At 37.5% G+C, this 72089-nt stretch overlaps 3 protein-coding genes across 8 annotated transcripts in view; all 3 read right to left on the bottom strand.

Moving 5' to 3' along the window:
- The window catches only part of LOC145119829 (aldehyde dehydrogenase family 3 member F1-like), a 10215-nt gene extending 4778 nt beyond the window's left edge, over positions 1 to 5437 (bottom strand). The window contains exons 1-5 of the mRNA XM_079055590.1: positions 5178 to 5437; positions 4691 to 4759; positions 3008 to 3104; positions 1723 to 1929; positions 1523 to 1647 (exon numbers count right to left, since the gene is read on the bottom strand). Coding sequence (XP_078911716.1) covers positions 1523 to 1647; positions 1723 to 1929; positions 3008 to 3104; positions 4691 to 4759; positions 5178 to 5369 — 690 coding nt within the window. The 5' untranslated portion in view covers positions 5370 to 5437. The remainder of the gene's footprint in view (positions 1 to 1522; positions 1648 to 1722; positions 1930 to 3007; positions 3105 to 4690; positions 4760 to 5177) is intronic.
- A 49360-nt stretch (positions 5438 to 54797) lies between these two features.
- On the bottom strand, positions 54798 to 58777 carry LOC145120292 (uncharacterized). 6 transcript variants are annotated; one of them, XR_013714167.1, is made up of 12 exons: positions 58389 to 58777; positions 57762 to 57893; positions 57546 to 57602; positions 57003 to 57053; positions 56744 to 56822; positions 56370 to 56627; positions 56012 to 56173; positions 55611 to 55903; positions 55392 to 55522; positions 55197 to 55292; positions 55091 to 55132; positions 54798 to 54960 (listed from the first exon to the last, which is right to left on the bottom strand). XR_013714167.1 is itself a non-coding variant. In XM_079056115.1 (12 exons), exons 5-8 carry the CDS (start codon positions 56807 to 56809, stop codon positions 56105 to 56107), a joined length of 306 nt encoding a protein of 101 aa, XP_078912241.1. In that variant the 5' UTR covers positions 56810 to 56822; positions 57003 to 57053; positions 57546 to 57602; positions 57762 to 57893; positions 58389 to 58777; the 3' UTR covers positions 54798 to 54960; positions 55091 to 55292; positions 55392 to 55522; positions 55611 to 55903; positions 56012 to 56104. The 6 variants fall into 6 exon arrangements, 3 of the variants coding, with proteins under 3 accessions (XP_078912241.1, XP_078912240.1, XP_078912242.1); XR_013714166.1 differs by having other exon boundaries at positions 55091 to 55292; positions 56370 to 56435; positions 56567 to 56627; XM_079056115.1 differs by having other exon boundaries at positions 55091 to 55292; positions 56370 to 56435; positions 56523 to 56627.
- An 11962-nt stretch (positions 58778 to 70739) lies between these two features.
- Positions 70740 to 72089, bottom strand: part of LOC145120669 (aldehyde dehydrogenase family 3 member F1-like) — a 5330-nt gene continuing 3980 nt past the window's right edge. Inside the window, exons 6-10 of the mRNA XM_079056467.1 lie at positions 72038 to 72089; positions 71784 to 71956; positions 71559 to 71649; positions 71258 to 71407; positions 70740 to 71173 (exon numbers count right to left, since the gene is read on the bottom strand). The exon at positions 72038 to 72089 is cut by the window's right edge and continues 53 nt beyond it. Coding sequence (XP_078912593.1) covers positions 70931 to 71173; positions 71258 to 71407; positions 71559 to 71649; positions 71784 to 71956; positions 72038 to 72089 — 709 coding nt within the window. The 3' untranslated portion in view covers positions 70740 to 70930. The remainder of the gene's footprint in view (positions 71174 to 71257; positions 71408 to 71558; positions 71650 to 71783; positions 71957 to 72037) is intronic.

Below are 72089 nucleotides of genomic sequence, written 5' to 3'. Positions count from 1 at the left end.
TTATATGCATAATCGTTATATGAAGAAAAATGATTTTTTTCTAAAGTTTTTCCATATCTCTTAATCATTGCTATAGGAATCTAAAAATGCGTTTTTATTAAAAAAAATGTTGCGTAGAAAGAAAGTTTTCATTTTAAATAGGGTTTTTTATCGTTTTTTAGTTTTCATTTGATCTCAACTCTCTCTCTCTCTCTCTCTCTCTCTCTATATATATATATATATATATATATATATATATATATATATATATATATATATATATATATATATATATATATTGCAATGCATGATAATTCTTTCAAGAAAAATATTGAATCTATTAGTGAGTTGGATGGACCAAAAATGTAGAAGTAGTAGGGGAGGTAGGAATTGACGTTTCTTCAGTTTTTCAAATACATGTTGGTTTCGGTAATACTGCTTTGTTTTGGTTAGACGATTGGACATGTTGTGGTTCATTGACTACACGATTCCCAACTCTTTTTGCCATTGATAAGAAAAAATCATGTTATACTGAGGAGAGAATCTTGAATAATAGATTTGTCGGGGCTTGGAAGAGAATTCCTAGTAGCTATATTGAAATCGAGGAATTGAGAGGTTTAAAGGGTTGCACAGAAGAGATGGTTTTAAGTAACAAGTCGGATATTTGAAATCAAAGTTCTCTCCTAACGGGAACTTTTCCGTTCATGATTCATTGATTTGCGTGTCATAATCGATTCTAAGTTTACTGTTCCTATGTCTAATCCGACTGTTTGGTTAAGGTTGGTCCCGTTGGAAACTATTGTCTTTCTTTGAAGGGGTTGTATTGATAGGCTTCTTCGGTTGTGGCTCTCGCCCGAAGGGGTATTTCTATCTCGAACATCTCATGTCAGTTCTGAAATGGTGGAATCGACGATTCCAATCATTTTTTCTTAAGTTGTCCTCAAGTGGAAGTTTTCCTAAGGTGGATCTTCACTTGGTGTAGTATCCCATGACAGAATTTTAATTCAGTTGGGGGGCTTAGGCAATTTGCTACAACTTGGGAAAATTTTCCAAAAAAAAGAAGATTTTGTTGGCCTTCCTCTAAGGTTTCTTATGATATATTTGGAAAGCGAAAAACAACAACATTTTTAATAATTTAAGTGCTTCTTTTTCTATGTTGGCGGATAGTGTGCTCGCTATGGTGTTTGGTTAGATCAAACATAGAGGTAATTACGGGAATTGTAAATGGACTGTTTGGGTTTGCTTTCCCTTTGGTATCATGTAATCGTTTTTGTTTGTACTATGTTTTTTGTTTTTCTTTGCCCGGCCTTGTTTCTGTATAGACTATGTTTTTTAATAAAATTTTGCCGTTTCCAAAAAAAAAAAAAACAAAAGAACCCGTGACTATGAACCATGTACCAAAACTAAAATTTAGACCGAACCTAAGTTTACTATGCCACATACACCATTTTTCTAATTTACTCTTTTTATAAAATAGACTAAATTTTAATATACCATATTGATATTTTTGTGTTCGACTCTTTCTAATAAAAATAGAATTTACCTTAGTGTCCCGAGAACTGGAAAATGAATCAATCAAAGCAGGGCATTTTCCACCCAACTCTAAAGTCACAGGAGTTAAATGTTGTGCAGCGGCTAACATCACAAATCTACCCACTCGTGTACTCCCTTTCAATAGAGCATTAAAATTAAAATGCTGTAAAATATCATTTTATAGGGTTGTAAAAGAAGTCGAATTCGAACCAGTGAAGAAAATCTTTGCAAATTTTTGTTGAAGGAGTTTTTCACCGATATCTGATCCACCTTCAATAACTTTAACTGCGGTAGAGTCAAGATAATCATGGATTGTTTCAGCAAGAATCGAAGAACACATAGGAGCTAATTCTGACGGCTTCAGAATTACTGTGTTCCCTGCAGCTAATGCCCCGATCATTGGTTCCAAGGATAACCCTAAAAATTCAAACATAAGAATTTGCATAGAAAATCATATATATTATGTTACTAATGAAAATAGGCAATGGTTATATATATATATATATATATATATATATATATATATATATATATATATATATATATATATATATATATATATAGAGAGAGAGAGAGAGAGAGAGAGAGAACTAGAAAACTTTTTTTTATACATATTAAAATTTGATAACAAATTTCATCTGAAAATGGATATAGTTTATATAAGAGAGATTTTTATAAATAAAAAAAAAAGTCTACATTTGCATATGCATATTAAAAAAAATGTATATGTAGAAAAATATAAAATGTATATGCATCAAATAAATATATTTTTTGAAAAACTTTTTTTAATGTTAATTTTGAAATATATATAACATTTTCGCTGAAATCAACAAAAACTATTTTAAAAAAAATTAGTTCGGCGGAAATATATATATATATATATATATATATATATATATATATATATATATATATATATATATATATATATATATGTAATTTCAAAATAATGCATTTTTGAAGCATATTGATATTATTTTGTGCATATGCATACGCAGAAAAGTGTTTTCTCAATTATTTTAGATAACCCATACCAATTCACATATGAAATTTGGTCAAAAATGCATTTTGATAAAATGTTCAATGAGTTCCCTCCCTCAATTTAGTATGGGTGACCGGCTTATTTGGTAAAATGTTAAATTGCAAACAATTACCGGTTTTAAGATATATATATATATATATATATATATATATATATATATATATATATATATATATATATATATATAAAGAATAAATCTATTATGAAGCCATACTAAATCAATTATGAAGCTAAAATATAAGTTAATACAAACAAACATAAACTTTTCAAAAAGAACAATCATAGTCCATAGATTTCTTAGTTTCAAAAAATATCCATATATAATTGTTAAAAATGATATAGTTTGGATGAAGACAGAAATCTTTTTCCATACGGTTATACTATTTTGTCGCAAGAAATGGTATAAAGGGTGTTTATGTAAAAATATTAAAAGTTGGAGGTGGAATTGAGTACCAATCGGGAAGTTCCAAGATGAGATAATGAGAACAACACCCAGAGGCTCCGGAACTAACTCCGCTTTGCTTGGGAATGCAGCCAGGGGCAATCTCGCCTGTTAACAATTTATTCACGAACGGAATTTACTATTTTACCCTTGAACAGATTCAATCATTGAGTTTTCTACTTTTAGGTAAAATATCATGAACATTTACTACTGTAAATTAAAAACAAACATGTGGAGTCCATAATCATAACTAGTCATTGTGTTTGGTGTGCATGAAAAAGATATTTCAGTATCATTTAACAAAACAATTAATGCAATTGAAAAATATGAAAAAAAACTAACTTATTATCATTATTATGATAATAGATACAAAACAACTCTCACAACCTACGATATAAAAGTCATTTACTCAAAGTCATAAATGTTGTCCTAGGTCAGGGTTTCTTGTCCAGAAAAAGATAAAACCGTAAAAACTTGTCGACAAGTTCAAGAATAATATTTTTTTTCACCAATTTTATCGTATCTTAAAAAGTATAGTTTGAGTTTATTTATTTTTTCATTTATATGGTTAGTATGGTTAGTGCAAAATTGAAACTTTCATGATGGAAAATTGAAACTTTCATGATGGAAAATTGAAACTTTTATTTGTCGGATGCTCTGCCCCTCAACCTCTTATAAACAAAATGAGTCTATAAGTAAATTTTAGCCCAAATCGTTTAGATAATATTGCTAAGCCACTTCTAAGTTACATATACTATAAGTAAAACAATTATTATCTTATATATTATAAAAAATATCAGTCATATCTTGAATTTTAAGATATACAAAATAATATTTTTTTTACAACTTAATTATGCATAACAAAATCATTAATATTTGTCAAAATTTTGAAGACTTGAATTAAGGAAGATTATTAAAAATTTAATTTGGAGCAAAATAACAATAAAATCTTATAATATAAAACTCAATGAGAAAACTATTCGTCAAAATAATTATTTATCGCCGTTGCTTTGCGCGGACACATTTAGTATAGAAAGTAGAGCCCATGATTTGACTTAAAATACACCTCCTCCACCTTCATTTATTTTGACTCTACCCCCTATTTTTTTAGTTTAATCAACTTAATACCCTCGTTTATGTCAATTTTTTGGTATCAATTGATTATACCCCCATTTGTTCATAGCTATTTTTATTCGTTTTGACATCTTTATTTCCAATTAAAAATTTTGTTTCCGGCTACATTGCTATATTTATGCGATTTCAATTCTTTAATCGATAAAAGGGAGGCTAATCAATAAATATTAGTCGATTCTTATAGTCAGTTGAAAACTTTATAAAATTGATATTAATGGATGAATATTAGTCAATGTTTATGGTATTTCGAAAACTTTTTAATATTGATTTCTTATAATGGTTAATGTAGCTTCTATTATATATCGACAAATTTTTCTATCAATTTTTCTTTTAAAATTTTAAACTCTACTTCATTTGGGTATAATAATATATTTTAATATGTTATACGACACCAGGCTGTTAACCCCTTTTATTTTTAAATTCTGGCTCAACTCCTCGAGACATTTTAGGATAAGACAGAAACCAATCTTGGAGTTTACTCTATTTTCTCTTTCTTCATTCTTCATGTGCCTTAAAAGCTAGATGGACAAAATTGAAACATATTGCATAGTGTAAGTTACCTTTTTGCCAGCCATCCATTGCTTCAAGTTTCCCAAAGCATAATTTATAGATTTCACCACTGTTCCAATCTGCAAAATTTTTGCATCATTTGGATCTTACGTTTCACAATAAAAACACACAGATTTACACACACTAAGTGGGTATTTGGATTTTTGATAAAAAATTATATAAGTTTTCTACGATTCAAAATAATGGAAAAAAAACAAACAAGATAAGAAGTCGAGTGTAATAAAACAAAACTCAATTATCAACATAGATGCACAACTATAAAATTATTTTTATTTTTAATGAATTTGTGGACCACTTAACAGATAAGTATATAAATGAAAATTTTATCAAACTATTAAAGTCTTTAAAGTTTAAGTAACTGATTCTGATTTGAAATGAACTAAGAAACTCTAAATTCAGTCGAATCATTTTTCATGGAAAATCGAACTTGAAATACTTTGTTATCATTTAAAAAAATCAAGAATATGTGAAAACTACCTCATCTCTATAGGCTTCGACATGATGCTTGCCTAGATCTTGTTTAAGAGCCATGAAAAAATCGTTTTCTCTATCTTCAAGGATATGGAGTAATCCTTGGAGTTGTGAAATCCTCCATGATGATTCCTTTGTTTTCCCGGAATGGAAAGTTTCCCTCAATTCCTTCAAATCTGATTCCAATTGACTTTGCATTTTGGATGATTTGTTTTAGTATATGTTATCGAACTTGTTGGACCGAGGATCGAGGCTCATGTCATTGCAATTTATAGACAGAAGTTCGAATTAAATAGCTTGGAAAACAGACTACTCAACCACCAAATTCAAGAGTTTTGGACCCCTTATGTTTGGTGATGTAATGTTAGCTTGTTTACCATCCAACTAAAAAATTGTAAATCATCACATCGGTGTTCAGGTCGGTTAAGTCTAAGGGTAATTTTGGTTTTTGTAATTGGAACGATTGGGCTTGTTGTCTATTTAATATCTTAAAATCGCCGTTTCGAAAAAACTAAAAATTGTGAATGGTAAAAAAGTTTGATTTTATATAAAATTCTATGAAACGGGAAACGACTCAAAAATCTTAGACTCTTATTCAAATTAAATTTGAAAGGTGAATTTCGAGAAACAAAAATGTATTATATTCTCATTTGATATAAACGATATATCTTTAGGTGCACGAACCGGATTTGTTATCCGCTTTCGAAAGTGTTATTGGTCACTGTTCAAAACTGACATGATTTCATGGTGGAATATTTGAATCGGTATTTAACGGTTTATAAACGAACATAAACCGGATATACAAAACGGGTTATGATGTTATCCAGTTATCCGATGGTTTTTGTATTTTCATAATTTAGTGTGCAAAAATTGTAGCGATTATTTAATTCTAATTATATATATAAAGAGAGAGACGATGGTTCATTTGAGATTTTTAAAAAAGTAGAAATCTTGATATTCAACCTTAGTTATATATTTTTAATTTGCCGCTCTAGCGCTCCAACATACCGGCGCAGTGGGGAGGTATAAGTATATGTCTAATCGTGAATGATTATACGACAGAGAGGTATAATAATTTATGATTATATATATATATATATATATATATATATATATATATATATATATATATATATATATGCCTGTTCAGAAACTAATTAATCATATATGATTATGGTGGTTGGTGGCGGCAGTGGTAGGGTCGGTGTCGGTGATGTTAGTGGTGGTGGCAATTGTGGTGGTGGGGGGAAAAGGAACAGACGACGCTGCAGTTAAGAAATTTATTTGTATAACTCTCACTCGTCGTGCTAGTACGATAGAGCGTTAAAGCATCATATAAGGTCATATCTAATGACTCTAACGTTACTAACGTAGCATCACTACTTGTGCCCACCACAAGTGGTCTTCTCGCATAGCACGACCAAAACATGATAAGGTCGTGACAAACACAACGTTGTCTAGTAACACACTAACACATATGTATAATTAAATGGTATAAGTGGGTATTACTAACATAGTCGAACTACTAGCAACAATGACAATTGTTGGATCCACTCCATTCTTCCTGTGCTAACAACTCGATCCTTCCTCCTTGGGTTATGGTAGTTTGTCATACAGCCACATCGCTACAGGTAACAACTCTACTAATTGGTTGCTCAGCCCCACGAAGGCTACAGTCCTTCTGTCAATTACCTTGATCAATTCCTTCTTAGATCTCAATACTAAAGTCGGTACTATGTCTAACGAGGTTCTCCAAACCAACTCTCTTATGCAATTTTACTTTATTCGGGCCCGATCGTTTATGGCCACTTAGGCCTAAACTTAGAGCCACTCTCCTAGACATCACTATTGATAGAATTAACGCAAAACGAATTTATAGTGTTAGCCATACTATCTACCCAACTACTAGTGCCTTAGCAACTTTGTGACTCCTCCCGATCCAAGTGTGAGTCCTATGATTCGGGTAGTATAGCCCTCTACTATCCTTTACACCTACTCATACTTGTCTCAAGAATTGTCTCGAAGTTTCCAAGTCACTTCCAACACTACACACGATGACCGCTAAACATATATATGTATGTGTCCCAACAAGCACATACAAAAGATCTTCCTAGACTCCACTAGGATGTTGCGTTTCTATCGACGCCCTACCTCATGAATATATGCTCTATCAAGCATACATTATACTTCCTAGACTCTCCTTTGAGGATTCCCTCCACTTCACCCTGCTATTAGCCGATGAAGAACTTCTATCAATATTAACTAATTATTGGATGAATACAATTACATGCGACTAAAATCAAAGAGTCCGTCGACTGAAATATCCGACAGTACAACGGTTGGACTCAGACGGGAGCAGGGCCGGCTCAACCAATTTGGGGGCTCTAAGTGAACCAAAAATTTTGGGGCCTTTGACATTTGGTATACTTAATGTTATAAACCCTCCTCCTTTATCCGGGCTTGGGACCGACAATAATAATCTAAAAAGTTTACAAATGGCGGAGTTAATTTCTTTTTTTTATGTTTATGATTTTTGTGAATATATTTTATGACATAAAGTTAAATTTTCTAGCATTTTTAGATGCAAATTCTTTAATGAAATTTTCATAATCAATTTCTTTTACTAACTGTTTTTCAATTGATAAAATAGCTAATCCATTTAATCTTTCTTGTGACATTGTAGATCTTAAATAATTTTTTAACAGTTTTAATTTAGAAAAACTTTTTTCTGCATAGGCAACAGTTACATGAATAGTTAACATAATCCTATAGGCAACATATGCATTTGGAAAAGAACTAAACTTTTTAATGTAATTAAGTATATTAATAATTGTATCATGCTCTAAATGTACAATATGTCTTAAAAGTTTTAGTTCATGAAATAAATCTAAACCATCAATATTTAAGCTATCATTATGCTTTAAAGATTTTTTCAAGATTTAAACAATGTTCTTTTAAAGTATTTTCATCAAATGATTTTAATTTGTCTATACTAAATAGAAACCAAAAATATTTTTGAACTCGTTAAATTGCTCAAATCTACTTTTAAGTGAAGTAATAGCTTTATCTACTATATATAAAAAGTAATCAGTTTTAAATAATTGAAGAGGAGTTTTAATAGTTTCATTAGCAACATTTTCATCATATCGTCTATTTCTTTGAATGATATGTTTTTAACGAAATTCAGGTTTTACGTTCATTTCTAAAGCCAATTCTTTTGCATAATCCAAAGCCTTTTCAAATCCGTTTTCTTTATATTCTTCAAAGAAACACAAAAGTGCATTTAGTTGATCTATAGCATCATCGATACACATATCACTTGATTGCAAGCTTTTACTAATAGTGTTAATAGCAAACAAAACATCATACCAAATAATCATTCCTAATAAAAATTCATAGTTTTCAAGTTCATATGTAGCTAAACATTTTGCCTCACTTTTAATTTTTTGATCTCCACAATTTTTGGATAATTGTAAAAGTGTTTTTCCTAATTGTGGTGCTTGAAATCTAATTGCTTTTACACTTTCTACCCTTCTTTCCCAACGAGTTTGTGATAATGATTTAAGTGTTTGGTTTGATATATTATCTTGTAATATTTTCCACCTTTGAGTTGATGAAGCAAATATCGATCGAATATATACGTTGTATAACTCCAAAAAATTCACTAGCTTTATCACACGAATTAGCCATATCACAAATTACTAAATTTAAACTATGACAACAACAAGGAGTGTAGAATGCTCTAGGGTTAATATCTAACAATCGATTCTGTACACCTTGATGTTTTCCTTTCATATTTGAATCATTGTCGTAACCTTTACCCCTAACATCATTTATATCTAGTCCTATATTTTTAATTTCATCAACTATAGCATCATATAAACCGTTACCGGTTGTATTATCTACAATTAAAAATCCTAGAAAGTACTCCTAAAAAAACTTCTATTGGAGTTGTTGATAGATCTAAACATCGTAAGATAATCGACATTTGTTCCTTATGACTTGTATCAGGAGTACAATCAAGTATTATTGAAAAGTATTTAGCTTCTTTTACTTTTTTTAATAATTTTAGTTTTAACTTCTTCTCCTAATAAACTAATAAGTTCGTTTTGCATATTATGTACAAGATAATGATTATAAATTTCTTTGTCATTAATTCTCCAATTAGATAATCAGATATAATAGAAAAATCAAAACCGAAAAGTGAAATTACAAGCATATTACCGTTTCAATGATAGCAGAATAGCATCAGATCATCAAAATCAATGGTTTTTAGCAATGGAGAAACCTTAACCGAGAATGAAGATTGAAGAAGGAAGAAGATCGTGAAGAACAGCAGTGTGCAACAATTCAGTGACTCAGTGAGACATCGACTCAACAGAAGAGTAGATTAGTAGAAGAAACGATTGGAGAAGGCTTAGCCGCTTAGAATCGAGAACGAGAATGCAGGAAAAAAATCGGAAGTTTAATCGCCTGTATGTAGTCGTCGCTTGAAGAACGGATCAACAATACGCGTGATTTTGGAAACTACTAAGCTTGGATCGAAAAAAAACGGGGTCCCTTACAATTGGGGGCTCTAAGCCCTACCTTAACTAATCAAACAATAAGGCCGGCCCTGGACGGGAGCTGCGCAATAACACCAAATCAAGCAATCTAAAATTATTTAATTTTTGGAGCATGTAACCTAACGTATATATGTCAAATAACTAATTAATATCAATAAATGTTCTAAGCAACAAATAACAAACAAATCTCTAAGCTATAAGGCTTCTTAAGCATCAGACAATTCTAACCGGTAATGCATCCATTAGGCTATCTGGTATCATTATGGATGAATAATTACCACTTCATCATCAAATCATTCCACGTATCTCTTGAAAAGGGGTTTGCGAATGAAATGCTAAGAATAAGCAAAAGAAAGAGAGAAAAAATTGGGGAAGGAAAGAGAAAAACTTGTCTCTCCTTCTAAACCTACGTGGATTGCTCCATTACATTCCACACCACAACTTGTTGGAAATAGTGTTCAACAGTGAAATATGTACCAAATCATCATCCACATCAACTTACATAACTTGTTGGAAATAATGTTCAACAGTGAAATATGTACCAAATCATCATCCACATCAACTTACATGTGTGTAGTCTTCACCATACCATTTAGCCTTACATAATTTATTTAGATTTTTAACAAAAAAAATCAAACCATCTTACTAACTAAAGACATAGATGGCACAAGAATTATTTGAAGGATGCCATCATTGAACATAATGCTTGCCGACGATGTTTTTTTTTTCTTTTTTTTGTCCTTTTAAAGACATAAAGAGCAAACAGTTTTGACCTTGATCTTAAAAACTCTTGAATTCTCTGCAACTTTATCTAAAAGTGGACCTTATTACGTTAATATTTAACATGCTTGATGGTACTTGGTTTTCTCGTAGTTTAAAAATGCATCCCATAAAGAGAGGCATCCACATTCTTATATATATTTCTTCTATTCCCCTCCAAACGAATAGGAACAAAACATTACTTTTAAAACGGTGGGTGTGGTATCACACCTTATCATATTTTTTGTCTGTCACGTCAACTTCATATATCATTTTTCGTTCATTCCACAAAACTGATAGGAATGTTACCATACTTTTTTTTTTTTTTTCAATTTTACTACTCACGTATATTTAAAACACAATAAGTCATAAAAATCAAACTGGGCATTTAAAAATCACAAACATAAAATAAATACGTGAAAATACTCACCTTGTAATTGTCGTGTCGGGTATGAACGTGTTCACCAAGAGATGCTTAGCCTATTTAAACCTTTAGCCCACTACAAATCATTTGTCCCAACTTGAATTATACTAAGCCCAAATTAAAGCTTTTCCCTTTTTGTTTTCTCCTGATCCATTTGAGTCGAAACTAAAAAAGCAACTTCCCTTTTATTTTCTTGTTTTCTTCCCTTTTTTTCTTTTTTTTTGTTTTGTTCCGGTGTGCATGCTGGGTCAAGCAAAGGTTATTAAAAAAAAAGGGTGCGACATAGCTTTCTCGTGCGGTGGCCTTACCGCGGTTAACACCCCCTGTCAGTGTCGTGTACGCACCGCTGCGGTGACACGTCATCACCACATTGTGCAGTATCCCTCTAGTCAGACCGGTTTGATTGCGATAATGAAAAGAGATTCAATATGACTTTTATCGTTAAGTATACCTAGGGCAGACCATAATGATCACTTGGATTTGCTAAAACGAACAATATATTATTAATATAATAATATGTGCACATGACATGTTACACTATATGCTAATATACATATTTTGCTGGTTGCGGAAAACTTTCTTGTGTGATAACCAGAGAGGCGAAAGCAACTGAACAAAGATTTTTCCGGTCATAATTGCACCATCAAGCAGAGGAGAGGAGTGATGAATATTCAGTATTAATATTGTGGGCCTAATAAACATACATGGCCAAGTAATTTAATTGAAGGAGATAATACGTACCTATAAATATCTCCTACGACAAACATAAAAACATAGATTAATGTTTGAAGATTTTTTTTTTTTTTTTATTTTGAAGTATCCCGGCCTAAATCTACCTCCTCTAATAAACAAAACCTATAATTTGCCACATGTCCCCTTTCTACATTGCAAACATGTCACGTGTCATCTAATGCATTTAATCCTATTTTATAAAATAAATAAAACTTAAAAAATTGCATAAATTGCATAAAGGTAGGAAAAATCCCGATTTATTTTCAGCTTTCTCATTTTCGGATCATATAACTTTCAATTCAAATTAAAAATCCATGTTTTTTTGGAAACAATAACAATTTACGTTCAATTTCACTGACTACAAATCTTATCTTTTTTAAACTCTTTTCAAGATTTAAATGAATCCCAACAAATCAGGAATTTCAATATAATATTCTAACTTCGTTTATATTGTGCTTTGTCGTCTTCAACATCCATTCCCATTATCAATTATAATTCTTCTTTCTCATCTTCAATATTACGATTTCTGCATACTGTCGACATAAGAAATCCGGTGAGTTCATCTTCATAACTCAAAATTTATAACCTTTTTGTGAAAATATATTAATACCAATGCAGTTCTGTTTGCTAAAAACATCTGTTGTGAAATCATTATTCGTTATTTGTGTTTTGATGTTCTTTGATGTTCTTTGAAGTGTGATTTTCATGGTTGTGTTGAACAGAAAATGGTCCCAGGGGTATTTTAGTCTTTTATTGACTTTTTTTACTTTCGTTATTCGTGTTTTGATGTTCTTTGAAGTGTGATGGGTTGTTACTAAAAGTGTACCCAACAACAAGAAATTGATGATCAGTATGATTGCTAATGATCAACAATGTTGATATTGTTTTTGTATTTGAATGTGTGTGTTTTGATGCAGAGATTATATTTTTGGTGACAACTTTAATTTGAAAGTTCCAGCACTAAATACCACTCTCGTCCTTTTATTTTTACTTTGGATGTCAAATTTTATGTTATTAAAACATTATCTGAATGTTGTTTATGAATTCATGGCGTTTGACATAAACTTTTTTTTGCATGTTTATAATCAGTGTAGTTAATCTTTTTTATTTTTCATAAAATTCAAACATATTTGTTGTTAATTTTCAATTTTCAAATAGTTTGTTTGACCCATAAAGTAAGAAATAAAAAACAGTGGGCGAAGTATCCACTTTTTGGATGATTCAAGTTAATTGAAATGTGTAAAAGTATAAATTCGATTTAAAGTACAGAAAATAACCCTCAAATTAATTTCAATGGTGTTCCAATAAAACCCTCATTGATTTTTGCAAATAAGTTGGTAAAGTTCTGGAATGGACGATCTTTCTGTAATTCCATTCTATATTTCTATTGATTTTTGCAAATAAGTTAATTTTTTAATTTATGATATCATTTTTAACGAATGTCATAAAACTACCCCCTCAAAGGTCTAAAGGAGAGTTTTTTTTTGTTTTTTCAGTTTTGGTCAATAAAAGAAATTGAAGATATTGAAGCTATAAATATAAAATAAATTGAACAAATCGATAATTTTTACCTTTTTGGTCATTTTGGTGATTTTATGTTATTTTTTTGTTTTTTTTGTTTTTTTTTGTTTTTTTTTGCATAAAATAGCATCCTACTTTTGTTTTTTGTTTTTTTTTACTTTTGTTTTTTCTGGAGGGCAAAATGGGCAGATGGGTGACATTTTCATGGTTGTGTTTGACAGAAAATGGTCCCAGGGGTATTTTAGTCTTTAATTGACTTTTTTGTTTTCTGTTTTGTCTAACAAATAACTCCTATATATTTACATCATTTAGAGGTACTTTATCTAATTAATCCTAACATAGGGTAAAAAAATTTTAGTGAAATCAATTATTTTTACCTTTTTGGTCATTTTGGTGATTTTTAGTGAAATCGATTATCTTAATGCCAGCTATGCGTAGAGGGCCTCTCTTTTGAATTTTAGAGGAATGAAGGATCTGCCCTTTGGGAATAAGTGCTTATATTAATCATCATTTTTGATTTTCTAATATAGATATATTGTTATATCTAACTGAAATTCTCCCATAGATACCCATATTTAAAGCCTAAGGAAAACCTTATTTGCTACCTTAACAAGAAAAAGCTATACGTATGGAAATTTGTGAACTACAAAGTGTTTGTGTAAACTTGTGTAATGATACTGAACTAATTGAAGCACAATAAGTTGAAATTTCTAAATGCTCATAAACACATAAATTAGAGAAAACTAACACTGAAATTATTATACTGTGATAGTTTCTTCTCAACCTAATGCAAACAAAGATGCATCCTAACCCTAACAAACAAACATATAATAAAAATTCCTATTATACCATTTTATAATCGCTTGATTTTATTACATTTTATACACCCCCGTTATATGAACACTGACTTATTTTTAAAAAATCATCATTTTTGTTAATTTCAAATTACATGATAAAACACCAAGCGGGAAATCAAATATAAAACCAAAATTTCACATGCTGTATTTTGAATTTTACGCACATTAACACTGAAAATTCATGTAACACCCATAAAATTTACGCCAAATTTAAACTTTTCAATCATAAATAAAACCCAACAGTATTGTTTACAAAAATGTTTTCAAATCTTTATTCGACCAGAGTGTCCCAAAAGCCAGATCATAAGGATGAGGAGCGGTACGGTCACGCCTTCGCCTTGCCATGATCTCCTGAAGTACCTGAAACAATAAACTGAAAACTGTAAGCCCGAGGGCTTAGTGAGCTACCCCCAAAATACCAATACCACACTGATAATACCATATCCGTAATAATCAATCAATCAACATGCATACTGGGCCATCGGCCTGACTGGACCGCCCTACAGGGCCTACAGTCTAACTGAATCTATACCGAGCCTTCGGCATGACTGGACCGCCACGTGGGCCTACAGTCTCCCCGGACCGCTCATAGGGTGTGTTGGCCTTCAGCACAAAGTAGGACCGCCTCAACCCAAGCAACAAGCAATTAACCATGTGCGCATAACTAACATATACTGGCATATACAAACATCAAACATATCTATCTCACTGATCACCAAACATAGCAATCTCTCATAACTAGAGCACTGACCTAGCAGGTCACTAACATATTAATCCCTACGGATCATAAGAGCATAACATATTGTCTATCCTGATTCCAATCTAACAGATCATATCCACATGTAACATACCATAACGATAACAACTAAAGGGACGGCCTTGGTGCCTTAGACCCTATCAATATAGTGAGGATAACTCACCTTGCAGATGTCGTCTCAGTAGATAAACTTCAACCCTCGGATCACTGCAACAAACTCCACCACATATTACCATAGTATAAACATACCCATAAGCCAACTAATCAAACCCTGGTTAAAGTCAAAGTTATCAGTCAAGGTCAGCAGTCCATGTTGACCTTGACTCGCCGAGTACCCTCGGCTACTCGCCGAGTTCCTTGAAGTACTAACTCACTCGCCGAGTCACCTGAGTGACTCGTCGAGTTCCTTTGGTTTACGATCGAGACCCTAAGGCCACTCGTCGAGCTTCCTTCTTGCAACTCGACAGTTACCCGCACATACATAAATTGGGGCAACCTCAACCGACTCGCCGAGTTGTTCATCCACTCGTCGAGTCTACGACAATCGTCATCGGACTCGCCGAGTTGTTCTTCCAACTCACCGAGTCCATGCCTATCTTCATATGACTCGCCGAGTTGACCATGCGACTCGCCGAGTCCCTTCAGTCCTTTTTGCCATACAGACTCATTTGAGCCATGCAGCGGCTCCAAACTACAGATCCAAGCTTCTAAGGCATGCTTTTCACGTAAAGTTGCAAACTTTACGTGCATGCATAGCTACAAAGGCTATTAATGTCAAATCCAAGCTCACAATAGGGGTTTCATACTCAAAGAGGCTCCAGATCTAAAGCTTCTAATACATGACCAAATTCGGGGCTTTATGACTATAGAACCCAAAAGGGTCCAGATCTAAAGTTACAACTTCAGATCTAGCCCATATCCCACTTCATCTTCTCAAATCAAACCATAAAAACCCTAGATCTCAACCAAAAGAGGTCTAGAAGGAAAATAAGAAAAGGTGACGACTTGATACCTCCAAATGATGCTATCTGAGGTAGATTTCTGATTTCCCACACTTCCTTGCTCCTAGCCTTTTGTTCTCCAAGCTCTTCTTCTCAAAAGATCTCCTCTCCAAAGCTTTAGACACACAAGAATGAAACACCACACGAATTAGGGTTTTCTGAGCTCTCAAAGGACTGCAAAGAGGCCAAAGGAGGCTTATGCTTCCTTAAATAGGGTGCAAAACCCCGGGATTTAGGGTTTCATCTGCCAGCTCCTACTCATCGAGTCCCTTCATGGACTCGGCGAGTAGGCCATTAAATACGCGAACCAAGCCTGCTGCTACTCGACGAGTAGGGCAACCAACTCGTCGAGTAGGCCTTGAAACCAATTAAATTCTTATTTAAACAATACCTGAGAATCGGGGCATTACAATTCTCCCCCACTTGAACTAGACTTCGCCCTCGAAGTCTGCTGGAATAAACAACGCCGGGTAATGCTCTCGCATTTCCGCCTCCGGCTCCCACGTCCACTCGGATCCTCTCCGGTGCTCCCACTGCACTTTTACCAAAGGTATTTCTTTGTTCCGCAAAATCTTCTTCTTCCTTTCCAAGATGGCTACAGGCCTTTCCACGTAATTCAGGCGCTCATCGATCTGTATATCATCCAGCGATACTACTGCCTCCTGATCCATAATACACTTTCGCAATTGCGAAAACATTGAACGTGCTATGAATTCGGCTGAGCTCCTCAGGTAGCTCTAGCCTATAAGCCACTCTGCCAACCCTGGCAATGATCCTGAACGGCCCAATATAATGGGGACCCAATTTTTCCCTCTTCCTGAAGCGGATCACACCCTTCCAGGGCGAGACCTTCAGAAGTACCATGTTACCAACCTGAAACTCTAAATCCAATCGACGTCTATCACCGTAACTCTTTTGCCGACTCTGAGCGGTCTGCAGCCGCTGTCTGATTTGCTGGATCTTTTCGGTAGTCTGCAAGACTACCTCCATCCGACCCATCACTCTGTGTCCAACCTCACCCCAACAGACCGGGGTTCTACATCTCCGACCATACAACAGCTCAAAAAGTGTGGCGCCAATACTGGAATGGTAGCTGTTGTTGTAGGCGAACTCTGCAAGCGGTAGATGGGAATCCCAACTCCCACCAAAGTCAATGATGCACGCTCTCAACATATCTTCGAGGGTCTGAATGGTTCGCTCACTCTGTCCATCGGTCTGCGGATGGAACGCTGTACTAAAGTGCAGCCGCGTACCCAGTTCTTCATGGAACTTCTGCCAAAAACGGGAAGTAAACCTGACATCCCAATCGGAAACAATGGAGACTGGAACCCCATGGCGAGAGACAATCTCACTGACATACATATCGGCCAATCTCTCGGCCGACGAACTCTCCCGTATGGCCAAGAAATGGGCACTCTTGGTCAACCGATCCACGATGACCCATATAACATCGAACCCCTTCGCCGTCCTCGGCAATTTCGTAATGAAGTCCATCGTTGTGACAACCGTCAAAATTGAGTCAAGTCAAAGTCAAACAAAGTCAACAAGTCAAACCGGTCAACTCCATTAACCCTTGTATGTTAAGGTTTACGTTGTATAATTCGCTATTTTAATGAGAAAACATCATTTGGAAAATTCATGTGTTTGATTTTCCTTAGCCTTAACAGTGCTAAACAACGAACCAAAGCGATAAAACACCATTGCACAATTATCGGGGGCTATGTAAGACTCTTAAACATGGCTTAACGGGGTTTACAAATATGACAATTGTAAAAATCTCATCATATTTACTATTTACTATTTACTATTTACTATTTACTACCTACTATTTACTATTTACGTTTTAAAAATTACTATTATTAGCCAATTAGTATTAACCATCTTCTAGAAACATTTGTCATGATTACATCATGAATATGTCATATACACTAACTAGTTATATGGAGAATGTCAACATTTAACACTTATTATTAAAGAATTATATATGAATAGTAATTTTTACTAGTATAAACGCAAGGCTTAAGTCACTCATTTTCTACACCATTCTCTCTCAATTTCAAGACTTCCAAGGTTAATCATCAAGCTTTCTTTCACTCTTGGTTCTCGATTCGTCAAGGCATCTTCTAAGTGTTTTTGAGTTGAACACTTCTCTTCTCCAACATCCATCCTCTAAGAACACATAAGGTGAGTTCATACCCCTACATTTACATTTTTTTCTTAAGTTTTAAGGGGGGAATACAAGTAAAATCATCAAGAACACAATTAAACTTTTTCTATCAGATTACATCAGAAAAGATGAACTTCGATCACGGACTGTTTTGGTCAACTTAAATATTTTAGTTTTCAAAACTGTTCCCGGTGCAAGTAGTTCAAACTCTTAGCTTTAAAATGGCTACTTGCACATCTCCATATGATTTTTCTACAATTTATGGTGATTTTTACAAAACTGCCTATCATTTCAGAGGCAAACCCGGACCAGTCTGTGATTATGAACATTTTCACCTCTGTTAGAGATCACTAAAAATCATGATAAAATTTACGAACAAACTAGACTCATATTCCAAACTCTCAGAATTTGCGGATTTGGATTTGGAGCTTTGATGATTTTTCTATAAATTTTCTAAGAACAGTAACAGAAACTGTATTCAACAAAAAGCTGCTGTCAATTTCATTTCACCTTGTAACATGTTGAGCAAGGTGTATATCTTTTTGTGATTATATGTTATTGCAATATATGACATTTTATCTTAATATTTAGACACACATCAGTTTACAAATGGATTTGGACATATAAAATATAAAGAATAACAAGTGATTATAATCAAAGTACAACCGATACATTCAAACATTTAATAAACTATTTTGAATATAGTTTGCATACATTACAACGTACTACCCTTGGTTGATAAACTATAATAGGTATAGTTTATGATACATTACATAATACATACATTTAAAAAGGGTACATTTATACAAAGGATATTTTCATTAAGCAAGGTACGGCCATACGGTACCAAGTTTTCATAACACGTAATTCCGTTAATGACTTTATGAAACATTACATAACACATACATTTAAAAAGGGTACATTTATACAAAGGATATTTTCATTAAGCAAGGTACGGCCATACGGTACCAAGTTTTCATTACACTACACGTAAATTCGTTAATGACTTTGTGAGACATTTACTTCAAATTACCATTAAGTCCTGTATTGTAACCAGAGTCTCCTTGAGGGAGAGCGTGATAGTTGTGTATAGATCTATATTGGGTTTGACAAACCCACACCTAAACTGCATGCAACAGTTAGACCGATAGGTCTGGGGTGACAAATGTCATAACATTTCTGACGCCTGAAGAATGTCGTTTTAGGCAACGTTGGTCATAGTATGGTTATAATAAACTCACATAAAGTATTAATAAACATTGGAATTTACGGGAACTTCATTAAAATTTAACGAGTTTATGTCGATTTAAACTTGCATTGTTTTACTATAAATATGACAAATTACTTGTACATTTCGGTCTTTGGGTTTTAAGACTACATTTACACATTAAGGAAAATATTGGATTTTCTAACACAAATACTACTTTTACAAACGAAAGGCTTTTAATAATACCAAACAAAAGCTTATGAACTCACCAACCTTTGTGTTGACACTTTTTCAAACAACTTGTATTCTCAGGAAATCATTAAACAGGTAACCAAGTGCTTTTGAGGATGGGGCGCTAAGGCGTCTACTATTTCATATTTTGTCAACATATTGTAATTGATTCGTAAACATGTAATTCATACAATGATGTCACTTTTTCAATTATATATATGTTGGTTGTGTTTGCTTCAATTACTATTACAATTGTTGTTATGATACTATACATGAAGTCATCCACCCCCGGACGTTTCCGCCATCCTTGGTTTGGGGGTGTGACAATCGTGATCTGTTCCCATTTCCACATGGGAATCTCCAGAGGTTGCAGCTTACCATGCGGCCTCTGATGCTCGGCCTTGACCATTCTACTAGTCAGGCACCTCTCAACATACCAAGCGATTTCTCGCTTCATACATGGCCACCAGTAGCTCAAACTCAGATCGCGATACATCTTGGTGGCCCCCGGGTGTATAGAAAAGTGAGACTCATGAGCCTCCTCTATCACTGTCTGCCGGACCCCTCCGGACATCGGAACCCAAACTCGACCGTGTCGGGTCAATAATCCGCGGCTATCCTGAACAAACCAGGTGCTCTCGCCCTTAATCCGCTCCAACTTCGAGTTCTCTGGTCTCATGCCCTCAACCTGAGCCTCCCTAATCAAACTCACAAGCGGGGAATCCACCGCTATCCTCATACACCTTGCTGGGGTAGTAGACCCAGCTGACTTGCGGCTCAAAGCGTCCGCAACCACATTCGCTTTACCAGGATGGTAAAGGATCTCGCAATCATAGTCCTTGACTACATCCAGCCACCTGCGCTGCCTCATATTCAGGTTCGGCTGATCCATGATGTGCCTCAAACTCTTGTGGTCCGTGTATATAGTACATCGGACCCCGTACAGATAATGCCTCCAAATCTTGAGAGCGAATACCACTGCTCCCAACTCAAGATCGTGCGTAGGGTATCTCGTCTCATGCGGCTTCAGCTGCCGCGATGCATAGGCTATCACCCGTCCCCTCTGCATGAGGACCGACCCCAGACCTGTGATCGACGCATCACAAAATACTACGAAATCCTCGACTCCCTCGGGGAGCGTCAACACTGGCGCCTCACATAAACATCGCCGGAGGGTCTCAAATGCCCTCTGCTGCTCAGGGCCCCACAGGAAATCCACCCCCTTCCTCGTTAGACGAGTGAGGGGTACTGCAACCTTGGAAAAATCTCGAATGAATCTACAGTAGTACCCTGCTAATCCCAAGAAACTCCTAATGTCTGAGGGAGACTTCGGAATCTCCCACTGCATAACCGCCTCGACTTTGGCCGGGTCGACCAAAATCCCCTCCTGGTTAACGAGATGTCTGAGAAACTGGACCTCTCGTAACCAAAGCTCACACTTCGAGAACTTGGCATACAATCGTTCTCATCGCAGAACCTCCAGCAGCTCCCTAAGGTGCTCCTCGTGCTGCTCTCGGGTCTTGGAATACACCAAGATATCATCTATGAACACAATGACCGAGCGATCGAGCATCGGTCTGCAGACCCGATTCATCAAATCCATGAACACTGCCGGCGCGTTGATGAGCCCAAACGGCATCACCACGAACTCGTAATGACCATAACGAGTCCGAAACACGGTCTTCTCCACGTCTTCCTCCCTCACCCTGACCTGGTGATACCCGGATCTCAATTCGATCTTGGAAAACCAAGATGCACCCTGCAGCTGATCGAAAAGATCATCTATCCTTGGGAGTGGATAACGGTTCTTCACCGTTAGCTTGTTCAACTCCCTGTAGTCGATGCACATCCTGTGCGAACCGTCCTTCTTCCTGACGAAGAGGATTGGTGCTCCCCATGGGGAACTACTCGGACGAATAAACTGCTTACCCAGAAGCTCCTGCAACTGAGATGACAACTCCTGCATCTCTGGCGGTGCCAGTCGGTACGACGCCTTAGCGATAGGGGCCGCACCCGGCACCAGATCAATCCTGAACTCCACCTGCCTCTCCGGAGGCACTCCAGGTAACTCCTCTGGAAACACGTTAGCAAACTCTCTAACCACCGGGACCTCTGAAACTGAAGTCTGATCCCTGACCCGCGTGTCCACCACACACGCTAAATAACATGCACATCTGTGCTGAATATACTGCCGAGTCCTGGCGGCCGAACAAAACCCTGATCTTACTCTGGTGCCCTCACCATATACCACCAGTTCTCCCCCACTTGGGGTTCGAACTACTACTCGCTGTCCCTCACAGTCGATCATGGTGTCAAACCGGCTGAACCAATCCATCCCTACGATCACACATACTCCCCCCATGGGAATAGGAATCAAATCTATCGGAAATGATACCCCGAAAATCTCCAGCTCGCATCCCCGGTAAACCGAAGAAGCAGAAATCCCGTGCTCGTTGGCGATCGAAACTCGTAACGGACACTCAAGCTCATCCATCGACACACTGAACTCTCTACTGAAAGTCTGAGATACAAACGACCGACTCGCCCCCGAGTCGAATAAAACCAATGCAGGCAAAGAGTTTACTAAAAACGTACCTAAACACAGGTACCAACGATAAGCACAACATAGATAAAATAACTGAGACAAAAAATAGAAACATACCAGCAACCACACCCGGTGCCGCCTTGGCCTCCTCGGCCGTGATCTAGAAGGCGCGCCCATGGGCCTTTGGAGGCTCCACCTTGACTGGCCTCCCATCTCCCATCCTCAAAGTAGCCGGTACGAATCCCTGCGCCGGCTTGGCGGCGAGCTGCGGGCAGTTGATCTTCACGTGACCAACCTGATGACAATGATAACAAATCCTTATATCTGCTGGAGGGGTGGACTGGCAAAAGTCCCTAGCATAGTGCCCCTCCTTGCCACATTTGTGGCAACCACCTCCTGCTCGACAAATCCCATAATGACCCCTGCCACACTTTCCACAAGTGCGGCTCTGCTAACCCCCGGTCCGAGTATCAGCGGTCTTGGACCGCTTAGGTGCCGGCTGAGACTGTGACGGAACCTGACGCTGCTCCTTCAACTGCAGCTCTATCTCCAACTCACGCTGCCTCGCGGCTTCCTGAAGATCCAAAAGAGTCTCACAACGTTGCGTAGCAACAAACTGTCGAATATCAGTCTTGAGCATACTCAGATAACGAGTCATCTGAGACTGCTCTGAAGCAAACTCCGGGCAGAACATAGCCCTCTCCGTGAACATACGAGTGATCTCCATCACTGACTCTCCATCCTGTCTCAATGTCAAAAACTCCTGAGCAAGCCACTCCCGCTCAATGCGTGGAACGTAGCGGGTGCGGAATATATCCCGGAACTGCTCCCAAGTAACAGCAGCTCGCTGATCATCAGTGTACGATCCTGTCATCAATCTCCACTAGTCCTTTGCCCCAAGCCTCAGCAGGTTCAGGGCACACCTGACCTTCTGGTCAACAGGACATGAACACGTGAAGAAACATCCTTCCACGTCAGATACCCACCTCATAGCCCTGATCGCATCCTGTGTACCATCAAACGCCGGGGGCTTCGTGTTATCGAAGTCCCGGTACTGGAAAGCCCTGCCGGCTCCTCCTCCAACCCCTATCGCAGTTACAGCCGATGTGGCTGCAGCGGCAGCTGTCTCTGCTAGAGCTGCATATCGCTCATCAAAGTACTCAACCATCGCGGTCTTAATCGACCCAAACATCTCTGGCAGCTGCGCTCGGAATGCCGCAGCAATCTCGTCGTGCATAATCTCCCGGATCCTGGCATCCAACTCCTCTGTCCCTATCTGTACCACGGGCTCAGGTGCTATCGGCACCTCCGACCCTCCGTCTCCCGATCCTGATCCTGATCCTGATCCTGACCCGGATCCAGTAGTAAAAAGTCTTGTCACCACCATACTGAAAAAAATGTACTCAAGTCATCAGATAAATAATATAATATCGGGAGACCAAAACCCACAAACCCTAGGGGTTGTGACTTCCTTGCTACGCGTATGGGTCCTGTGCTTTCAGTAGTACGGGCCCATACTACCTTCCACACCTACCCATATTTGTCTCAAGTATCACCACAACACCCTAACACTATCATCAACATACTATGCGCTCAACCCTTAATCCTAGGGAACATCGCCTATCCCACAACTGATCTCACAGCTCCTCATAACCCACACATCCATGAAACTTTCATCAACCCCTCTAGTGCTAGTGCAGGCTAGTCGCACATAACACTGGACCCAATAGACTTTCGAATATCCAATCCTATCCGAAGACTGAATCAAACATTCTCAGGCTATAAGATCTTGATTACGCGCAGCCGTGATGCCTACACTAACGACTACAGTAATGATGTCAATTCCATATACAAGAAACCCTAGGCTAGTAGGCATCATATAATCAGGCAAGTCTATCATGCGATTCCTGAAGATCCCTAGCCTAGCATTAGCATACTGTTCTAACATATCATAATATCAATAACTGTATGGTATTTTGGGGTTTACTTACAGGCTCCGGCTGATCGTACCCTCTGCATCCTCCATCCTTTATTCTGAAAACCAGTTTAGAATTTATTCCGAAAATTTCCTTGATTTGAGACTGGGTTCACACGTGTGTTTCCCCCAATTCACTCAAACCAAGGCTCCGATACCAACTTGTAACACCCATAAAATTTACGCCAAATTTGAACTTTTCAATCATAAATAAAACCCAATAGTATTGTTTACAAAAATGTTTTCAAATATTTATTCGATCAGAGTGTCCCAAAAGCCAGATCATAAGGACGAGGAGCACTACGGTCACGCCTTCGCCTTGCCATGATCTCCTGAAGTACCTGAAACAATAAACTGAAAACTGTAAGCCCGAGGGCTTAGTGAGCTACCCCCAAAATACCAATACCACACTGATAATACCATATCCGTAATAATCAATCAATCAACATGCATACTGGGCCATCGGCCTGACTGGACCGCCCTACAGGGCCTATAGTCTAACTGAATATATATCGAGCCTTGGCACGACTGGACCGCCACGTGGGCCTATAGTCTCCCCGGACCGCTCATAGGGTGTGTTGGCCTTCAGCACAATGTAGGACCGCCTCAACCCAAGCAACAAGCAATTAACCATGTGCGCATAACTAACATATATTGGCATATACAAATATCAAACATATCTATCTCACTGATCACCAAACATAGCAATCTCTCATAACTAGAGCACTGACCTAGCAGGTCACTAACATATTAATCCCTACGGATCATAAGAGCATAACATACTGTCTATCCTGATTCCGATCTAACAGATCATATCCACATGTAACATACCATAACGATAACAACTAAAGGGCCGGTCTTGGTGCCTTAGACCCTATCGATATAGTGAGGATAACTCACCTTGCAGATGTAGTCTCGGTAGATAAACTTCAACCCTCGGATCACTGCCACAAACTCCACCACCTATTACCATAGTATAAACATACCCATAAGCCAACTAATCAAACCTTGGTTAAAGTCAAAGTTATCAGTCAAGGTCAGCAGTCCATGTTGACATTGACTCGCCGAGTACCCTCGGCTACTCGCCGAGTTCCTTGAAGTACTAACTCACTCGCCGAGTCACCTGAGTGACTCGTTGAGTTCCTTTGGTTTACGATCGAGACCCTAAGGCCACTCGTCGAGCTTCCTTCTTGCAACTCGACAGTTACCCGCGCATACATAAATTGGGGCAACCTCAACCGACTCAAAGAGTTGTTCATCCACTCGTCGCGTCTACGGCAATCTTCATCGGACTCGCCGAGTTGTTCTTCCAATTCACCGAGTCCATGCCTATCTTCATATGACTCGCTGAGTCGACCATGTGACTCGCCGAGTTCCTTCAGTCCTTTTTGCCATACAGACTCATTTGAGCCATGCAGTGGCTCCAAACTACAGATCCAAGCTTCTAAGGCATGCTTTTCACGTAAAGTTGCAAACTTTACGTGCATGCATAGCTACAAAGGCTATTAATGTCAAATCCAAGCTCACAATGGGGGGTTTCATACTCAAAGAGGCTGCATACATGACCAAATTCGGGGCTTTATGACTATAGAACCCCCAGAAGGGTCCAGATCTGAAGTTACAACTTTAGATCTAGCCCATATCCCACTTCATCTTCTCAATCAAACCATAAAAACCCTAGATCTCAACCAAAAGAGGTCTAGAAGGAAAAGAAGAAAAGGTGACGACTTGATACCTCCAAATGATGCTATCTGAGGTAGATTTCTGATTTCCCACACTTCCTTGCTCCTAGCCTTTTGTTCTCCAAGCTCTTCTTCTCAAAAGATCTCCTCTCCAAAGCTTTAGACACACAAGAAAGAAACACCACACGAATTAGGGTTTCTGAGCTCTCAAAGGACTGCAAAGAGGCCAAAGGAGGCTTATGCTTCCTTAAATAGGGTGCAAAACCCCGGGATTTAGGGTTTCATCTGCCAGCTCCTACTCGTCGAGTCCCTTCATGGACTCGGCGAGTAGGCCTTTAAATACGCGAACCAAGCCCGCTGCTACTCGACGAGTAGGGCAACCAACTCGTCGATTAGGCCTTGAAACCAATTAAATTCTTATTTAAACAATACCTGAGAATCGGGGAGTTACAATTCAAATTTCGATTTTCATGTTCAATCACCTAAACAGTTTAATAAATACTTAATCTTCAATCTATTCAAACAATTATTTGTGCATCTTCTGCAAAAAAAAAATAATAAATAAAATAAAAAAAAATTAGGTTTTACCTTGATTCCTCTTCTTCAAACGTGTTGCAGCATCAGAGCCATTAATTCTTGAAAACCTTTTTTTCCAGATTTTGACCTCCATCCAGGTATCTTTCTTCTATACTATCTATTCATTCCTTTTTCAAAACCAAAATCGCCACTAAGGTTGAAAAAAAAAGTCATTATTGATACCAAATTGATAATTTTTACCACAAAAGTCAGATCGAGTCTTCAAATTTTTACCCTTTTATTCGCCTAGCACGTAGTGAGTTGCCGATTCCACAATCGGCCGCCGTCGCTACCCTCTACATCTTCGTTGCCGTCGTTGCTTTCTTCTTTGCCTGCCGGAGTGTTTTGTTTGTCAAGGCTCGGCTTCTTAGTAATTCTTTGTTGTTAATTTTCAATTGTCAAATAGTTTGTTTGACCCATAAAGTAAGAAAAAAAAACAGTGGCATCTTCAGATATGTTATTTCTGTGATTTCAATATCCAAAAATAATACATTGAATTTGAATGTATTATTTAATATAACTAATATGTAATTTGACATCAATGGTTATTGTTAATTTTTTTATAACTATAGTAAATTAATAGATTCAAACATGTCAACTTGATAAGTGTTATTTGGGTGATTTAAATATCGTGAGTAATAAATTGAGTTTTTATGTATTTTTTAGATTCAAACATGTCAACTTGATAAGTGTTATTTGGGTGATTTAAATATCGAGAGTAATAAATTGAGTTTTTATGTATTATTTAATATCTGTAACAATTGTTTCCATTGTTTTGAGTATGAACAGTAAATATTAAACCTTTTTTTTTTTTTTTTGCATATTCAACGAACAATATGGACTACAGCCAGGCTAAAGAAAAAAGAAAACTTAGAAAATTATATTTGGAAGTAACATTGGGCATTGAGTTTTTATTTTAAGGTTGTCTTTAACACCTTCAGATAACAAAAATAAAAGTCAGGGTCAATCGTTAAAAAGGGTTGGGTTGTTTTTGCGAGAAACGGTTTTCTCACACGGTCAGTTATATGTTGCTTTATCTAGAGTAAAGAGCAGAGAAAGATTGAAGTTATTGATTTTAGATAAGGATTGTAATTTGACTAATAAACTTCCAATGTTATGTTCAAGGAAGTATTTCAAAATCTATGTTGAAGTTTTATGTTTATTTTTTTTTAAATCAAATAAAGTTGTACTTACTTACCATCCACAATCAAATGTTTTTTTACATTTATTAATTTTTTTGGTCTATATAAAATTTTTAACTTATCTCCCGTGGTTTCCACGGGTTATAACCTAGTAAATCAATATAAGGGTCTTCCAAGCTCTCCTCATGAAACAACCCACCATAAACACTAGAAGATTTGTTCATCGATTCATTTAGGAGGCTTTTTTGTCTTAAAAATTGATTCTTTTTTATGATCTTATTTTTTGGGTCATATCCAAATCGCTTGATATATCTGTTCCATGATTCCATCTCAAATAATTTTCAAACAATTATCTAAATTTATCGTAAAATGCTAAAAGAAAATAAAGCTCTACTTAAATACAAATAATGTTTTACCAAATTTGGCAAAGTTCCTTTTCTAAGGGAAATTAAGTATAACCATTATAAATCAGGTTTTCAAAAATAACCTTTTTTTTCAATGTTATAAAAATAAAAATTTTATCCGGTATGTCTTTATTCCGGAGTACTATTCATATTCCGAAGTTTTTTTTTTTTTTTTTTAAATTTCAAAGATTATTTTTCGGGATTCAGAATGTTATATTTCGAAATGTTTAATATTACCGTTTATCAATAAAATGTCTAATTCTGTTCACTAATATCATATATAGTTCACATTACTATGTTTGTTTAACTTTTTAGTAAATTTAAGTAAATACGATTTTTTTTCGAAATTCCGGAATTATTATTCCGGTTTCGAAATTGTTCTTGAAATTCTGGAGTTTTATTTTCTTTCTAAAATCCGAAATTTTAGTCCGGAATCCGAAATACCGTTCCGGAATCAGTCAACAATCGTGTTTTTTCTTGGTCCGGAATGTCCATTCTCAACCAAATAGTTATTTTTGCTAAAATAAAAAGATTTGGTTATTTTTTTTAAATACACATTAAAAAAGCTAGATTACTTAATTTCTCTATAATTAATACCTGCTTAAGCTTGCCTGACACAAGCTCAGAATTTCCCCCAAACAACCCTTTTTGTTGCCATCTATAATCGGAATAAATAATAAAAAGCTAATTTCGAATTAGCAAAAATAATTGATAAATATATTTTATTCATTTTATTGTTATAAAATGGAAATTACATCAACATCCTGGAGAACTATAAAAAGAATCAGGACATTTTCACATTGACATAGACGTTGGGAGAACTACATCATCCCTAAAAAAAATTATATAAAAAAAACAAGTTATTTGTTAACATGTTCTATGTTATTGTAACCTCAACTAAAAGGATTATACTATATTTTAAATGCATGGAATTAGATTACTACATAAAGTATATCTTTTATGGTTCCTATAGCAAACGTAGAGGGAATAAGTTGCGAAATAGCTTGGATAATCACATTTGAAACATAGTTCAGTCACTTTTATTCAGAATGATGTGTTTCTACGAGTTCTTGATGATAATATCATTAATCGATTTCAAGTCCTGAAGCCTAGGCGGATTCAACTTTAACTTTTGCTTAAATTATATTTTTTCCGATTACGACTTTAAATATTGAATAACTCTTTGTATTTATAATTTTGAATCTTTGTAATATTTGTATCATATATCAAAATTCCAGGCTCCAACGCTATATTTTCACCAAACGTCAAAGTTACAGTAGTTGTTGTGCAACGGTTGATATCATCACTTTTCGCTTGTGTACTCCATGTAAACAAATAAAAATCTACACTAAAAATTTATTTAATACTACTTTTTGAATTACTTTTACAATTAAGGGTTCCAACGTAGTTCAATCCTTCAATTGTTACAAAACTAGGTGTGAGACCCATGTATTACATGAGTTTATTTAAAAAAAAAAAATATGAAATTTTAACAATTTGAGAAGTTTGAATTTATAAGAAAAATGAGAAAAAAATAAATTATTAAAATTAATGAGGCTTTAATACATTGAATACATTACATATATAAATCATTTCTAATAAATACCTTACATATATATTACCTTACATATTAAATATGGAATTTTAATTTAATAAAATGACAAATACAATAAAATGACAAGTGGAAAATAGAAAATTCAAAAATTCTAGAAAATGTCATGTGTCCAAATGAAGGAGAAGAGGACATGTGACAAAAAAACATTCATTTATTAAGGAGGATTTTGTTAGATGATGCAAAATTTAAGAAATAGCTGTGTTTCTTTTAAATTAAAAGTACATTATCCTTATATATATATATATATATATATATATATATATATATATATATATATATATATATATATATATATATATATATATATATAGTAAATTAGGTGCTGTTTGTTTTTCTATAAAAATCTCTTCAAACCACTTATTGCTGCACGGCGCAGCACACGCGCAGCACTTTCCCTCTCGCAGCAGTTTGTTTTTTGGAAGGCTTCAGACTACAAAACATCTGCGCGTGTGCTGCGTGGCGCAGCACTTGACTTGCCTCTTCTAACCTCTTCAGCTTTCATTTTTTCTAAGTGTTTTTTTAAGAATTTTTGTATAACTTTTTTTTTTAAACTTTTTTTTTAACTTTGATTTTCTTAAATTTTTATTTACGGATGTGATACAATTTATTTTTATAATTTCCACGATTTTTTTTAACTTGATTTTTTTAATTTTTTTTTACCGTTTTATTAATAATATTTTCAATTTCAGTTGCATCTTTTTTAACGTGTGTAATTTTTTACGAACTTTGTAGACATCGTTTGTAATACTTTCTTAATTTTTTTATTATTTTCTTTTTTAATGTTTTTTAAAATTAGTTTTTTTTATAGAATAAAACTATTAGCTTCTTTTACATTTTTTTAAGTTTTTTTTTTTAAAAAAAAAGTTTTATATTTTTGTTTTTTTACATGTTCTTTTTATTATTATTTCAATGTTTTAATACTAGAATTATTAAATTTCGGTGTTGAGAACTGTTTTCAGTTTATAAAATTAGTTTATTTAAATTTCAGTTTACTGCAGCAGTCTGCAGATGTTAAAAAACAAACATGCTTCTTATTATAGTCTGCAGCCGTTTGTTCCACCTCTTCTGCTACATATGATTGCAGAGGTGGTCCGTAGACTTCATGAATTTTCGCTTCGAAAAAACAAACAACACCTTAGTGTTATGGGTATAATCGAGTTTCGCAATTTTGTTCCCATAAAAGTTTTGGTCATCCTTTGATCCCCTTATAATTTGATCATGTTTGAAATATAATTACTATATTTAGTCTATGAATATAAATGATTTTTGAAATTTCAATTATTCTTCATTAAAACAGAAACCTAAAACATTATAAAAAATCAAATAAGGATCACAACTTTAAAATCAATTAGTTAAAAGGTTTACTAAAGACACACCAGTCTATTTTTTACATAGCTTAATCATTATACTTTCCAATAACTTTTCTTACTTTATTAGACAAACGGGTGTGGGCAACGCCTTTATGGCGTTATCTGACGTGGCCCGCCCATAACGGCGCCATAACGCGGAAACACCGCTCCAGGCTCCCGTTATGGGGCGTTACGTCAAGACGCGTGACCATGGTAACGTATCGTAACGCCATTTTTTCGACCGTTGCATTTTCTTTTCCGTTGAAAAACGGTAATATTACCGTTTAAAAACGGTGAATTGTAAAAAAAAAAAAAAATTTTACTACATCATTTTTTTAAACTATATCAATACATATATATATATATATATATATATATATATATATATATATATATATATATATATATATATATATATCTCATTTTACACTTCTATTTCTCTATATCTATCTCTATTTATCATTCAAAACAAAAAAAACCACTATGGATCAAAACCTGAATACCCCTCCTCCGAACACAAACACATCCACTCCATTAGGTTTTGCGGGATACGAGGGATACATGAACCTTCTAAACTCCCAAAACTCACCACAAATTTCATATTCCGGCAATTTTTTCAATCCCGCCTCACCCCCACTACAATTCTCTACCTCGCCATTTATGCAACAAAATGCAAACATTCAACAAAACCTTTTTAACACATTCGGTCCCATGCGCCAAACAGTCACACAACCCACACCCACGCAAGAACCCGTTGTCGAGACGCAAGCCGGGGGTAGTCAGAAAGCATCGGGAAAAAAAGGGAGACCAAAAAAGAAAGGGAAATAGGTCGTTGTCGGGACGGACGAAACGGAAGCACCTCCAACATGGTGGACACCGGAGGAAGAGCATGTGTTGGCGGTGGCTTGGTGCGGTACTTCAAAACAACCAACTATGGGGAACGATATGAAGAGAGTTGCTTTTTGGGATGCCGTAATCGTCAAATTCAGCACAATTTTGAAACAAGGGTGACATATATCGCAATAATGATATGCTTAGTGGCAAATTGACTCAAATCACCCGGAAGTGCACCAAATTCAATTCCATATACAACAAACTTTCTTCGCAACGTCAAAGTGGTGTCAATGATTTCGATGTGTTTAGAGCCGCGAGGGAGGAATATCACGTGCAAATGGGGCACGTATTTGAGTATGAAAAAGTATGGGACATAGTGAGGAAAGATCCAAAATGGATGAAAACGCCAACATCATCGGAACAACAATCAAAAAGGTCTCGTGGTTTGGGTTCGGTTGACGTTTCCGACGGACACACGAACATCGACCTCAACGTGGACACCGATGAGATCCCGGACGAGTTTGATGACATCGAGGAAATCTCTCCGCCACGATGACCGATGGGGCGCGACAAAGCCAAACGCGCGCAACGACATGCGCAGGAGAATGACAGTCGGCTTCGAGAGCACGACGAAATGAAAAAAAAAATTCGACGCCCACACGGAAATCGCAAATAAAAGATATGAATTGCAACGGGAGCATTTGGATTTCCTTCGTAAAGAAGCCGAAGAAGATCGTATATCGAAGGATTTGGCAATTCTTACGACAAACGAAGCAAATTTACCACCGAGACGAGCTGAAGTGATACGGAGGATGAAGGCAAAGATCGAGAGCAAATACTTGGGCGAAGAATAGTTTGTCGATGTTTTTTTTTTAAATTATTAGGACTATCGTGTGTTTTTTTTTTCAATTTTTTTTGGTTTGTATATTATTTATAATTTACTATTTAATGAAATTATGTTTTATTAATTTATATGTTATATATATATATATATATATATATATATATATATATATATATATATATATATATATATATATATGACATAATAAAAAAAATAAAACGAATTAGAAATATATGAAGTAAATAAAAAAAATAAAACAAATTAGAATAATAGAAATTAAAAACATTAAAAAAAATAGAAAATAATTGGTGTTATCGCATGTTATTAGATGTTGCCCATTTCCACATTGGGTGTTATAACATCAAATTGTTACTAGGATGATGAGGTGGACAATTTGGGTGTGATAACATGTAATAACATGTTGTCCACACCTAGTAGTCTTATTGTGTAATCATTATTAATTATATTATTTAGTAATTATATTTTTATTTCTAACTAATTTATTAAATTACTTTTTATTATTTAAATATTTAAATTCAAACTTATTTTTTCATAAATAAGTTAAATAGAACAACTATATAAAATAATTATATTTTGCAAACCATGATGTACGACATTAAATGCATTATACAGTAAGTTACAAACTTATTTTTGCGTTGTTTTTTGTTGGCTTGATTTCATTTTTTTAAGTTAAGAAACACATAAAAACAAAATAATAATTAAAATTTAAGTAGTATTACAAAAAGTTAAATTAAAAAAGTTCTACAAAATCATAGTTTTCTTTAATACCCAAAATTACAATTTATCATAAATGTTTTATTTTTAAACATACAATGAAAATCTAGTTTCAATACCTGCAAACTAGAAAGTCATGGGAAGTAGATGAGTATATCAAATAGAAATAAAAATTAAAAAAAAAAAAAAACAAAAAAACAACTTAGGTGAAGTTGGAATTGTAACTAGAAATAAAGCAAGGTTGGTTGGTTTAGAGAAAATATAGGATTGAATTATGATGAAATATTTGCTTCGGTTGCAAGAAGTGAAACTATTAATTAGATTATTCATTACGCCTCTTATAAAATATATAATGTATCAAATGGATGTCAAGACATCATTCCTTCGTAGCAATCTTCGAGAATAAGTGTTTCTCAAGAAACTTCCAAGGTTTGAGCCTGAAGATTTTTCGTATCATGCAAACATAAAAGGGAAAATGACTCTTGAGGGTGATTAACTTTTGCGTTTGTACTCATTTGGCCACTTTCCTCTTTTTTGTATTCAATATACCATCGAATTTGTTGTTTGTGTTCACCATAACCCTTTTGACCGGCTTTTGACCTGTGATAGTCGGTCAAAGGGTTATGGTGAACATAAACAACAAGTTCGATGGTAGATTGAGTACAAAAAAAGGAAATGGACCAAATGAGAACAAATGCAACACTTGGTTACCCTCCTGATTCATTTTCCCTTTACTCATTTACAACAAATCTCACGTCATCTCCTACTGATATTAATGACTTTATGAGATTCATTATTGCTTCTATTCAAAACATAACCCACAAAAGAACATTATTCATACATGTACAACTTTGTAATGCACTTGAATATTTATTAGGGGAATCATTTTCCCTTTACTCATTTACAACAAATCTCACGTCATCTCCTACTGATATTAATGACTTTATGAGATTCATTATTGCTTCTATTCAAAACATAACCCACAAAAGAACATTATTCATACATGTACAACTTTGTAATGCACTTGAATATTTATTAGGGGAATCTTGACTAAGCAGGCACATTTCATGACTACATTTACATTTCCAATCAAATGATTTATCGTATCATGGATTCTAGACAAGTCTACAAACGAGTGGAATCACAAGTGCTGTGATTTTTGAGTTTACTTAGCTTTAAGATCGAATTCATGGGATAAGATACAACACCAATATGTACAATATCATGCTGCTTTTGTAGACACATCACCATCATATACCTTGAGGTAAACGTTTATGCTGATAAATATACCTCTCATACACAATCATATCCTTTTACAGAGAGGTGTTGACAGCTAACCACAGTAAACATAACATAGACCATGTTTTAATGAAGTTACCCCTCTGAAACGCTCTTCATATATGTTATAGCCAAAGAAGGTTGCAGTCTTTGATAATTTTGCAACTTTAATTTCATTTAACTTTTCGGGAAAAATAAATCAGGAGGGTAACCAAGTGTTGCATTTGTTCTCATTTGGCATCTTTCCTTTTTTTTTTGTACTCAATATACCATCGAACTTGTTGTTTGTGTTCACCATAACCCTTTGACCAGCTATCACAGGTCAAAAGCCGGTCAAAAGGGTTATGGTGAACACAAACAACAAGTTCGATGGTATATTGAATACAAAAAAATGGAGAGGAACCAAATGAGTACAAACGCTAAAGTTAATTACCCTCAAGAGTCATTTTCCCAACATAAAAAAATTGGCTATGGCTGAAGTAGGCACCCAAGACTTGGTTATGATATGTTATCACCTTGTGGAAATGTGTACAAAATAAGAGCTACTAAAAAGCATGCTATTTTATAAAATAAAATAAAATAAAATAAACAACTTCAAATATAATTCTTGCACAAGTGTATCTAAATGATATTTTTTTTGGAACGATAAAGTGGGTGAAGAGTTTGGAGTTGCGATGGAAAAGCAAGTTCAAAAATAAATAGGACAAATGACATAAAAGCCTTTAAGTTTTCAAGAAAATGTCGATTTTACCTTTGGACATGTTTTAGGTCTATTAAAGCCGGACATTTTGTTTAATTTGTTAATTTACACCTTTTTAGCTGGCTTCCAGGTATCCTACCGGTTACCTGATGCCAGTAAAGCCCTTGAGTTTTTAAAAATGTTCGAATTTACCCTTAAGTTTTCAAAAATATTCAGATTTACCCTTACTTTGATTGTTATTATTATTATTATTATTATTATTATTGTTATTATTATATATGTTTAATATGTTTTTAAATGTATAAAAATATTTTATACGTATATTTTCAAATGTATAAAAATATTTTTATAGATTTCAAAATATATTTACTTGTATTTAGTATTTAAAAATATATTTATTTCTATTTAGTGTTTATATACATTTGAAAGACAATGTACGCCTTTAAAAACATAATTATATATTAAAAATATATTTATTTGTATTTAGTAGGTATAAATATTGCATAAAAGATATAATTATATGTATTTGAACATATTACTACGTGTGTGTGTATATATATATATATATATATATATATATATATATATATATATATATATATATAGTGTGAGTTTCAATAGAGAACCGTAATTAACAACGAACCAAAGAAACCAATCGTGAGCGTCGGAAATCATAATGATCAACGGCCAAGGAAATAGATGTACACTTGTACATTGGACGCACACACACCAGATTATACCAAAAAAAATCCACATCCTTACCAAAAAACTCACCTCTTTTTTCGTTTTAAATTTTTTTAGGCCACATTTTTATCGAAAAAAAAACCGAATATACCATTGTCCTCGATTTTTCGTCCTCTTTCCATAGAGATACATGTTTATATATAAAAAACGATTTTTTTTCGAAAAAAACTCACTTCATTTTGTTAGTTTTTTCAATATTTAAGTTTATTTTTATCAAAAAAAAGTAATTATACAAAAAATATTAAATTTTTGTACTCTATTAATAAACATCAACACCGACTAAAAAACACATCGATCAGTGTTGAATCACACTGTGAATCTAAACTGTAAATATTTTAATTTTTAACATTCACAATGTGAAAAAAGTTCGATCAGTTCAGTTTCACATTGTGAATCTGACTTACTATTATGCACACTGTGAATCTGAGAAGGTTCACAATGTGAATCTGAACAAGTTAACAATGTGAATCTGAACTGAAATTTACATTTTTTTAACATCAATATGAATATATGTTTAAAGAGTACCAAAAAGTATGAATTTTGATATATTTATTAATTTTTTTCTCTAAAAAATAGACCTACTTTTCAACAAACAAAGAAAGTGAAGTGGGTTTTTTCAAAAAAAAATTCATTTTTTATATATCAATATGGATCTCTATGGAAAGAGTACGAAAAATCACGAACAATGATATATTCATTTTTTTATAGAAAACATGGCCTAAAAAAATTAAAACTAAAAAAAGGAAGTGAGTTTTGTTATAATCTGGTGCATGTGCGTCTATTGTAAGAGTCTACAACTCTTCCTTTTACCGTTGATCGCTTTAAATTTCGACGCTTTGGATTGGTTTATTGGTTCCTTTATTAATAATAGTTTTTCCATTGAACTTTTCCATATATATATATATATATATATATATATATATATATATATATATATATATATATATATATGGTAAAATACTATAAACGAAATATTTTTTTTAATTCTTTGGGTGATTCATCAACCAAAACAAAAAAAAAAGTTTTTGATGTGTGCTTACCTGGAAACCGGCTAAAAGGGTATAAAAGAACAAATTAAACAAAACATCCGACTTTACTGGACTTAAAACACGTCCAAGGGTAAAACCGATATTTTTGTGGAAACTTAAGGGCTTTTATGTCATTTGCCCAAATAAATATGATTTGTGAGATTGATTTTCTTTCTTGGTCTTCAAATCAAAAAATCCTCAAAAGTTATTTTTATCAATCAAAGTAAGTATATTTCTAAACTCTGAAAGATATATAGTTTTCATGACTATAAGCATTCTAAGACTCCAATATTAACCTCTACCAAAAATAGTTGTTAGACTTCTTTCTCATCAAAATCACATATTACTCCTGTGGCCTTCCTTGAGATCCAAGATCACATGGAGGGGAGAAACAATAGGATATCGATATAGGGTTTCTTGGAGATTTGAGTGCTTAGGTAGTATCCTTTTAGATTTCCAGAATGACCACTTTATTACGACCCAAGGATAATTAAATCCAAAAGATTTGATTTCCTATTATTTCTAATTTGACAACTGTAAATTACTCATAAATATCCTAAATTAGATCCTAAATTAGCTCCTTGTAAATTGTGTATCTCAGCTATATAACCCTCCCATGTACATTGATTTATATATGAGAAATTACGCATTCACAGAACCTTAATACCCTTATATGGTATCAGAGCTTCAATTGCTCTAAAGAGTCGATCCTAGCTTCTACTTCTCTTTGTATCTTACCCCATCACTCCCAATGACAAAAACCACAATAAAAGTTACCGCTACAACTCACTTTCCAATAAAGCTCACCGCCAATAACTTTCCAGTTTTGCGCCATCAAGTTGAGTCCTCCCTAATAGGGCTTGGAATTGATATGTTTATCACCGGTGATCAAAAAACCCCCAATCAATTTTTAGATGACAAATATGGATCCATACCAAACCCATAATATCTTCTTTGGTTCCTCCATGATTATACTATTATCAGTGTCATTCTTGGTTGCTGCTCCGACTCCATTCAACCCCTAATCTTATCTTCTATCACTTCACGGGAGGCCTCAATGCTAGCTTTACCAGTGCTTCTAGGTCTCGTGTCATCTCTCTCAAGTCTAAACTTGTCAAAAATCCAAAAGTCACTCGCTCAATAGTTTCATGCAAGCCATCGTTGATGACCTAGCACTAGCACAAAGTCCTTTTATAGAAGAAGATCTATTAGTCCATATTTTGTCACAACTTGGTGATGAATATGGAACCATTTTTGCTGCTATCAAAGTGTGTGAAACACCATTCTCTTACTCAGAACTATTTGATAAACTAAGTGATTTTGAACGTGGGTGATAACCACTGTTGACTACACTACCCACCAATCCAATCGATCACATGGGAGATCAGATGGTTACAATCACCAACATGGCTCCAATAATCGCAATAATCGGTCTTCCTCAAGATTAAGAAGTAATCGATCAAACAAATCTAACTCCTTTTGTCAATTTTGCAACATTCCAGGTCATATGACTCATGATTTTCGAAAGCTATCTCGGTTCGTAAAAGAGAACAATGTCACTCTCAACAATCCTCAGTCAGCTGCTCCAGTAGTTAATGTCACCATGTCTGGCTCATCTACCATCTCACAACCGTGGCTATCTGACAGTGGTGCCTTCAATCATGTCACAAGTGATCGTTCCTCTCTTCAAAATGTTCAAGACTGTGGTGGACTCGATGAAATCATTCTTGGGAGTGGTAACAGTTTATGCATTTCCCATGTTGGTTCTAAACACATTCATACACCACTTAAAAATCTAAACTTACCTAATGTGTTATGTGTTCCACACTTGAAAAATAACCTTATTTTTGTGGAAAAATTATGCAAAACTAACCAGGTTTCTGTTCAATTTTTTCCCATTATTTTCTTGTGAAGGATCTTCGCACGGGGGCGCTTCTCATGTGAGAGGAGAACCATGAAGATGTTTACTATGCCAAGCTACCATCCAACCTGCAACTCAACTTTATCATCAAAACTTCACCCATTCAATGACATCACACCTTAGGCTATCCATCCACAAAAGTTTTTAAGTCTCTACTTTCTAAATTAGGCCTTAGTTCTAAACCTCCTGATATTCATTGTTCATCTTGCTCAGTCAATAAAAGTCATAAATTACCTTTTGGATCTAACTCTTTTGCTGTTTCTGTAACGACCCAAAAATCAGGGGTAAAAATTTCATTTTTAATATAACCCAAACATAGATATCATTTATTCCAATCATTCCAAAACATTGTTAATTAAAAACATTTATCAGAGTTCATCCCAAAATCATTCATTGCGGAAAACATAGGTGTGTGAGCTGCGATCAAGTTGAGCCCTTCTTTTCCAACACAAAGATACCTGAAACCAAAAACAAAATTGTAAGCACGAAGCTTAGAGAGTTCCCCAGAGCATACCCTACATAATCCACATAATCACATAATCCATACCAGCTGTAAAAGCTACATAAACCTTATCAATCACACAAGCCATGCATACAAACATATAAGGATGCCCTGGAAACCCTCCAAGGTCTTACTCCGAGTGCCATGGGAACCCCCACATGGTCTTAGTCCAATGCCTCGGGAACCCCGCGGGGTCTTTGACCTAGGAAGCCAAGGAAACCCTCCAAGGTCTTACACCTAAGTGCCTCGGGAACCCCCCCGAGGTCTTTGACCTAGGAAGCTAAGGAAACCCTCCTAGGTCTTACACCTAAGTGCCTCGGGAACCCCCCGAGGTCTTCCATACACAATACACAGAAACAACTAGCACATTGCATATCAAATAGTCCAAATAGCATACCACATAACACATAATCAACTAGCATATCACATAATGCATAATGGGCCGGCCGTGGTGCCTTAGACCCATTGGTATGGTGAGGAGACTCACCTCGAATGCAGAAGCTTCCCGAAAGAAATCCTTAGCTGCTACCCTGTCCACTTCCGAAGCTATCAATACCAATCAATATACCCAATTTGCAATTGGGTCCCATACCATAATCCTTAATCCATGCATGGGGTGAAATTACCATTCTACCCATGGCCTAATATGATCCAAAACTAAGGCCCAAACCAAAACAAAAGCCCAACACAATAATGTCCATAAAACCATCAATGGCCCAATTTTCCAAATTGGGCCCGAACCTTTCTAATGGACCTTATTCTAAAGCCCAAAATTCTCCTTAGTCAATAATCCTGACCCTAATTGGCCCACGAAGGCCCACAACAACCTAATCCACGAATTGGCCCAAACCGAGGCCCATAATGTGAAGTCCATTTCTATATTGGGCCATAAGGCCTAATAGGCCCAACTATTCCAATATTGGCCCAAGATACATTCAGGCCCAACAAACAGCAAGTCCAGGCCCAAAACCATTAGGGCCCAAAGGTCCGAAGTCCACTAAGGCCCAAGTCCTCCTGAAAGCGTATGCCCAACGTACCTCTTCTATACGCTTAGCGTACTGGGCAAAAGGGTTGTACGCGCAGCGTACTACATTGTACGCCCAGCATACAAACGACTTATGCACCAAAATCCATTAAGTGCTTAATGCTTCAAACCAAGGGACCAAATTACATATCTGAGCTCTACCTAACGTCTTAATCCATAAAGTCACTGACTTGGTGACTTATATGACCCACATGAACCCAAAATCAAAGTATAACAAGCTACTTCCATGAAAATGACCATAACTCTTGCATGAATCCATTAAGACCTCCAAGATGGCAACTTTCTACCTTGGGGACTTAGTAGCAACAAGGGTGGCAACCCTAAGCCTAAAAACGGATTTGGAACCATAAAGCTCCATTCTTGGGACCAAAAAGATCCAAAAACTCAACATAATAGATCTAAGCATTCAATGATCAAGTTCAGAACTTTATACCTTCATCAAGCTGAAAATGAGTCACAAAAGCCAGATCCATAAGCTTCTTCTTGATCTCCATCTTTGCATCTAACTCCACCTTCTTGAAAATGGACCAAACACTCCAAAAATGGACTCCATAAACTCAAAATGCCACCATGAATGGTATAAGACGATTTCTAGGGTTTATAGGGGTGGAGGCTGAAGATATTAGGGTTAGGTTATGAGATAAGGAGTTTAAATAAGGTCCAACACCCTAAAATAGGGTTCTGATCTGACTAGAGTACGCCCAACGTACTCCGAGGAACATTCGCGACCCTCCTGGTCAGTACGCCCAGCGTACTCCAAGGTACGCCCAACGTACTCCAAGGTACGCCCAGCGTACTACCTTCTTTGCTAGTACGTCCCGCGTACACTTTGTGTACGCCCCGTGTACTTGGCAAAGCCTGAAAACCACGAAACTTATGAAGGCTATAACTTCTTCGTTATAAGCCCGATTCCGATAATCCTTATATCCATGGAAAGTTGACGAGAATCCCTACACTTCTGACAACTCAAAACCTTTCTTAAGACCTTCCGAACAAAAATTCATTTTCCACAAAAGCCCGAACTTCCACTTTACCGATATACCCCTAGGCTCCAAAACACGAACCGAACCCCCGGATCACTTATAATACATCACCCACACTCAAAAGGGCCTAGATCTTACCTTCCCAAGAGCCATAATCCTTATAATGAGCGACCTTCGAGCCACATCCTCAGACTAGGAGTCAATTTGGAACAGAGCGTTACAACTCTCCCCCACTTAAATTAGATTTCGTCCTCGAAATCATGCATCACCATCCCTGACATACCAGACAGCCTGAGCAACACAGCCACAAACCCGAGAACCACAGCCTTCCCAAGGCAAATGAAACTAACCCTCGTAGGGTTCTAGAACATGGAGATGAACGAATTCCTTGCAATCTGATCACATCTGCTCCATCTGAAATCTGAAGTCTCGAGATGGTCTGTCTCCCTGACAGACTGCCCACATCGAATCATCATCGAACTGATTTTACAAGAAACCAGTCTAGATAGAATACTTCCCACTCGAAATACCTTGAGGCTTCCAAAAGGACAAAATCACCGGTCAACTGCGGCTACCGAATAACAAGCAATTCCACGTACGGACCCCAAATCACTGAAGTCGCTCCAACTCCTCTTGCTGCCCCATAGCTGCTTTCCTGAAGACCAACCGGGACCTCCCTGGTCCCAACTTGACTTCCACAGTCCGATACACCAGATATCTACCCGATCACTGAGATAGAAGCACACGCACAACAGTCCCACATGATCTCCGAAGGATACCTCGTCTGATAATAGCTGCCCAATCTATACAGCCACTCATGGCTCCTTCCATCCATTTGATCCATCCGACCATGATAGGCCGACAACCTGTCGCCACTGAATCCAACACAAAAGGTGAATGTGCGACATCCCCTAATTTCTCGGCCAGAAAAGACCGATTTAATTTATGCTTTTAAAATAAAGTTAGAGAAATCCTTTTAAAAGATGTTGCGGAATTGGTCCCCAAAACAAAACATGATAAAAGTTTATCAAAACCTTCTTTAAAGAAATATATATTTTCATTTCATATCAAAACCTTGGGATGTCATGTTCCGATACAGATCAAAAGCATAAACAAGACATTATAAGCCTTTCAACAGTTATTTACAACTACTGGCCTATAATCCAAAAATCTCTCATCATCATTCGCCTATGCTCGGGGTCCACTACCTGTAATATAAAAAGCTGAGTGGGTCAGGCTTCGGAGCCTGGTGAGCATATAGGGTTTTCAACCCACAATAATAATAAACTTATTAACTTCATCAATCAACAATAACCCTGATTACCCATTCCCGTTATCCTCACTTTACGTCCCTAAACACCTATCACAAGGGACCTAGCCTAAGGAATATCATCGGGATGGACACTACTGCTAAGGGGACTCCTCAGCCATATATGTCCTAAAGGAAACCATGAGGGGGATGGAGTACGCCAATGAACATATAGTTCACCAACACCTACAGGATGCGAACCTGCTAGTGTTCCACTGGACTGTCTAGAAAGGTCCGTGGACGTCATCTATACTCCGCTAGACGACTACAACAACAACAACAACAACAACAACATCGAGGCCTCTCACCATTTTAACACACTTCGACTATTTCGTCTACCCATGTTTTACCCAACATATTTGTAGATAAAATACATATATAGTGTAAAACTTGTATAAAACATCTATTCAACAGTCACCTCAATTAAACAATTAATATAATTACACATAGCACGTATTTTATAGAAAATACTTCATATCTAGGTGTAAGATGAAAGTGACTACACACTCACTTGATTTAATGATAATCGGGCAGCACTTCGTTTCCTAAAACGGTCGTTTCTAATAAAACCGGGAGTTTTATTGAGAAACCAGGCTCTGCGAGGGTTGGGCTTCAAAACCGAAAAGATAAATTTTTCCGGATCTTCGGGCACTTCGGGACGTGTTTCGGATGTTTGGTATAATACCGCGGCTTTGGGGAAGTTGGAATGGAAGAAATATTGTTTAAGGGGTGAAAAATGACACTTTTCCAAAATATACCCGGGAGGTCTCGCACCCTTCTATTTATAGGGGCGAGGCTTCTGTTCCGAGGGCTGAGAAGCGAACAGATGTCAGCAGATCCGAGGGACAGGTGGCACGCACGTGCAAGGCTCCAGCTGTTGGATTCTGATTAGACCGAGGGGCGGCTGTTGGCTTCTGATTGTGCCTTAACCCTAGCACATGTCACACACTCGGCCACATACTTAGGAACATCGAGCTTCATCGTCGGCCACCAGTAGTAGGGTTTTAGATCCTTATACATTTTTGTGCTGCCGGGATGAATCGAGTACATGGTCTTGTCAGCTTCTTCGATCAGAAGATCTCTTACTCCTCCTGTCTTAGGTACCCAAATCCTATCTTGGAATACCTTCAACCCTTGGTTGTTTATACCGAATACTAACGTTTTTCCCAAACGTTCTTCCTTTCGGTCATTTTTCTCTAAAGCTTCCTCTTGAGTTTCTTTATACTTTCCACAATTGTCGAGACAACTTCAATTCTCAACGCTCTTGGCCTTTTCTTTTCAAGGTTTACCTTCCGACTGAGAGCATCAACAACAACATTTGCTTTACCAGGGTGGTAAAGTATCTCACAGTCGTATTCCTTGAGTAACTCTAACCAGCGTCGTTGCCTCATGTTCAATTCCTTATGATTAAAGAAATATTGAAGACTCTTATGATCAGTGAAAAGTTTACACTTTGTGCCATAAAGATAATGCCTCCATATCTTTAAGGCGAATACTACCGCTGCCAACTCCAGATCATGAGTGGGGTAGTTCTTTTCATGCTCTTTTAATTGCCTCGATGCATACGCTATCACTTTATCCCTTTGGGTCAGAACACAACCTAACCCAACTCCAGATGCATCACTATAAACTGCGAAGTCATCAGCTCCTTTAGGCAAGGAAAGAATCGGTGCTTCACACAATTTCTTCTTTAACTTCTCGAAAGCTTCCTTATGCTTCTCATTCCAAGTATAAGTAGCTCCTTTGTGGGTCAAAGTTGTTGATGGAGTAGCGATCGAAGAAAAGCCTTGGATAAACCTTCGGTAATATCCAGCTAATCCTAAAAAGCTTCGGATCTCCGTAGGACTTTTTGGTTGTTCCCACTTCATCACAACCTCAATCTTTGCTGGGTCAACCATTATCCCTTCTTGGTTAACCACATGACCCAAAAATTGGACTTCTTGAATCCAAAATTCACATTTGGAGAACTTTGCATACAACTTCTCCTTTTTCAGAACTTCTAGCACTTGACGCAGATGCTTGTCATGCTCCTGCTTGCTTTTTGAATAAATCAAAATATCATCTATGAACACTATCACGGATTTATCAAGGTATGGTTTACAAACCCTGTTCTCCAAATCCATGAAAGCTGCTGGAGCATTGGTTAGTCCAAACTACATAACCTAGAACTCATAGTGTCCATATCTTGTTCTGAACGTAGTCTTCTCAATATCCTGCTCTCTTACCTTTAGCTGATGATATCCTGACCTCAGATCGATCTTCGAGAAATAGCTCGAACCTTGCAACTGATCGAACAGGGCATCAGTCCTTGGCAACGGGTACTTGTTCTTTATTGTTGCCTTATTCAGCTCTCTGTAATCGATGCACATTCTCATGCTCCCGTCTTTCTTCTTTATGAATAACACCGGAGCTCCCCAAGGTGATGAACTAGGTCGAATAAAACTTTTGTCCAATAACTCCTGAAGTTGTGTCATAAGCTCTTTCATCTCTGTTGGTGCTAATCGATACGGTGCTTTTGCTATTGGCGTCGTTCCTGGTAACAAGTCAATACGGAATTCTACTTGTCGATCAGGGGGCAATCCGGGAAGATCTTCGGGAAAAACTTCCGGATAGTCACACACCACCGGAATATTCTGCACCTCCTTCTTTTCCTTCTTAGCATCGATCACGAATGCTAGATATGATGTACATCCCTTGGCCAAACACTTTCTGGCTTTCATTAGGGAAATGATTCCAGAGTTTACTCTGCATTTGTCTCCATACACCATAAACGACTCTTTCCCTGGCGGTTTTACTTTTACTATCTTCTTTCTACACAATATTTCGGCATCATTGGCGCTAAGCCAATCCATTCCTAGAACTATGTCGAAACCATTTAACTCGATAGGTAATAATTCCTTGTGAAATTTATTCCCATTCAAGTCAATGAAGATGTTTTTCATACGATGGCTAACAGGTATAAACTTGCCACTAGCAACCTCGACTATTAAAGCATTAACTAGTCTATCTACAGGCAAAGCTAGTTTTCTACCAAATTCATGCGAAATAAAGGAGTAATTGGCTCCAGAATCAAACAAAAATTGGGCAGACAATTCGTTTACGAAAAAGGTACCTGGAGCGACATCGGCTTCTTCTTTCGCAGCTTCAAGTGTCATCTGTAAGGCTCTCGCCTTCGGTTTTGGTGGAAGATTGGGCTTTGCTGCATCCTTCTTCTTCGGGCAATCCTTCAAAATATGCCCTTCTTCATTGCACCCAAAACAGACGTTCTTATTGAAGGTGCATTCATTGGCATAATGCCCAGACTTTCCACATTTGTAACAAGTGACTTCCACGCTGCATTTCCCAGCATGTTTCTTCTTACACTTGTCACACCACTTGGCTTCAGATCCTCCTCCAAATTTCCTCGAACCAGTTTTCGAGAATTTATTCTTTTTATTGGAACCTGAAGTTCCTTCAAACTTTCTCTTTTCACCAACTTCAACCTTGCTAGCGGCTCTCCCCTTTATCATATCTTCAACAGACTTGGCAGCCCAGACAGTTGCCTCCAAAGTAAGTGCCTGACGTACTGGCACCGCATACTCCCATGGAAGTCCCTTTGTGTACCTGTCAATTTTTGTCAGCTCATCTGGGACAATACGCAAAGCAAACTCCATTTTGTCTGTGAAGTTATTTGTGTATTCATCAATGGTCATACTTCCCTTTTTCAACGTCAGAAATTGGTTTCCTAGCTCAAGCACATTTTGGGCCGAGCAGTACTTGCGCTTGAAGTGCACCAAGAACTCTGCCCAAGTCAGTTGCAGTGGCTCATTAGGGCTTAGGGTTTTCCCCAGAGTGTTCCACCAACGAACAGCGCTACCTCTGAACTGACGCACTGCAAATGTGTTTTGTAGCTTGCCTTGGCAACCACATGTCATGAAAGCCAATTCCATTTCCGAGATCCAATCCAATACTCCGACGGGATCTTCTTTTCCAGTGAAGGTTGATGGCTTGCAAGTCATAAAGTCTTTATACTTGCACCCATTTGTCTCCACTCTATCTTCGTGGTTATTTCTCCCAACCACAAGCGGTTCACTATGACCAACAAATCTACTGTTGTTTCCTTCTTCAGATTGATCGTCATTTAATTCACGTTGTTCAACAGGAATTGAAGGTTCACTCCTGTTGTTCAGCAACATTTGCCTTACTTCCTCCCTTTGTTCAACCATCATCGTCTGAATCATGGCTTGTACTCCCGCCATGGTGATGGGTTCTGGTGCAGCTCCTGCTATAGGCACCTGTTCCACCACTTTTTTTTGGAAAGGGAACTTCCCTAACGAGGGTTTACGGGCCAGCTTTCGCGCACCGACTAATCCCCCACTGCAAACATGAGGCTTTGCCTCATGCCCTGGTGTCACTGCAGGTGAACCTCCATGGCCACAAGGGCTGAGTGGTGCCAGGATTTGAACATGGGTCAATAGGTTATCCACCATATCTTCCACATGCCTTACCAAGTCACCACTTGGGGTTGAGGTTGTTGGTTTCTATTTGCCTTTCCCGCTCCACTTCGGGTTCTTGCCATTATAATCTATATAACGAATAAGGAGAATTTAGATCTTTATCCTCGATAGATATTTAAATTCTCCTTATCACTCCGAAACGTTTACATGTTAGTTCTAATATCGTAATCGTACGCTTAGAATCCTACACACATTAGGTTTCCAGATCCGGTCGGCAACAAACCATAGATCCAAACAAATAATGGCATATATGGCAAACATATAGCATTTAGCACATAAAAGCATTTTAGGCATCTTTCCTAAAATAAACTAGTGCTCGTGTCTAAAATATGGTGGACACTCGTCTCACAATCATCACTTAGCATTCCAAGTTAAAGTCTAGAAATCCTACAATTTCTTAGTTCGCTTAAACTAATTCTCTGATACCAACTGTGACATCCCCTAATTTCTTGGCCAGAAAAGACCGATTTAATTTATGCTTTTATAATAAAGTCAAAGAAATCCTTTTAAAAGATGTTGCGGAATTGGTCCCCAAAACAAAACATGATAAAAGTTTATCAAAACCTTCTTTAAAGAAATAAATATTTTCATTTCATATCAAAACCTCAGGATGTCATGTTCCGATACAGATCAAAAGCATAAACAAGACATTATAAGCCTTTCAACAGTTATTTACAACTACTGGCCTATAATCCAAAAATCTCTCATCATCATCCGACTATGCTCGGGGTCCACTACCTGTAATATAAAAAGCTGAGTGGGTCAGGCTTGGGAGCCTGGTGAGCATATAGGGTTTTCAACCCACAATAATAATAAACTTATTAACTTCATCAATCAACAATAACCCTGATTACCCATTCCCGTTATCCTCACTTTACGTCCCTAAACACCTATAAGAAGGGACCTAGCCTAAGGAATATCATCGGGATGGACACTACTGCTAAGGGGACTCCTCAGCCATACATGTCCTAAAGGCAACCATGAGGGGGATGGAGTACGCCAATGAACATATAGTTCACCAACACCTACAGGATGCGAACCTGCTAGTGTTCCACTGGACTGTCTAGAAAGGTCCGTGGACGTCATCTATACTCCGCTAGACGACTACAACAACAACAACAACAACAACAACAACATCGAGGCCTCTCACCATTTTAACACACTTCGACTATTTCGTCTACCCATGTTTTACCCAACATATTTGTAGATAAAATACATATACAGTGTAAAACTTGTATAAAACATCTATTCAACAGTCACCTCAATTAAACAATTAATATAATTACACATAGCACGTATTTTATAGAAAATACTTCATATCTAGGTGTAAGATGAAAGTGACTACACACTCACTTGATTTAATGATAATCGGGCAGCACTTCGTTTCCTAAAACGGCCGTTTCTAATAAAACCGGGAGTTTTATTGAGAAATCGGGCTCTGCGAGGGTTGGGCTTCAAAACCGAAAAGATAAATTTTGCCGGGTCTTCGGGCACTTTGGGACGTGTTTCGGGTGTTTGGTATAATACTGGGGCTTTGGGGGAAGTTGGAATGGAAGAAATATTGTTTAAGGGGTGAAAAATGACACTTTTCCAAAATATACCCGGGAGGTCTCGCACCCTTCTATTTATGGGGGCGAGGCTTCTGATCCGAGGGCTGAGAAGCGAACAGATGTCAGCAGATCTGAGGGGCAGGTGGCACGCACGTGCGAGGCTCCAGCTGTTGGCTTCTGATTGGACCGAGGTCTAGGTCCGAGGGGTGCAAGGTGGCGCGCCTGCGAAGCTCGGACACGTCAGGAGGGCACGCGTCGGACAGAGGCGAGGCAGCTTCGGATGCGAGGAGTCACCTGGGCACGCGTCCTGCTTCGGTTGGGCCTCCCTTCGGTCGAATCAGCAACGAGCACGTGGCATGCATGCGAGAATCCGGGTAACGTGGCCGAAGTCTGCCCATGCGAAATTCCTCGGATTTCGTGTTTTTTCTTGATTTTTGAGGTAAAACTTCTAAAATCCATAACTTTCGCATACGGGCTCCGTTTTTGACGTTATTTATATGCACGCGTAGGTAAAATTACGCTCTACAACTTTTGTTTAGACTTTGTCGGCTAATTTTGACTATAATATTATTATTTTTAACAGACCGGGACAGGAAATCCGTTAAAAATTTATCACTTCTTCATCCGACGTCCGTTTTCGTCTGTCTTTTTACCGTTGTATTACTATTGACGAGACCTTCGGATCTCATTTAGGTCGTGTCGGCTAAAAATCATTCGATCTAAAATTCGAGTTTTTAGCTGTCTACTGCTAAGCTGAAACTTAGAAAAATCATAACTTCCTCATACGAAGTCAGATTTGGGCGTTCTTTTTATGCATACTCTCGGTTTACCGAACACTACGACTTTCGTTTAGATTACCAAGGCTAAAAAGTAGTTTATCAAAAACTCGCTTTTACGTCATTCGGCACCGTGTCGGTTTTGTCGCGAAACTTCGACAGGTCATAACTTCTTCGTTATAACTCGGATTTCGGTATTCTTTATATATCCGGAATCCTTGTCACGACCACTACAACTTTCTTAACAAATATCGGCTTTATCTAATATTTATTTTTGATGCTTATTTTTATTCTTAATTAATTAAATCCTAATAATTAAGCATAAAACACATAATTCACATAATATTCACATAATTCCTTTTCATTTCTTCAAAATGAGTTACAAAGGTTAACCTAGAATATTACGTCAATATTAATGCCTAGCCTAGAAACACGGGCGTTACAGAATGCTACCAGAATAACTGTAGTATTACATCACTTCCCGCACCATCTGGCTGCTAGTGAATGCTACGGAACCCCCGTAGTCTTACAACACTTCCCGCCCTAACATCAACACAACCCAAATCCCTTACCCCTAACCTATCAATTCGAATTGCATAGAGAGTCAAGCTCGCACTCGACTGAACACCCCAACTGAACTCAATCCATGACCGGAACCCCAACTTGATTCCCCAAATTTTGCCATCAAGCACCAATGAGACGCGATTCATATGCTGGGAAATTTCACCGAACATCAAACTCACACATCCCTCAAACCAAATAGCCACTTGGGTCGCCACTTTTCCTCGATGAGGATGAGGAACCCATCCCGGTCTCATACCTGCCCCTGTCCTGCACACTTGCGCGATTCTCCCCTACTTAGAATCGACTAAGTCCGCTTGGTTCATGAAAATTGAAGGATTCTCAATCCTTCTTACGTTCCAATAATCAATTTGCTGACGACCGATGCTTACCAAACTAGTGCACTGTAACGCCCGCAGATTCGGGCTAGTCAATTTAGAGACAATAAGCATCAAAAATGAGTTTTGATGGAAGATTATTTAGAAGGAGTAATCTTAACCAAATGGTAGTATATGTTACAAGGGTTTCGTACATATAAAGAACGCCGAAATCCGAGTTATAACGAAGAAGTTATGGCTCGTCGAAGTTTTTCGGCAAAACCGGCATGGCACCGGGAGACGTAAATAGTGAATTTACGATGGAGGACTTTTTAGCCTTATAAATCTAAGAAAAAGTTGTAGTATACATTAAACCGAGAACATACAAAAAAAGAACGCCCAAATCTGACTTAGTATGAGGAAGTTATGAATTTTCTAAGATTTGACATAGCAGTGCACGACCCGAAACTCGAATTTTAGATCGAGCGGTTTTTGGCCTACGCGGCCTAAATGAGAATTGAAGATCTCATTAATAGGAACTCAATGGTAAAAAGACAGACGAAAACAGAGTCCGTATGTAGAAGTTATGAATTTTACGCGAACTTTTAACAGTATAATCTCCTCATACTGTTAAATTTAAGATCGGTCGAGAATTAGCCGACGGAGTCAAAATGAAAGTTGTAGATATTATTTTTACCTACGCGTGGATATAAAGAACGTCAAAAACGGAGGTCGTGTGTGAAAGTTATTAATTTTAGAAGTCGGAAGTGTGCTGTGCGAAAATGGGTGATGTGGCACAATCTTGGCCATTGCTTTCTCCCCAAGTCTTGCCACTAGATGATGACATGTGGCATCAAGTTCAGCCATTTTTCACCCTATAAATAGAACATATCCCACCCTCATTTTCTTCACACCTTTCTCATTCTTTCTTCTCTTTACTCTCTCTCTCTCTAGAACCTCTCTCTAGCCCCGAAACCCCCCGAAAAGCCTAGGGAACCTCCCTAGCACGAGGCGGAAGCCCCGGAGTGCTCGACGGTTCCGCGAAGAAGAGATTTTCGGCTCGGGAACGCTGCTCCAAGCAAAGCCCGGTTTTCTATAAAACCCGTTGTAAGTGAGCTACGCCTACGCTATTTTTAATATACTTTTATTTAATTATAGTAACGTTATTAGGAACTTATAATAAGTACTTGGGCTATTATTATGGGTTATATAAGTATTGTTTAACGCTTATATAATAGTAATAATAGCTAGACTATTAATTAGTCTCGGCGAATAATAGACTAAACTCTAGTGGTAATAATACTAGGTTTCGTCGAAGGAAATTATTTTTTTAAGAAGCGAAGCGCTGTCTGAGTTCGGAATCACCACCTTTCCAGGTGAGTGCATAGTTACTTTCATCTTACACATACATATGAAGTATTTTATATAAATTACGTGGTATGTGTGCATATTATTTGAATACTTGCTTTCTATGCTGGATGAACGATTTTATACATGTTTTAAATAATTTAAAATGTATATGTATTTTATATCTACGAATATGTTGGGTAAAACATGGGTAGATGAATGATGAGAGATGAAAGATGATATGAGTGAACATTGGCAGCTATAGACTTAGTGCCTAACAAATAACATCGGCAGCTATGGACTTAGTGCCTATAGAATAAACATTGGTAGCTATGGACTTAGTACCTTTTAAATAAACGTTGGTAGCTATGGATTTAGTACCTATTAGCTGAACACCGGTAGCTATGGATTTAGTACCCGATGAATGAACTTTAGCAGCTATGGAATTAGTGCTTTACGAACAAGCATTGGCAGCTATGGACTTAGTGCCTTACATATAAACCCTGGAAGCAATGGGCTTCGAAATGAACGAATGCAGGATAGATGATTCTTAGGGTAGATCCTTAAGAGTAAGGAAGATAATGAGGATGGGTGATTGGGTTGATTGTTTGATGTTTAAACATAATAATTAAATTATTGTGGGTTGAAAACCCTATGTACTCACCAGGTTTCCCAACCTGACCTACTCAAGCTTATTTGTATCACAGGTGTCGATATGAAGCTACTTTACACTGAGGGATTTAAAAGAGATGTAGATCACTAGTGTAAATGAATGTAAGTTCTGTTTATGCTTATGTTTCTGTATTGACGATGACATCCCAAATGTTTTAAAATGGATAAAAATACATTTATTCGGAAATGCTTTGATAACGTATTTATCATGTTTTTCTGGGAACAAATTCCGCAACATTTTTATTAAAAGAGGTACTCTGATTTTTATAAAGCATAAACAAAATCGGTCTTTTCTGCCGTGAAAAATGGGGATGTCACATGCACTATAAGTAATCCTTCCCAAAACAACACAACTCCTGAAAACCAGCTATCACTTCTCGTATCCCAACAACATCAATGACTTCCAATGCTCAAAAGCGATATTACGCTCAGATCTCGGAGTCCAATGAACGGATAGTCTAACCAAAACCTCAGCAACAACTCCCTCTTCCCTCGGCAATCCCAATGGCTCTTCCAAACATAAATACTAAGGCTACTGAAAACTAGTCATAACTCCCTCGTTCAAGCCCTTGAACCAACCTCGAAAATGACTGGAGCAGGTGCACTCACTGCTCCTCCCTGATCGTCAGACAATCGAACTCCATGTTGTCCACCTGAACACAACGAAAATATAACATGCTTGCTCCCTATGGGTAATCCCTGAAGACGTGGCTAAACCTGCTACACCCGTAGCAACCCAGATCACTAAACATATTCCGACAACGACTCGGAGCAATCACAGTACACACGGAATTCGCTCCGCAAGATACATTCATCTGAAGATCTCTCAAAGATTCCTCGACAGGCTGAATGACATCTGACAACCCTTGATAACCAGACAATAGCAGAAAACCAACCCGAGATCCCACTTATCACAATTCCCAAGCGATACAAATACCCGGTATCCACCGGAAATGGCCGAAGATAGCATATCCGCAAACATCTGAAGGGATCCTGACCACCTCCTCCTGTGATACCTCGACCACCCTGAGAGCATGATGTAACACCTCATACTGATCCCCAATGACAATCCAAACCCTTGGAACGAAACTACATCGCACAGTTCCTGCAAACGTTGCACTGGATCCAACCCTGCTGGCCTCTCAAAAGCTGATCCAAACTCTTGGGTCTCCGCCCGAGACCCTACAATAAATTCACCTGACCTGAACCTATCTGATTGAGGTACTCCTAATCAATCTTCCGTCCTTGATTCTGAGATCCATATCATTCAGGGTCTCGCACCCTGGCACACTCATCAGCTCAAACGCCAACGGCTGAACTACAGAAGCTGGAGCAACCTCTGCTCTAAACCGGCTATAAAATATTCCCAAACATAGATTCAAATCCCAAAGCGCAAAAAATCGCACAATCAACCCTTGCCGCCTGATACAAGAGATCCAAGGAAAACTCGATATCTTGGCAATCATTCCGCTAACTGGCTCACCACCGGAGCCGGGACCAAACCCTGGTCCTTCCCCTTGCGTGCTCATCCGCATTTTGCATAGCAGCTATCCCCACAGTCCAATCATAACCAAGAATTCTCCTTCCCAGGCTTCTTAGATTCTCCAAGACTTTTCACGATTCGAGTATGGATCCTGTGCTTTCAGTAGTACGGGCCCAATACTACCTTCCACACCTATCCATACTTTCCTCCGGAATCATCCCGAATCCTCTAAGTCACATACTCCCATGATTTACCAAATGTCTGCTAAACAGCAGCACAATATCCACCGAAGCGCCTCCTAGGCTCCCCCTAGGTTCCCAACCTACCCAGTCCTCGGCTGCTGAAAGATTCCCAGTAATGCCAACTAGCTACCTTATGAATATAGCCACATGTAGCAGAGATCAGATAACCCTTCAAGTAAAAGACTCAATTCTAGAACGGTTAGACTCAAACAAGAGCTGCACAATAGGGCCAAATCCATCACTCTGAGATTATCCAACCTGTGCCACATGTGACCTAGCATATTCACTTAGTAGCTAGCTCGCATTGCTAGAAGTCCCACAAAGCACAAAGCAAGCAGCATTCGGACAACAGAAAACTAACCACATATTCCAAACAAACAATTCTACCTATGCATACAATTCGCAATCAGGTGACTCATGTCACTAATCTCATCATGGGCTTACCCTAGGGTAATCCCCGACCCACGAACTATCATAGAATATTCGGCCCATAAACCACGACCCATGCTGTCCACATCTACCCTCGCTGTCGGCTGCCTTATGCATGCAAATTATACATAGAACATGATCTAATAGACTGTCACTACTAGAAAAACAGCCTTTTACGACGAGCAATGCGTATCGTAATTTTAATTTAAAAAAAAATTATTTATAGATTTACTAATTTTCAAATTAAATTTGCATTTCATGTCTCATAATAGAAAATAAAATACCATATACAAAAAATACAATCCATTGCACAAAAGTTAATGTCATAGAAATAATCATTCCAATAGTAGACAAATGTAATATATCAAATCAAATGTGAAAGAGATGAAAGTTATCAACAAATAATAGTTTAACTACAAGAACTTGTTGCCCACCTTCACAACATCCTAACTACTTTGCTTGACACTATGCACATCAACAAGACCTACAAATTTGAATAATGCAACCATTAGATTCATATAAACCAACAAATCCCAATATGTAAAAATAAGCCAAAAAAACAAAAATAACTTTAAGAATGGGGGTAATGAGGTAAAATATGAGGTTGAAAGTACCTGGTAACCAAATTTTAACATACTAGTTCCTGTACAATCACCCTTCAAAGAACCAATATAATATGAGATAATTATGATAAGTATCATTTTAAATTAAAAAAATTACAAATTAATATCATCTGGAATCCCTGCAAGACCTCTCACTATCTTTCCATCCTCCATTGTTGAGAAGATTGCTGCACCCATGAAAAGCCGAAACCACCTACAAAAAGCTCTAAAGTTACATCTTATCCTATAAATAATATCGACTTCTAACTTTTTAGATTACAAGAAGCTAAACAAGTCAATTTTAATAGATTACCAAGCCTCCATTGGTAAGGCTTTGAATTTTGTCATACTTGGAGGCAAAAAGTCCTTAAAAATATCAAACTTTGAAGAACACCGATACATCTGAGTAGCTTTAATAGTGGATAACACATTAACACCACTCTCCTACACCAACAAAAAAGCACTCACATTATTATAATATGGTCAAAGTTTTTCACAAGAAAGTTAAAAAAAGATAGATAGATGTTAATACCAATAGAATTGCATGCCCGATTACTTCATCAAATCTGTGTTTGTTTGTTTGTTTTTCATCGGAGGCATTGATTGCATTTACAACAACACGTGCCTATACAGTCATTATCATCATCCATGGGTATGCTGGGAGTTTATGGGATCTGGTGGCCAAGCAACCACATGTTGTTGGCTGGTAGGAGCTTCATTCAGCTGAACACCAGGACTCTTTTCCTCTCTTGAAGGTGTGTATGTCTCATCTTTAGTCTTTGTCTTTGAATTATTATTACCATAAACAAAGCTGCATACAACCACCTGGAAAAACAAAGATTAAAAACCTTTTAAAGGTTCGGTTCTTTAAAGATTGAAGCTTTGAAACTTGAAGATGTGTGTGTGTGTGAGAGAGAGAATTGAGAAAGATACCTGGACTAGGGTGGATGCGATCAGCCTGCCGCCTACTGCACAGCCAATGACATGACCATCTGGACTGCAAATCGATATGCTAAGACCACCGGTTCAGTTGTTGAGTGCACCCGTATCAGGAAGCAGATAAGATCCTGATAAACATAGTATCTCAAAACGACCCTACAAACATGAACATCTCATATTTAACCAAGTAAGAATGTAAGATTCACTTTATTTTATGAATCTAACATTTCTAATAGAAATCAAAAAACCACGATTTTATTCCACATTATTATTATAATTATTATTATTGTTATAGACCCAAAAAGGAAAGTGTTGAACTTTTCATAAAATACAAGTAAATTTCTTGACGAACCTCATAAGTCACAGTGGCAGCAGAAGGTAAACTGGCGTAGTGTGACTGCAGAAACATCACCGTTTCCTGACAATATATAGTAACAAGAACTAAACTATGATTTTGTGTTAGGTAAAGAAGAAAGAAATTAATTAACCTAGCAAGTACTAGTACTTGAGCTGTAATAGCATGTAGACGGGAATTAGCATAAGCAGCACCTGATTCAAGTAGCTTTATCCTCCATTTAAGAATGTGTTTTGGTATTATTGTGATCATCATCTATCAGGAAAAGGTATAAAAATGGGAACCTTGATAATATGAAGTGGACATATATAAATTAATATTGCATAGTGAATTGAACAAACTAGCAATAAATGAAGTTAAGGAGCAAGTACATGATTCATATCTCCAGTAAGATTGCCAAGCAATATTTGCCCAATATGAATATTAACCATCTCCATCTCTACTAATCACCTGAATAAAAATCTTGGAATAAATTAAAGAGAGAGGATGTATTGCAAAGTAAAGATGTGTGATTACATGAGCTTATCAAAACTAGAAAATTCACCATGATATGAATGAAGATTGAACATTTAGAAAGAGTGTGTGTGTGTGTGTGTGTGTTGATGGCAACTTGAGTTGATAGCAACCTACCCATAAGGAAGCCTACTAAAGGGTACAATGATGATCTCTCATAGGAAGTTGCTGAAATGGAAGGAAAACCGGTTATTAGTTATTATCCAACATACATACAATTCCTAAAGATAGTCGAATTAAATGAAAAAAATACATTTATGAAATTGACATTACTGAAAAAATAGAAGAAATTAGGAAAAGAAACAAAAAGAACAAGACAAGGGTATTTACGTCTTTTGCACCAACAAGAGAACAAGATACGTCAATCAAAATAAAATTAAAGATGGTCAAAGAATGAAGGAAAGTCAAATCTGGTCAATAAAGGTCAAGAGAAGAAAATCTAAATTGAAGGAGAGTCAAAGCTGGTCAATGAAGGTCAAGAGCAGAAAGTCAAAATCATGATTTTAAAAATTAATTAATTTTGATATGTTATTGACTGATGTGTGTGTTTTTTTATTGAATAAAGGAGTTGTGGATGCTAGTAGTGTTCTTGAACAAATTGAAATTTTGATTAGGAAAGTGAAAGAAGCACTGAAGGGCTTCAAGAGACTTTAAACAAACCTCTGCTTCAACCAATGATTTAGCTTCTGGGGGAGTAGGAAATGGGAACTTCATAATCTGAAACAAGTCAAACAAAAAAAAGAATCTCAATGCTACATATGAATATGATACAATCTCAGACAACTAACTGAGGATACACATCTGATAGGAAAAAAGATAAAAGTATAATTATAAGGATTAATAAAAGCTATTCAGAATAATAAACAAAAGTCAAACCTTTAGTGCTTTCCAAGTGGTTGATTTGAGACCTGAAAAGGTCCCAATATTTGAATAAATTGTTTCCAAGTGTAGAATATCATCAATCTCTGTGGAATTTAGTCGAGCAGTTAGCAGGCATACATCCTTATCCTATAAATATATTGTAATGTTACTGTTAGACTGCCTCATCTTGGAAAAAAAGTAAAGTAGAACCAAAACCCAGATTAAGAACATCAAGAAAAATCAAAATTAGAACCCAAAATCCTGAAAAGTATCCCTTATCAGGATAGTTCTTTCCAAGATTTCTCAGCAGATTCAAGTTTCTTCGGTAAAATCACCACCAAAAACACAGATATCAATAGCATAAACCAAATAATCAATAAACCCTTATCTTGTACTTCTAAAAAAATGTTAATGTTCAAACAAAACTAAAATGATAAAAATGTCTTTGTTTATCCTCTTAATTCTCTATCGGCTTGAATAAACATCTAATCAGACCTAAAATCATCTTCTATACTCTAAAACCTAATTAATTTAGAAGAAGATCTTAAGAATTGGAGAGATTCTAAATGGAGGTTAAGTTAATTAATAACGAGAGATTAATCAAGTTTAATCAGAGGGGAAAGTTAATTAACGACAACATACCTGGGATTCAATCCCTATAACAATTGGCTCCAAAAACGATTTTTGGAGAGACAGGTATGAAATGGAACGCAAAAAGTGAATCTCCGTCTGAATCTGAACCCCTCCTTTTGCCCCTCAATTTGATCTCCAGCGCATGCTCATTTTCCTTCTATCTTTATCACTTAATCTTTTTTCTTTATCTTCCGCCTCTCTCTCCTCTTCTCTTTCTCTCTTTTAGAACTCCTCCTTTCGCTTCTCCGCCGATGTCGATGACTCTAGTTGCTTTTGTGCCGCCTCGTGGTAGATTCGTCGCCGCTTTCATAAGAAGAGATTAAAGCTGAAGACGATGGAGATAAAGAGATAGAATATTAGGTATGCATTAGTTCACAAGGCGGGGTGCTTCAAATTTATGGGCATTTCGTTTTCCCTCTTAGATATATCAAAAAGGGGGGACGCGCCTATTAAAAATTATAAAACGACATTTCTACACGACACCCTTTTCATTTAAGTGTCTTCCGTGTTTTTATTTTTCTTTTTGTTGGACACAAATTTTAGTTGCGTGCCCTCTATCCTTCACATTTTATAAAACTGACATTATTTTTAGGACGCATAAAAAATGCGTATCGTAAATTAGTGCGTGTTGATGTTTGCGCGTCGTAAAAGGCTATTTTTCTAGTAGTGTGTCGAATAATAGACTCTACCCTAGGACCACAACCAGACCAGGAACAGGAAATAAGGCCAAGTCAATCATTCTAAGGCTATAAGATCCTAACCGTATACAATTTTCAAAACATACACATTGCAGTTACAAATACCAATTATCACTCTCATTCCAGCATGACATCTGATATCCTCATGGCTACAAGCACCACATATCAGGCCAACCTATTGCTGACTGCTCAGCACTAGCATGCAAGTCTACCAGCTCATACAACATATACAGACATCTCCCCTAACCCTAATTAGCATGCGATTCACAGATTCATAATCAATTCATAACAGATAACAAATGTGGGTATCCTGGGGAAACTTACTTGAGCTCGGTTGATTTCATGCACCACACCCTTTCTTGTCTTAAAAAATTCTTTACTTAAAACATTTTCCTTTTATTTTTTTTTGAAAACCTTACAGATCCTCAGTTTAAGTTCAGACACACCCGAAGGTATCCCCGAATCCCTCAAACCAAGGCTCTGATACCAACTTGTAACGACCCAAAAATCAGGGGTAAAAATTTCATTTTTAATATAACCCAAACATAGATATCATTTATTCCAATCATTCCAAAACATTGTTAATTAAAAACATTTATCAGAGTTCATCCCAAAATCATTCATTGCGGAAAACATAGGTGTGTGAGCTGCGATCAAGTTGAGCCCTTCTTTTCCAACACAAAGATACCTGAAACCAAAAACAAAATTGTAAGCACGAAGCTTAGAGAGTTCCCCAGAGCATACCCTACATAATCCACATAATCGCATAATCCATACCAGCTGTAGCAGCTACATAAACCTTATCAATCACACAAGCCATGCATACAAACATATAAGGATGCCCTGGAAACCCTCCAAGGTCTTACTCCGAGTGCCATGGGAACCCCCACATGGTCTTAGTCCAATGCCTCGGGAACCCCGCGGGGTCTTTGACCTAGGAAGCCAAGGAAACCCTCCAAGGTCTTACACCTAAGTGCCTCGGGAACCCCCCCCCCCCAGGTCTTTGACCTAGGAAGCCAAGGAAACCCTCCTAGGTCTTACACCTAAGTGCCTCGGGAACCCCCCGAGGTCTTCTATACACAATACACAGAAACAACTAGCACATTGCATATCAAATAGTCCAAATAGCATACCACATAACACATAATCAACTAGCATATCACATAATGCATAATGGGCCGGCCTTGGTGCCTTAGACCCATTGGTATGGTGAGGAGACTCACCTCGAATGCAGAAGCTTCCCGAAAGAAATCCTTAACTGCTACCCTGTCCACTTCCGGAGCTATCAATACCAATCAATATATCCAATTAGCAATTGGGTCCCATACCATAATCCTTAATCCATGCATGGGGTAAAATTACCATTCTACCCATGGCCTAGTATGATCCAAAACTAAGGCCCAAACCAAAACAAAAGCCCAACACAATAATGTCCATAAAACCATCAATGGCCCAATTTTCCAAATTGGGCCCGAACCTTTCTAATGGACCTTATTCTTAAGCCCAAAATTCTCCTTAGTCAATAATCCTGACCCCAATTGGCCCACGAAGGCCCACAACAACCTAATCCACGAATTGACCCAAACCGAGGCCCACAATGTGAAGTCCATTTCTATATTGGGCCATAAGGCCTAATAGGCCCAACTATTCCAATATTGGCCCAAGATACATTCAGGCCCAACAAACAGCAAGTCCAGGCCCAAAACCATTAGGGCCCAAAGGTCCGAAGTCCACTAAGGCCCAAGTCCTCCTGAAAGCGTACGCCCAACGTACCTCTTCTATACGCTTAGCGTACTGGGCAAAAGGGTTGTACGCGCAGCGTACTACATTGTACGCCCAACGTACAAATGACTTATGCACCAAAATCCATTAAGTGCTTAATGCTTCAAACCAAGGGACCAAATTACATATCTGAGCTCTACCTAACGTCTTAATCCATAAAGTCACTGACTTGGTGACTTATATGACCCACATGAACCTAAAATCAATGTATAACAATCTACTTCCATGAAAATGACCATAACTCTTGCATGAATCCATTAAGACCTCCAAGATGGCAACTTTCTGCCTTAGGGACTTAGTTAGCACCAAGGGTGGCAACCCTAAGCCTAAAAACAGATTTGGAACCATAAAGCTCCATTCTTGGGACCAAAAAGATCCAAAAACTCAACATAATAGATCTAAGCATTCAATGGTCAAGCTCAGAACTTTATACCTTCATCAAGCTGAAAATGAGTCACAAAAGCCAGATCCATAAGCTTCTTCTTGATCTCCATCTTTGCATCTAACTCCACCTTCTTGAAAATGGGCCAAACACTCCAAAAAATGGACTCCATAAGCTCAAAATGTCACCATGAATGGTATAAGACGATTTCTAGGGTTTAGAGGGGCGGAGGCTGAAGATATTAGGGTTAGGTTATGAGATAAGGAGTTTAAATAGTGTCCAACACCCTAAAATAGGGTTCTGATCTGACTGGAGTACGCCCATCGTACATATGGTACGCCCAGCGTACTCCGAGGAACATTCGCGACCCTCCTGGTCAGTACGCCTAACGTACTCCAAGTTATGCCCAGCGTACTACCTTCTTTGTTAGTACGCCCCGCGTACACTTTGTGTACGCCCCGTGTACTCGGCTAAGCCTGAAAACCACGAAACTTCCGAAGGCCATAACTTCTTCGTTATAAGCCCGATTCCGATGATCCTTATATCCACGGAAAGGTGACGAGAAGCCCTACACTTCTAACATCTCAAACCTTTCTTAAGACCTTCTGAACAAAAATCCATTTTCCACAAAAGCCCGAACTGCAACTTTACCGAAATACCCCTAGGCTCCAAAACACGAACCGAACCCCCGGATCACTTATAATACATCACCCGCACCCAAAAGGGCCTAGATCTTACCTTCCCAAGAGCCATAATCCTTATAATGACCGACCTTCGAGCCACATCCTCAGACTAGGAGTCAATTCGGAACAGAGCGTTACAGTATCAAAACCATTGCAATTTATATATTCTGATGTGTGGGGCCCTGTCCAAAACTCAGTTGACAAATTCACTTATTATGTAATTTTCGTGGACTACTTTTCCAAATATGTGTGGTTCTACCCAATGAAAAAAAAGAATATGATATTACCACCATTTTTCCTCAATTCAAACTCCTGGTTGAGAAGTTCATCCAAACACCAGTTGTGATAATCTTTACTGATAATAGTTGTAACACTCCGTTTGAAATTAAAATAAAATAAGTAAATAAATAATAAATTTTAAAACCCCGAGATGTAAATTATATTTTATTTTATAATATTGTAGCCAAAATCAATAATTATATAGCAAGGTGTTGGCTTCGGGGAGTTAAACGTCATAATTTTGGAATTTGGGGATTAAAAGTTTAAGTCCGGATTGGTTTTGTAAAGATTTTCGGAAGTCAAGGAGTGTTTGGTAAATGTTGGACTTAAAATTTAAGGATTTTGGAGGCTAAGGGGCTGAGTGGTAACATATAGACTTACGTTGCAAATAATTTGTAGAGGAGGGGCTATTTGGTTAAATCTGGACTTAATTTGAAATAAAAAGGAGAAGGAGGGATCGATTGTGCCATTATGGGATGAAGTTTCATGGAGTCGGGGTATATAACCCATCACCCTCCTGGTAACCCTAACCCTAAATGATACCAGCCGCCACCCATGACCTCTCCAACCGGTCGCCGCCGCCTCCTAGCCACCCGGTGTCGCCAATCGAAGCCAAACCGTTGGTGCAACCGCTGACATCGACGAAGAGCCACACGTACCGTCGAATCAGTGGGTCGCCGGACGTATAGCGCTACTACTGTCGTCGCGGATCAACTTTTCTCCTTCGTTTCTCTGGTGCGACTCCGACCGCCCTTCGCTATCGTCCTGTCCAGCAGCCGTCGACGTCCATGCCGCCCTCCAGCGCTATCGCTGTTTCCTTTGCCGGTGACGACGAGGAACACCAGTGGGGTTCCGTTCCTCTGTTGTTGTTGCTGTAGTTCGAGGTCGCCATGTCCTTTCTCTGTTTCACCGGTCGATAACCCTGCAGTCGTTGGCACCGCCATTGTCGTGGTGAAGTTCTGCCGCCGTCAGCACCGCTGCTGCCCGCCGTTTCGTGCCACTGTCGTCACCGTACGCCACCAGGTGGGTGGTGGTGTTACTGTTCCAGGCAAAACGCAGGTGTTTGTGTGTGTTTTTGCTGTTGGTGTGTGCATGTTTCAGTTTGTGGGCATTTGTTTGCTTGGCCGGACTTCACGAGAAAGGCCACCACCACCACCGTGAGGTGATGGCTGTCACCTCCAACCACCGCCTGCCGCCATAAGGGTGGCTGAGTGTGTGTGTGTGTGTGTTATTCTGCATGTGTATTCATTTGGATATTGTTATATAATTGTATTTAGTGGCCGGAATAATCAAGGAAATTCATAACCACCACCGTGAGGTGGTGGTCGCCGCCGCTAGCCGACGTTGACCACCACTACCCGAGGTGGTAGTGAGTGGTGCCCGACTTAATTAACAATTAATTAACCTAAAAGCTTAACTAATGGACTAATTGGGACACGATGGGGTTGGAAACCCTAATTAGGGTACAGAAAACCCTAATTTTGGATATATGGGTTTTGGATTGTCAGGACCCGCATGTTTGGACCATTGGATTGGAATTATGAATTAATCCTGAACACATTGTATGTTTGACCAAGTAGAGTGATGGACTTAATGGATTAAGTCCTTAATGGGTTAAGTAAGAACACTTAACCCTAATCGTCATTTTATGTGAAAACCCTAATTTTGCTTGGGCCTTGAGTTAGGCCTTTCTTTTGGGCTTTGGTGATTGGGCTATTGATGGGCCATCCAAGAACAAGTATATGGACTATAATATTTGAATGGATTTAGGGTAAGGCCCATGTGAGGGTTTGGGCCCAGTTTGGAAAATTGGGCCATAGGTGGGCCATAATTGGGCCTTGATGATTATGAGATATTGGACCATTGGAATACCAAGTGTTTGGACTTGAATAAATAGTCGGGCCTTAAGGTAAGACCATGTGAGGGGTTTGGGCCCAATTTGGAAAATTGGGCCATATGTTGGGCATTGGTTCATTGTTTGACTTTTGGGCCTTTGGATTGGGCCTTGGGCTTGAATCAAGCTAAGTTGTGGGTAAAGTAGTCTTTTACCCCCAAGCATGGACTTATGGTTATGAATTGGAACCCAATTATTAACTGGGTGTTATTTTGATGTTGACAGTTCGGGAATCTGTCATCCAGCAGCTAGAGTTTTGTCCGCGGGACTTCAGCAGTGCGAGGTGAGTTACCTTCCTGTAGAAATGGATCGAAGGCACCAATGTCGACCCATTAGTAGATGATTATAGTAGAGATGATTGTCTTTGTGATAACTGTCTGGTATGTCACTACCTGTTATGCTTTATGTGCTTGTTTGTTATGATTTTATGTGGTAGTGGTAGGGGTGAAATAGTCCTCGCAACCGGTTGAAATAAACCGGAGGGTAGGTCGGGAACCCAGATATGCCTGACAGTATGTTTATGCTATGTTATTATGTGGTAGTGGTAGGGGTGAAATAGTCCTCGTAACCGGTTGAAATAAACCGGAGGGTAGGTCGGGCACCCATATATGTCTGGCAGGGTAGGTCGAGCACCCAAATATGCTTGACAGGGTAGGTCGAGCACCCATATATGCCTAACAGGGTAGGCCGGGCACCCAGATATGCCTGGCAGTATGTGATTATGTGGTATGATGGGGGGAACTCACTAAGCTTTGTGCTTATGATTTTCAGTTTTGGTTTCATGTACTTCTTCTTAAAAAGGAAAGGAGTCAGCATGATCGCAGCGCATCACACTATGTTTTCCGCACATGAGATCTTTGGGATTATACTCTGATATTTTTTCATTATGACATGTTTTGATTATTGACATACTGGTTTTGATATGGGATGACACTATGGATGTTTTTATACTATTGGTTTTATAATAACTTAATTAAAAATGAAATTTTTTGGTCTTGAATTTTGGGATGTTACAATAGTGGTGAATATATAGTTCTATCTTCCTTTCTCAAAACACATGGAATTTCTCATTACACCACTCCGCCTCATACACCTGAACAAAATGGTGTAGCTGAAAGGCGCCACAGACACATAGTTGAAACGGGTCTAGCCCTTCTTCACTATGACAAGCTTCCCTTAACCTTCTGGTCACACACCTTTGAAACAACAATATATTTAATCAATAGACTTCCAACACCCATTCTCAATAATCACAATCCCTATCAATGTCTATTTAGGAAATCCCCAAATTACATCAAACTTAAACCTTTTGGATGTCAGTGTTATCAATGGTTGCGCCCCTATACCACTTCCAAACTCCAGCAACGATCCACCCCTTGCCTTTTCCTTGGTTATTCCACCTCCAAATTCGCCTATAAGTGATATGATCCTCTCACTTATCGGTTGTATCACTCTCGCCATGTTCAGTTTGTTGACAATCAATTCCCTTCACTATCTACCTCAAATGTACCCTTTCCTACACCTGGCAATTTTCTCGTGTCATGTCCACCCTCACTTCCATCGCATCCCCCTCTATTGTCACCTACGACCACCACTGATACCTATCCTAGCCAAAACATAACCGATACTACCACTACATCCTTTCCTCCCATACACACTTCACCTCAATTACATACTCCTACCACTCCCATCCATCCAACTTCTCCAACACATACTCCCACACAAACCTCAGACCCACCATCAATCTTATTGTCTGATGTCTCTTCAAATATACCACCTGTTTCATCTCTTGCTGCTAATACAGCCACTACCCCAAACAACTCTCCTCCATCCTCTCCTCAACCTATATGCACAGGAATGAAAAATACTAAATATTTTAACAACTCATTCATCAATATCACGACTCTTCATCCTATTCCAACTACCATTGAACCTAATACACACAACCAAGCTCTCAAAGATCCTAAGTGGCACCAGGTAATGGATCTAGAGTTCAATGCTCTCATGCAGAATGGAACTGAGGAGTTAATACAGCGTGGCAACCATAACCCAATCGGCTGTAAATGGGTCTTCGAGTCAAAGACAACCTTGATGGCATAATATCCAAATACAAGGCCCGTTTAGTCGCAAAAGGCTTCCTCCAACAACATGGGAAGGATTATTTTGACACCTACAGGCCAGTTGCCAAACCCATAACTATTCGTTTCATTCTATCTCTAGCTCTTTCGCATAATTGGACCCTACGCCAACTAGACGTAAACAATGTATTTCTCCATGGGACATTCCATGAAGATGTAACGCCCTGTTTCGAATCGTTTCCCATTTTGGGGTGGTGATCAAGGATTGGGTATTAACACACTTAGGACCCTTGAAGAATTGAGATCTGGACTCATTAGGAGGTGGATGATGTAATTTGGACGATCCGGGTGTTCGGTTTGTGTTTTGGAGCCAAAAGGTATCTTGGTAATATGGCAACTCGAGCTTTTATGGAAATTGGATGTTTGTTTAGGAAATTGTAAGGCAGGTATGAGCTGACTAAAGCACAAAGCTTCTAGTTACCTTTTCATGGATATAAGCATCGTCAGAATCAGATTTATAACGAAGAAGTTATGGCCTTCAGAGTGCGTTATGGTTTAAGAGGAAACCCTAGTATGCGGGTTGTACCTAGGGAGTACGCGGGGCATACTGGTGCGAAGGGTAGTATGTGAGGCGTAATGTGGTGTACACTTAGCGTACTGCGAATGAAGGATCGGGAGTACGAGGTCTCGTACGCTAGGTGTACGAGGAGTACGCGGGGTGTACGAGGAGTAAGTGAAAACCCTAATTCAGGGTGTTGTACCCCATATAAGCACTTTAAGTCTTTAGGGATGGCCTCTTTACCAGCCTCCAAGTCCCCCAAACCCTACAATCGTCCCTGATCCTCCATAGTGGTGTTTTTGAGCTCATTGTGTGCATCTTGGTGTGTTTTGGTTCATATTCAAGAAGATGGAGTTTGGTGCAAGGTTGTGGATCAAGGAAGAGCTTTTGGATCCTGATTCTCTACTTCATTTCCAGCTTGTTTGAGGTAAAAATCTATGACCTTGCTCATTAGAAGCATAGATCTATTCGATATGGGTTTTGGACCCTTTTTGGCCCCATGAATGAGATCTAGTGGTTGGGCACCACTCCAGGAGCTATGAGTTGCCACTCTTGGTGTTTCTAAGGTTCAAAGTCCATCAAGTTGGCACCTTTAAGGTTTAGAATCACCCATGCATGAGATTGTGTCCATTTAATGAAAGTAAAGTGCTATATCTTGAAGTTGGGTCCTTTTAGGGCATGCAAAGTCACCAAGTCAGTAACTTTATGGTTATAGACGTTTATTAAGAAGTAGATCTGTGGTTTGGACTTCTGGTCTTAAGCATTAAGTGCTTAAGGAAGGTTTTGGCTTATTGGGTGAGTATGTTGGGCGTACAAGTCTGTACGCACAGCGTACAAGCCATTTAGCGTGTACGCTTAGCGTACAACTGAGTATGCCCCGTGTACTCAGCAGGCTTGGACTTCGAGGTTTGGATTTCGATTTGGCCCTTCTTTTGGGCTTAGTTGTCTTGGGCCCTGTTGGGGCATCATGTTTTGGGCTGATAATTATTTGTGAAGGCCTACAATGGGATTTGGGCCCATTTGGAAAATTGGGCAATGAATTGGGCCTTGGATGGCTAATTTGGTATTTGGGCCTTTTGGATTATTAGGTTTGGGCTTAAGTCTTGGTCCAAACTAGGTAAGGGGTAAATTGGTCATCTACCCTAGTAATGGTCTGATGGTTTGGATGGGATTCCAATTTTTAATTGAATGTTATTTGATATTGATAGTTCGGGGATCTGTCAGCCAGCAACCACGCATTATCTGTGTGATTCGGCAGTGCGATGTGAGTTTCCTCACTGGGTTTAGTGGGTCGAATGCACCAATGACGACCCATAGTTTATATGTTAGGATGCTAGATGTATGCGTGACTCTTGCATGTGTTGTGTGATGGTATGCTTACCGGGAAAGGCCCGATGCCAAGCGGGGTCTGAAAAGTAGATTATATGCTAGTTATTAGTATATGTTTTTATGCTTATCGGGCGAGGCCCAATGCGGGGCGGGGCTCGATGACTGTATGGTATGCTATAGTCTTTTTGATTATTGCATGTGCTAGTAAGGTTTTATATGTTTATATGGTTATATGGTTATATGATTATGTGTGTATCGGGCGGGGACCAATGTCAGGAGGGGCCTGATGATTGACAAATCTGTAATCCGAGCGGGGCCCAAGGCCGAGTGGGACTCGAGACCAGGCGAGGCCCGATGGAGGGCGGGGGGCCAGTGTGTGATTTATGTATGTGTGGTATGTGGTATCTTGGGAAACTCACTAAGTTTTGTGCTTATGGTTTTCAGTTTATGTTTCAGGTACTTCGTTTTCAAATGGAAGAGCTCGGGATGATTGCAGAGCACACACCACATGTTTCCGCATTCTGTGATTTACTCTGATTTGATGATGTTTTGATAAACATTGATTACCTTGGTTTTATGGAAATGATATGTATTAACGATTTATTAATCAAAAAACGAAAATTTTATGTCATTATTTTTGGGACGTTACAGAAGAGGTCTTCATGACCCAACCACCATGGTTCATTCACCCTCAATTGCCTGCTCATGTCTGGAAACTACAAAAATCCATCTATGGCCTGAAACAAGAACCAAGGACATGGTACACAAAACTGACATCTTTTCTTTTCACTTGTGATTTTCACAAATCACAATTCAATGCCTCTCTCTTTATCTACAATCATGATAAAATCTTGTGCTTTTTCATGGTATATGTTTATGATATTGTTCTTACAGGCAATAACAACAAATTCATAACTCAATTCATTAGTACCTTAGCAAACCGTTTTTCCATCAAAAGACTTGGGTCCCCTTCATCATTTTCTTGGAATTGGAGTTATCCCCATCACTAATGGCCTCTTTCTATCCCAACATCGTCACATTCAAAATCTTCTAACCCAGTTTTCGTATGGATGGTGCTAAAGAAGTGGCTACTCCTCTCAACTCTTCTCAGGTTCTCCACCCTATGGAAGGGTCACCAAGTGTTGATCCAACTCCATATCGCAAACTGGTTGGTTCCTTGCAATACTTGACCTTTACACGACCCGATGTTTCCTTTGTTGTTAACCGGTTAGCCCAATTTATGCACTCTCCTTTAGAAAATCATTGGTAGGTGGTAAAACGGATACTACGTTATCTAAAATGCACAATCCATCATGGGTTCTATCTTAAACGAGGCTTCTCTCTTGATGTACAAGCCTTCTCTGACTCTGATTTGGGAAATATCTTGAATGGAGGACGCTCTACCACTTCTTACATTCTTTATCTGGGCTCCAACATTATGTCATGGAAATCAGCACGTCAGAAGTTTGTCTCTCGTTCCTCCACTGAAGTAGAATACAAAGCCCTAGAAAATGCAGCAACAGAGGTTTCTTGGGTTCAAAACTTGCTCACAGAACTTGGTGTTCAGGAATCATCCCCTCATACACTTTTATGTGATAATACAAGTGCCACCTATCTATGTGCTAACCCAGTTTATCATTCACGCATGAAACACGTGGCTTTGGACTATCATTTTGTACGTGAGAAGGTTGTGTTGGCTCTTTAAAGGTTATGCATATCAATTCTAATGTTCAACTAGCAGATGCTCTCACCAAGTGCCTCAGTCGAAACCCATTCCTTCGTCTACGTTGCAAGATAGGAGTCTCCGACGGATCCTCCATCTTGTGGGGGCGTATTACGACCCAAGAATAATCAAATCCAAAAGGTTTAATTTCCTATTATTTCTAATTTGACAACTGTAAATTACTCATCAAATATATACCAAGTTTAGATCCTAAATTAGATCCTAAGTTAGCTCCTTGTAAATTGTATATCTCGGCTATATAAGCCTCCCCTATACATCGATTCATATATGAGAAATTACACATTCTCGTAACCTTAATACCCTTATACACTTAAGGACACTTTCTTATTCTATAACATGTTGATCTTTCATAAAACATTTCCTTATCATTAAACTAAAAGCTCAAAAACCACCGATATTAAGTCATAATAATTTAAGTTAATCAATACATAAACAATTTATTTAATTATAACGTGTTTGATAAATAAATAGCAAATGACATTCATTTTTATTTATTTGAGTTGATAAATAATAAAACTTATAAACTAAAAATGTTTGGTTTTATTGTTCCCTTTTCTGCTCGTCAATGTATATTCTCGTACGAATAACATCATTATGTGTCTTTGTTTGTCACGCATTCTCATACGAATGACAACATCATTATCTGTCTTTGTTTGTCACACATTCTCGTACTAATAACATCATTGTGTCTTTGTTTGTCACACATTAATTCCAATATATCATGAAAGGAAAAAAAACAAAGAAAAGATTACATCGCGACAAAATTATTTCTCATACTTATTTTCGGATTGTTTATAAAAAGGCTAGCTTCAAACTTAATTGGTTTGATTCGTCGTAAACCCCCAGCCTTGGAATTACTTCTTTGTAACGTTGCTTTATTTCTAGCACCTTGCTTATTTAATGAAATTTTGTGCATTCTAAAGAAACATTGATGAATAACAAACCAAGAAAAACTCCAAAGATCAAATCTAAAAAACTTAGTTCTAACCCAAAACATCCACGAAACGAAGAAACCGTACTCTGACTCTACAATGACATGATTAGAAAATGATACTATGATTTCATAAATCTTAGATATACAACTCCGGTTTTATGACAAACACTAATAACTAAAAGTAAATCTTCAAGCCTTTCTTTTCAAACCCAATGCAATCAACACAGCTCCAAGATAATCGTACCGAAAGCCAGCCTTGATTATTTGCAACTTTTTATCATCCCATGGTGGATATCTGAACCACATATCTATTAAAAAGCTCCTCGTCATCACCACCTTTTCGTGACTAAAATTTTCAAAAGAGTATTTTCCATGGTATCTTCCAAATCCACTCCCTCCAACTCCACCAAATGGTAATGTATCTATTGCATACTGCATTTATTGAAATTTTAAACAAAAAATCAGGTTAATTTTACTAAACAAAAACATAAATGATGTCACAAGTTAAAATATTACTTGAAGGATGATATCGTTGAACATAATGCTTCCCGATGACGTCTCAGAAACCAATCTTTTATGAAGGATTTCATCTTTTGTAAAGGCATACAAAGCAAGTGGTTTAGGCCTTGATGTTATAAACTCTATACTTTCTTCAATTCTCTCCAACTGCATCCAAAAGTTGTTACATTAATTCTTACAATTTTATGACGTTACTTTTAAAGGGCATCTCTCCTCCCAAGACACATTTTATGACGACTGAGATGTTACAATATATGCTAATGCACATAACTTTAAGTGTTGCATATAACTTTCTTACTGTGATAATCGGAAGCAATGGACCAAAAATTTCTTCGGTCATAATTGCAGCATCAAGTGGAGGATCCACCAATATTGTTGGCCCAAAGAACCTACATGTCCATGTAACTTAACTCAAAGAAAAATACATACCAAAACTATATGAATTTCCTATGATAAACATAAAAACATAAACTATTTTTTAAGACATCGTTTTTTATTTTAAAGTACCACATCCTTGACTTACAAGCTCTCTTCATCAAACGAACCTCCATAAACAATTGAAGAGTTGACCATCGGTTCATCTATGAGACTCTTCAGTCTTGAAAATTGCTTCTTGTTAATGATCTTAGAAATGCTACGAGATTCATTTGGATCATCTCCAAAACATTGCTTGATATATCTTTTCAGTAATTCCACCTAATATAATAAAACAATTGTCTAAATTTATCATAAAAGGTTTAAAAAAAACCCTATATATAGAAAAATATGGTATTTTACCAAATTTGACAAGTTCTTTTTCTCAATGAGAATATAATCAACGCCTATACAA

The sequence above is a fragment of the Lactuca virosa genome, chromosome 6, assembly GCF_052849685.1.
Source record: "Lactuca virosa cultivar CGN04683 chromosome 6, Lactuca_virosa_CGN04683_v6, whole genome shotgun sequence".
NCBI lineage: Eukaryota > Viridiplantae > Streptophyta > Magnoliopsida > Asterales > Asteraceae > Lactuca > Lactuca virosa.
Note: the sequence above shows the minus strand (reverse complement) of the source record. Positions and strands in the feature narration are given on the sequence as shown.

Excerpts from the sequence above, each read along its gene's own strand:
- LOC145120292 (XM_079056116.1), bottom strand. The coding sequence starts at position 56,809 with ATGGAGATGGTTAATATTCATATTGGGCAAATATTGCTTGGCAATCTT. Across the intron at positions 56,628-56,743 it reads TTACTGGAGATATGAATCAT|ATGATGATCACAATAATACC; the intron begins GTACTTGCTCCT and ends TTTTCCTGATAG. Across the intron at positions 56,174-56,369 it reads CTGCCACTGTGACTTATGAG|GGTCGTTTTGAGATACTATG; the intron begins GTTCGTCAAGAA and ends TCATGTTTGTAG.